This window comes from Phaseolus vulgaris, chromosome 7, assembly GCF_051622355.1.
Source record: "Phaseolus vulgaris cultivar YP4 chromosome 7, ASM5162235v1, whole genome shotgun sequence".
NCBI lineage: Eukaryota > Viridiplantae > Streptophyta > Magnoliopsida > Fabales > Fabaceae > Phaseolus > Phaseolus vulgaris.
The window spans coordinates 43,254,400-43,326,488 of NC_143504.1; the positions used below are offsets into that span (position 1 = coordinate 43,254,400).

Genomic DNA, 72,089 nt, shown 5'->3' on the forward strand with positions numbered 1-72,089 from the left:
AGGTTCGTTATCTAAGCCTTTATCGGATGGGGATATTGGTAATTGCAATTCTCGCCTTCGGAATTATGAATCTAGAGAGGAACCAACTATGTTATGGGATCAAGGAAAACATATGGGGTTAGTCTGCCGTAGGGAAGAAGGGGAGGTGATCCAAGAATACCAATGTATGGAGGACAGAGATTTGGAGTTTATGAAAAGCATAACAGGGGGTAATCTGAATGGTTTTTTATGTTGATTTTTAATATGAATATTAGAGGACTGGGGGGAGGAATAAAAGTCAGATATCTGAGGCGGTGTATATCTTCAGAGGAGGCAGAGTTTGTGTGCCTTCAGGAAACAAAAACAGTGGAAGTCACGGATGCTAGGTGTTTCTCGCTGTGGGGGGATAACAAAATTGGGTGGATTCATAATGAAGGGGTAAATGACAGTGGAAGTCTTCTCTCAATGTGGCATAAAGAGGCTTTCGTCTATGAGAGTCATTCCTTGGGTAAGGGCTACATAGCTACAGTGGGTAGTCATGTGAAATCGGCCCAAAGGTGTTGTGTGGTAAATGTTTATGCCGCTTGCAATCTGAGAGAAAAGAAACTTCTTTGGGAGGAACTCTCTAGTTTCAAACTGGCCTCCCAGGTCGAAGTGTGGTGCTTTTGTGGAGATTTTAATGCAATTAGAAGCAGGAATGAAAGGAAAGGGGTGGATAGGGGGGATTTTTCCAGTGAGATAAATGGTTTTAATGACTTTATAGAGTCAAACTTGTTATTGGAGGTGCCTATTGTGGGGAAGAAATACACATGGTTTAAAGCAAATGGGACGGTGAAGAGTAGAATTGATAGAGTCTTAGTTTCCGAGGAATGGTTGCAGAGATGGCCGATGTGCAAGCAATATGTCCAACGGAGGGAAGTCTCGGATCATTGCGCTTTGATGATTAAGTGCATAGACAAGGATTGGGGTCCCAAACCTTTTAGAACTATTGATGCTTGGTTCTTAGAGAGAGGTTTTTTGGGATGGTGGAGGGTAAGTGGAGGTCCTATGAGGGCCAAGGAAATGTCATAAAGGTGCTCAAGGAGAAGTTTAAACTCCTTAAACTGGATCTAAAAGTATGGAATAAGGACGTTTTTGGGAACTTGAATTCTACAAAGCAGTCCTTATTGCAGGACATTGAAAACCTGGATTGCCAGGATAGCCGAGGCTGTTTGGATGAGAGTCAGAAGAAGCTTAGATCAGATTTGGTAAGGAGGTTTTGGGAGAATGAAGCAAAGATTGAATCCCTTCTACGTCAAAAGGCTAGAACTAATTGGCTCAAATATGGTGACTCCTACACAAGGTTCTTTCACTCGTCTTTAAGATGGAGAAGGCTTAGGAATGAAGTGAAGGGTGTTGATATAGGGGGTGTATGGTGTGAGGAACCATGCACTATTTGGCATGAAGCAAAGAATCTGTTTGAATCCAGATTTAAAGCAACGAAGGACCTTGGGGTGAGATTGGATGGGGTTGAGTTTAATTCTTTATCACCAGAAGTAAGCCTGAGTATGATTGAAGCCTTTAGTGAGGTAGAAATCAAGGCAGCTGTATGGCAATGTGAGGGTATGAAGAGTCTTGACCCAGACGACTTCAATTTCAACTTCATCAAGAAGAGTTGGAATATTCTAAAATCTTATTTTGTGGCAGCGTTGAAGTGCTTTCATGAAACAGGTGTGATCCCGAAGGGGTGCAATGCTTCATTCATAGCATTAGTACCTAAAGTACGGGACCCGTGTAACCTTCATCAGTTTAGACCCATATCCCTAGTGGGTGCCATCTACAAAGTCATCTCAAAAGTTTTAGCAGGGCGAATAAAGAAAGTTCTACCTGCTCTTATAGATGGTAGTCAATCGGCTTTCATTGAAGGAAGAGGTCTGGTAGACAGTGTGCTTTTGGCAAATGAGGTGATCGAAGATATTAGAAGGAGAGGGAAGAGGGGTCTGTGCTTCAAGGTAGATTTTGAAAAAGCATATGATTCTATCAGATGGGAATTCCTGTACGATATGCTTCGAAGGTTGGGTTTCCATAATGTTTGGATAAATTGGATTAGAGGATGCATGGAATCAGCCACAGTATCAGTACTTGTCAACGGAAGTCCCACGGAGGAGTTTAAACCCACTAGAGGGTTAAGGCAGGGCGATCCCATAACACCTTTTCTCTTTATAGTGGTGGCGGAAGGCCTAGCTGGACTTGTTCGACAAGCAATGAAAGCGGATCTTCTATCCGGAGTTAAGGTGGGAAACAAGGAGGTAGAGGTGTCTTTTCTCCAGTTTGCAGATGACACTCTCTTCTTTTGTGAGGACTCATGGAGCAATGTGGTTGTAATGAAGTCTATATTAAGGGGTTTTGAGGTAGCATCAGGGCTGAAGATCAACTTCCATAAATCAAGCCTAGCAGGTGTAAATGTGCAGTCTATTAATCTCCTTTGCTATTCAAAGTTTTTGAACTGTAATCAATCGGGAATAACTTTCAAATACTTGGGATTAGAAGTGGGAGGGAATCCAAGGAAGAAGGCGTTTTGGGAGCCTGTTCTCAACAAACTCAAAGCAAGGCTAAGTGTGTGGAAGGGGCGGTTCTTATCAATTGCAGGAAGGACGTGTGTTATAAAGTCTGTTCTCAATGCAATCCCCCTTTTCTATCTTTCAGTTTTCAAAGCGCCAGAGTCAATCTACAAAAGCATCATAAGTATTCAAAGGTAGTTTCTGTGGGGATGGGGCAAGGAAAATAGGCCTATTGCATGGGTAAGTTGGGAAGATCTTTGTAAAACGAAAGAGGAGGGAGGGTTGGGGTTAAAAGACATTAGAAAGTTCAACTTTGCTCTCTTAGGAAAGTGGAGATGGAGGTTTATGTATCAAGAAAAAGGGAAGTGGAAGGAGGTGTTAGAGTCAAAGTATGGGGTGGAACTAGTAAGTCCCCATCTACCGGTAAAATACCAATCATGGTGGTGGAGAGATCTAGTAAAGGTGTGTAGGGAGGGAGGTGGTGAAGGATGGTTCCAGAAGGAGATACACTGGAAATTAGGTAGGGGGGATAAGGTTAGGTTCTGGGAGGATGTGTGGGTTGGTGACACAAGCCTCAATTTCTTGTTCCAGAGACTATATTCGTTGTTGGTTAATCAAGAGTACAAAGTGGAAGATGTAGGGGTGTGGGAAGGTTCGGAATGGAAATGGAGGCTAGAATGGAGACGAGATAGATTCGAATGGGAATCGGAGCTGGAAGTAAACTTTGTCGAATATCTTGCAAGGGCTGATGTAAAGCAAGCCAAGAATGATATCCGAGTCTGGGGGACAGAGGATCTGGAGACATACTCAGTCAATGCAGCTTACAATACCTTGTCTAATGGAAACGGAGGCACGTATCATGCAGCTTTCGAGTCTTTATGGAGAGCAAAAGCGTTTCCCACTGTTTTGTCAACAACTTGGAGGGTGCTTGTAAATAGGATCCCAACTAGGGAGGCGTTGAGTAGAAGAGGCGTTCAGATGAGTTCTGTAGTTTGTGTGCTATGTGAAGATAATGAGGAATCTTGCAAGCACTTGTTCTTAGAATGTGTGTATGCACAACAGGTGTGGTCTCTATGCCTCAAATGGCTAGGTATCACGTTAGTCCAACACAACGACTTTAAGGACCACTTTGTGAGTTTCCACATAGCCCAAAGCAGTAGTAAGCAAAATTTGGTCCTCAAAGGAATTTGGGCCGCTATCGTGAGGTGTATTTGGGATCAGAGAAACTCAATTTTGTTTAAACAACAAGTTGTTGATACTGAAGAGATTCTGCAGATGGCACAACTCAAGTCTTGGTTGTGGATGAAGCATAAAGTTGCTTTCCATTCATATTCGTTTAAGGATTGGTTACTTAACCCGTTTGTTTGTATTAAAAGTATAAAATAGAAGGGCACCACTATATAGACTGAGGTCGGTGTGGGAGCTTCTAAAAGGAGAGGAGATGGTTTCAGGGTGATGTGATCAGGAGGTTTTGGGTACCAAGTTTGATCCGAACATGTAGGTGCCTAAATCTGGTTCGTGTTGGAGGTCAAAAGTATATGTCTGGTTCTGTTTTGGTGGTTCGGATTGTTGCCACCATGGTAAACACTTATAACAGTTGAAGAACAGAAGATCAGATAATTGGAAGTGAGGGGCGATGCTGATGAGTTACGGGATGAGCTACAGGTGTATGGTCAAGAGAAATGAGCGCAGTTGAGAAGGCCAACATGATCGCCGGTCGATGAAGTGGCGATCTCCGTGCGTGCGTATTTGGTGGTCGCCGAAGTTATGCATCATCGCCGTTTTTGAAGAACAGAAGTTCAGATATTGGAAGTGAGGGGCGATGTGGATGAGGACACGTGGAAGGCCAACATGATCGCCGAACGATAAAGCGGCGTTCTCCATGCGTGCGTAGTCGGTGGTCGCTGAAGGTATGTATCATCGCCGTACTTGAAGAACAAAAGATCAGATAACCGAAAATCGCCGTGGTAGGCACATCGTCGGGTTTTCCAGAAAGCCTAATTGAAGCTGTTGGAGGTTTACGTATAAAACTGAAGAACTTGGCAAGGGGTAATTTATGTTCGCTGTTATAGTAGGTTGAGAGAGGCAGCACTAGCCATTGGGTGTGGAGGTTGCGGAAAGTCACTCTTCAAGTAGTAGTCAAACTGGTGGGAGGACCTAATGGTGTTATGGTGGTGTGAAATTGCTGTTTAGTGTTTTGAAGCAGTCCAACATTACAATAGTAGTAGTTTGGGGTTGTTTTTATGATATATTTTTTTTCCCTCCTGTTTTGGGATGCCTCTTGGAGGTCCCAAAAAACAGGGTTTGGGTTATGTAAAGGGTTGGGATACCCCTTTTGTATCCCCTTAATTTAACTTAATTCTTTGCTGATAAAAAAAAAAGAAGCAATTAATAGTATAAGTAACTTGAAATAGAATCATTGAGCAAAAAAGAAGATGCAACGTTAATCCTTGATAAAAGAAAATATGACTAACTTGATTAAGAGTATGGTTAGGAGATTTCTTCCATAGCTTCCATATATAGTCCTTGAAGGAGGCCTTCGAACGCCTCTCGGGATGGCAATCGAGGGGCAAGTTGTCGATGATGATAATCTTAGTGAGTTATAAGTTCTGAATATCCATATCCAGAATGTTGAACAAGACTTTGATGTCTCCAAATCTCTATGGATTGCTTGAAGGCTGGATGTAGCTTGTGTGCGTGTGTTCTGAGTAGTTTGAATTGTAAATCCACTCTTAGTTAGGATTCAAAGTTGGTTTAAATCAAATCCTTTTGAAAAACAGTGTTTTACAAAGAAGTGGAAAAACAACCAGTTGTTTTATCGTTTCAATCAGTTGTTTGACTCTTAGTGTTTTTGAAATAGGTTTAACGAAGCTTAAATCGGTTGACTTTACTGTCAAGCCAATTCAATCGGTTGTTTGGAAAATTCAACCGATTGTTTTTTGAAAATCCTTAACAAAATTTGTTAAGTTTGGTAAATTTGTTTTAATTTATTCAAAACTGATTTGGCTCCTTCATTAAATGTTTTTAACTGCCTTTTAGAGTTTAAATATTTTGTTTTACACTCCTGGTAGTAATGATATGAGATTAATCTTTTGAAATCAATTTTTTCTTCAAGATTTACATCAAGTTTGATTGAACTTGCTAAGAGTGGAATAAGACTGTTGTGTAATCTTTTGTGATTTAATCTGTATCTAGGTGTGATAATTCCTTATTCTCTATTGACCTGTATTTCTGTAAAGAACTGTGATTCATAGAGTTAGAGGATGTTCGGATCTGTGGTGTGTTGTATTGCCAAAGGAAGTATGTGTTCTCGAGGTGTTGAATATCACTTCTTTGGTGTGTGTGGTTGATTACATAGTGGAATACCCAATGGTTTCTGGGGACTGGATGTAACTCTTGAAAGTCTGATTGTGTTCTGGAGGAAGTTACAACATGTCATAAAAGAATATATTCCATATCTTGAAAATTCAAGAGCCTTTATGACTAGTCAAAGATTACATGTGATGACCATGTGATTTTCTGCTCTTTTCTGACGTTTTCTATGCAGGTCTTGGTCCAGTCTTTTCTTCTTGAAGACTGAAACCCACTAATACTATTTAATCACAGTAGGGTTATGTTATGATATAAAATCTGGTGCAACAGTTCTCTTTTACAAAACCAACCAATTGAGTCATCTCTTGCAACATCTCTTGCTCTTTTTGTGTGTGAGCCTTTGCCTATTTTTTCTGCTATCATGGAGTCCACTCCACTTACATCAAAGAGGATCAAGACAAGGGCTGTAAGGTCTGGAGGGAGGCTTGAGGGTTGGTTTTCAGGGGATAATGAGCTCATTGAGAGATATCGCTTTGAGACAAGCACAAAGGTGATCAACAACCCAAAAGTTGTCTCCTTTGATTGGCTGAAAAGCCAAAAGCTGGACAATGTGAGGAAGCTTCTCAAAGATCAGTTGCTGAGAAGATTCTTGGAGATGAAGGGAAACATATACCCAGATTTGATTTGGGTATTCTACACCAATCTTAAGTTTGAAGGAAACAACCTTGTTTCTCATGTGAAAGGGGTAGACATGGAAATTACACATGATGTGTGGGTTGCAGTAACTGGATTAAAGTATGTTGGTCTAAGGATTAATAAAGGAAATCTTGGTGTTGTGGAATATTTCAACAAAGTCCAATACTACAAGAGTTGTTTGAAGAATCAACAAGCCCAAGTGAGAACTTGTTCTGTTGGAGGCTTGAAGTTAGATGAAATGGTGCTAACTCTTATTGTTACTTGGATTCTAACTCCAAGGGGGAGCAACCATTTTGTTTTAACAGAAGAAGGTCTTGTTTATATCTACTGCATCATGAAGAAGATCAAGATCAACTGGATTCATATCATCAAAGAACATATACAAAAATCCATGAGGTTAAGTGACTACCACTATCCCTATGCTGTTTTAATCTCTAAATTCTTGCTCTATTTTGAAGTGAATCTTGAAGATGAGACCTCTGAGTTGGTTAAATCAACACAATAAATAAATAATGGTTCTCTAAGCAAGATGGGATTCACCAAGATAAATGGAAGATGGGTGAGCAAATATGGTGATCATGGTGGTTCATCATGTGCTGCAGCTGCTGATTTTGATGAAGAAGATCAAGCTGCTGATATGAATATCCACAATGAAGAACAACCTACAACTAACTTTGATGCTGAAACAAGTGCAGGACATCAAGGGGATGAGATTCCTTCTATGTCTTCTTTTGAAAGATACATGGTGAATAGGCTTGATGGTGTTGCTGAAAATCAAAGAAATCTCCATGATCTTTGTGTGACCAATTTCCAGAGCATTGACAATAGATTCCAGAGCATGGACACTCGTTTTCTGACCCTGGATGAACAGATTGAAGTTGTTCAGAACCAGATCTTTGAGCTGCAATATGGCAAGGATGACTGAAGAAAAACAATCGGTTGAATGCTCGAAACAACCGATTGTTTTTGCTCTGTACCAGTTTAAGGGCTATTTCATTTAAATTCTGTTTTATCTGGAACAATTTTTGTTTTATCTCTTCTTATAGTCTATTTGTGAAGACAAATAGGGGGAGATTTTATGCTGTGTTGTCTTTAATTCTGCAAACTCTATGTTTAAGTGATTAATGTTTCTGCTGTTTTACTGCTGCTGATTTTAGTTGGTTTTGGCTGCTGGTTTTGTTTAGGCAAAACACAAGTTTTTTGTTATGCTCTAATCTGATGCCATAGATGTTGTATATTGTTTAAACTTTGTTTTGCAGGAACTGCTTTAGATTCAAACAAGTCCAACACAAGCAACCAGGAATTTGTCTTCATCAAATAGAGGGAGATTGTTGAATGAAGTGTGATCAAAACTTTGAAGAATCCAAATCCTAGCGTTTGATGGAAGGCTGAAGTTGCTTGAAGTTGTTGCTGTGTTTTAGATTACGATCTGGGGTAGTTTATTTTTGTAATCCACTCTTTGTTGAATCTAAAGCTTAGGTGTTTTCAAATCTTTTAAGTTCAAAGTGTTTTTCAAACTAAGTGAAAAACAACTGATTGTTTTATACTTAGGTGTTTTTGAAAAAGTTTGAAAACTGTTTTGGTTGGTTGACTTGCTGTCAAAACAAAACAACTGATTGATTCACACTTTCAATCGATTGTTTGTTTGAAAATCCTAACAGAAACAGTTTTGTTAGTTAAGTAAGCTTTAAATGATTTTATAACCGAATAGGCTCCTGCTTTAAATGCTTTGACCATTCTTTGAATGCTATAAATAGTTTGTTTAAGTTTTATAACAAACAACAAGATAGAAAAACAAATTTGAGTTTTTCACAAAGTGCTTTCAAAGATTTGAGTTTTCACTTTTGAGATTTGGTTTATCAAGAGAGAGTGAAATAGGATTACATTCTGTATTGATTTCAGTTCATTCTGTAAGAAGTGTAATTCGTTCTGAATACCTTTGAACATTCTGGTGTTGTAAAGCCAAGAAGGGTTGTGTGCTCTTGAGGTTGTCAAGATCAACATTCTTGGTATGTGTGCTGAGCCAAAGGAAGTGTGTTTCTTGAGGGGATCAAGGTCACTTCTTTGGTGGTGTGGGTATGTAATCTGGTTTTGATTACTTAGTGGATTCCCCAGTGGTTTCTGGGAAACTGGATGCAGCTCTTGGTTTAAGAGTGAACTAGTATAAACTGTTTGTGCACCTCTCTCTTCCTTAAACTCTTCGAATTCAGTTGCTGTTATTTTTACTAGTATAAACAACCGATTGTTTCTACGAAACAACCGATTGTTTTTCTGGTGCTTTACTGTTTTGAGCTTTGTTTCTTGGCTAACTGAATTCCTAATCTGGTTTCTTGCAAAGAATTTCATTCTAGCTTAAAAAGTTTGCAAAAACCCCCTTTAAACAATTCACCCCCCTCTCGCTAAAGGCCATACATTCTAACAGGAAGTTTTGAACTTGAGAATGATCCCTTAGTCGTTTCAATTGGCCACTTATTTGATTAGGTTCTTTAATTGTTTTCATGAAAAAATCATTGCATGGAGGTGGTATTAGTATGCTTAAAAACAATATGTGATGAACATATATTTATTCACACTCATTAGCCTTATTCATAGATTATTGGACTATAATAATAAATAAATCCATTGTTTTAATTAATATTCTTATAATTGGGTTTATTTGGGCCTTAACTATTATTATTGTTAATTTTGTGTTTTTAGAGTAAATTATCCGGAGGAAGCGTCTACCTTTGTGAATGGGCCAAAAATGCAAAAGTCCAAGTTGCTTCTTGAACCAAAACAGAAAACAAATTCTGAGGAGAAGAAAGAGAAAATAAAATCTACAATATCTCAGAAACAGAATTGGAAGCAAATCTTTTGCAAAATACAGGAATTCTGGAAAGATGGAAACTTGGAAACGGTTAACAAAATATAAACTACAATATTCTCTCAAGATCCTTAGAGCATAAAAGCCTATAAAAGGACACAAGCATCAAGGAGAAAAGGAAGAGCTTCATAGGGTTTTCTTAGTTTATTTTCTTCTTAGTAATTCTTTTGTTTTGCCTCCGCATGGAAGGCTAAACCTTTTTGGTTGATTCTTTTGTAATTCCCCATTGAGTTCTGAGGTTTTGTTCAATAAAAGTTTCGATTTTTAATTCTCTATAGCAGTTGTTTTTATTGTCTAATCTCCTGGAAAACTGGTTTTTGTGAGAGGTTGTACTTGAACGCATGATTGAGAGTTTTCCTTATCTTAAACTTTGGTTTCTTAGTTAGTTCGCATTTTTGTAATTAATTTCTTGGGCGCATGATTCAAGGGAGAGGAGGTAAGCATTCCCATGGAGTATACGCATGGAACAAAATGGGTATTGATTAAACTAGTAGACGCATGCTTTACTAGTGAGTTTCAGTTGAATCAGATCGGCACATGTTCAATCTGGTTTAGCTCTGTTGGAGGATTGAGAAAAGATTAATCTTTAGAGAACCTGTGAAGAATTCAATGGTGGAAGAACTTGGGATCAACCACTTTTTATTTGTTATTTTAATTTCTTTTATATTTTTTGCACAACTATGTCAAACCCCCTTTTCATCTTTATTGTTATTGCTAACTTTTATTGCTTGCAGATAGATTTTAAACCCTGATCAACTGATTTTACTATTGGATTTGTTGGGAGACGACTTGGGGACATTTGTCCACAATTATACTATCATCTCTCTAGTGTTACACAGTCTACGCTAGAATCATATTAATTTGACAGCAAAACGACAGCTATCAAATTTGGCGCCGTTGCCGGGGATTCCAATTTGATTTTGGTTATCAGGTTTTTCTTTCTTATTTGCATAATTTTTTTTTTCCTAATTTTTTTTTCTGCATATTTAACCTGTGTTTTCTTTCTATTAGTTTATTTATTTATTTAATATAGCAATAAAAAAAACGAAAATAAAAAATAAAAAATCTAATATTTAGGATATCTCTTACCTTTATTTTACTTTGATTTGTTTTTATTTTCTTTCTATATATCTTTTATCTTTATTTTGTTTTGATTTGTTTTATTTTCTTTCTTTATATCTTTTATCTTTATTTTTTTGTTTTGATTTTTTTTTTATTTTATCTCCTATATTTTTTATCTTTATTTTTTGTTTTTATTTGTTTTTATTTTATTCCTTTATATCTTTTATCTTTATCTTATTTTGCCTTTATTTGATATCTTTTATGTTTTTAGTTATTTCTTTTATTTTGTTTTGTAATCTTTATTTCTTTCTATTTTTGTTTTTGTTTACTGTTTTTATTTTCTATATTTTATTTATTTCTTTATTTATTTTAACATAATTTTTTTTTTTCTCTAACTATTTTTTTTAAGCATTAAGTGTAGCATTTGCATTAGGTTTTTTTTTTAGGATCATGCATTTAGGTTAGACACTTTAGTTGCTACTTTTTTATTTTTTAATTTTGAAAGCAATTCAGGGAAGACTCTGGCTAGGAAAGACTTGGTTTCTAAGTTTGTCCACTTGTGACTCACCTCTCTTTCCTGGGAGTTTACTTGGTTTTCTTTTCAATTTAAACAAAAAAAAGAGTTTGCTCTAAGGCGTCTAATAACTGTTGGTGTCCATAATATACATCCCCTGTTTTCAATTCTAAAATGGAACAGAAATTAGCTGAAGAAATTTACAATTATGATATTTATTATGAGCCATATTTGCAGCAACGTTCACAGTTTTATGAGCAGCCTCAATAACAATGTGAACCATATTTTCAACAACCTCAGCATTTTAATCCATATTGTCAGCCGTCATATGAGCTACCTCAACAACAACCATATTATCAACAATATTATTTTGATGAAAGTGAAACACCTTTTCAACCATTTTTTCAAACTGATAATATTACTCATAATCTTGAAGAGCCATCTTTAGAGGAGCTGGTGAGACAATTAATGGTAAATACAATGAAATCTCAGCAAAGCATAGATGCTACTCTATCAAAGTTAGAAGAGAAAGTTGGTCAATTGACTAGACAATTTGAAGATATTTCTAAGCAAAGTTTGAATTCACATCAAGATCCTAATTTAGATATAGAAAATCTTTCCAACTTTGATACATGTTATACTTGTGATCCTGATATATGTGTTGAGATTAATTCTGCCATGCCTCCAGTTTCCATTTCATTTGCAGGAATAAAACCTTATCCAGACACTCCCAAAGTGCATATGACTGCTGAAGACACAAAGGATTTTGATGATACATGTGAAACATGTTCTGTGATGACCAAATGCATATCCTCTGATGATATAATTTGCAGTGCAGACACTGTTGATTTGCAGGTTGTTAGGATCTATGAACCATTACCAACTAATGTCCAACCTCCACTGATGGAAGAAAAATCATTGCTTAATCAAGAGGCATTAGACTCTATGACACATGCAGGTCTTGATAAAGAAGTTGTTGATGCTGCTATACTTGCCGAATCTACTGAAAAAGATTGCGCACTAGCAAATGGCTCTAACATAGTTTTGGAGGTAATACAAGAAGAGGAAGAACAGGTGTTACCCATCGTTCAAGTAGACACTGATAGTGGAGAAGAAGATGATATTATTCTTCCATCCTTAAAGCTTCACAGAGTACAACCTCCACTATTTAAGGTGAAACCCATATCACTCATTCCATCATCTCCACTGGCTACACCTTCTATCATAATTGGAACGTTTGAAAGCAGCCTTTACCAGCCACCACCACCTCCTAACTTACATTTCATTCCATCTCCCACCCCAACTAGACCGTCTACCCTAGCTAGACTGTCTAGCCTTAGACCACCACCCTTAGACGATCCTCAAACAGCTAATCATATCAGATCGTCTATGATGAATAAATTTTTGTCTTCCATATATACTCTAGAAAGTACCATCATCCATTCATGGAAGAAACTGTACCATTTCACACGACCTCCAGACCCGCCCCATTTTCATCTATTAATTCAAGGCTTATTCGTCATAGCATGTTTGTTTCATAGTTTACCAAGGTACTGCATGCCTTGGCAAGACCTTCCAGCAATCATCATCTCCGTGCTACACTATACAAAGGCCCTTGGATTATATTGTAGAGGAGATGGTTGAAGAGATTTGTTGCAGTTGCCAATTCCCTCAAGCTGAATGAGGGAGTACTTCTTCTCTCACTTTTATTATACAAATTTATTTATTGATTTTACATTGAGGACAATGTATGATTTAGGTGTGGGGGAGGAGAATCATAGTTTAGGATTTATCTTTTGTTGATTTATTTTTGTGTTTTTTGTTTTTCTTTTAATTTTTTGAATTTCTTTTTTACTTTTGTTAATAAATAAGCTTTTTAGGATTGTCTAATGGCTGACATGTTTTATAATTCTTGAAAATCTTGGTTTCTTGATATTTTTTGTTTGGATTTTCTTAAAAATTGATAAATAAGTTGGTTATGAGAAATTTTGGGTTGAATCTTTTGATAAACTGTCCTAGTGAGTTTTGAGCCTTAATTGATATATCATTTAATACTCTTTTTAGTGTGTTTTCACTCATGTTTGCTTATACTCTAGAACTTAGCTTGATTCTTTGTTTTACAATTGTGATTTACGTGCATAAACTGATATGATAGAGGCATTCTTTGTTTAAACTAACCCACTAGCCATATTAGCCTACCTTTATGATAATCCATTTGTTAGCCCCTTGAGCCTATAACCTTTTTCTTATTTTTAACTCTCATTACAAGCCTCAAAACAAGAAAAACCATGTTTTTCCCTACCTTAGAAGATAAAGGAGCTTTGAAATTATTTGGGAATAGGTTTTTGAATAAGTGTGGGGGTGTATCTCATTTTCATAGTTTACCTCTTTAGTTTTAAAGGAAAAAAAAGAAAGGGATAGAAAAAAAAGGAATACAACAAGAGAAAGAAAAGCAAAGCAAAATAAATAAAATAAGAGTGGATCCTCTAACACATTGGATTGATTGTCTATTATATGAAAAAAAATTATATCTTGAAATAAAAAGAGGAGTTGAATTGTCATAATACTTACACTTGTTTTTATACCTATCCTTCATTGCTCCTTTGTTTTTCTATGGTTTTTAAGCCTATTTTCCCACTTTTACCTACCTTTACCTTAGCCTCATTACATCCCTTATGAAGACCTCTTGATCTTTGATTGCATGTTTTTTTTCGATTGTTATGAATATTAGAGTCTTGCTAAGCATAAGGTAGTGTTTGTTTGCATGGGTGCTGAGTGTAAATACAAACCCTACTAAACACTGAGAGTTGGAGAGTGTCCAGTGAAGTTCTGTCAATTTTGATTCAACCTTCGATTTCAATTACCTACTTGTATATTAAAAATATAGGAATTCCCATTCACATTTTTCTTGATTCCTTGATTTCTTGAAATTATATCATATTTGTCATTATGCATTCTTAGAATTTGCTATTTGTTATTTGCACTGTTTTTCTTTTCTTTTTAAACCTTAGAGTGTTTTGCCCGGGAGTGCAAAAGGATAAGTGTGGGGGTATTTGATGAGCATATATTTATTCACACTCATTAGCCTTATTCATAGATTATTGGACTATAATAATAAATAAATCCATTGTTTTAATTAATATTCTTATCATTGGGTTTATTTGGGCCTTAACTATTATTATTGTTAATTTTGTGTTTTTAGAGTAAATTATCCGGAGGAAGCGTCTACCTTTGTGAATGGGCCAAATATGCAAAAGTCCAAGTTGCTTCTTGAACCAAAACAGAAAACAAATTCTGAGGAGAAGAAAGAGAAAATAAAATCTACAATATCTCCGAAACAGAATTGGAAGCAAATCTTTTGCAAAATACAGGAATTCTGGAAAGATGGAAACTTGGAAACGGTTAACAAAATATAAACTACAATATTCTCTCAAGATCCTTGGAGCATAAAAGCCTATAAAAGGACACAAGCATCAAGGAGAAAAGGAAGAGCTTCATAGGGTTTTCTTAGTTTATTTTCTTCTTAGTAATTCTTTTGTTTTGCCTCCGCATGGAAGGCTAAACCTTTTTGGTTGATTCTTTTGTAATTCCCCATTGAGTTCTGAGGTTTTGTTCAATAAAAGTTTCGATTTTTAATTCTCTATAGCAGTTGTTTTTATTGTCTAATCTCCTGGAAAACTGGTTTTTGTGAGAGGTTGTACTTGAACGCATGATTGAGAGTCTTCCTTATCTTAAACTTTGGTTTCTTAGTTAGTTCGCATTGTTGTAATTAATTTCTTGGGCGCATGATTCAAGGGAGAGGAGGTAAGCATTCCCATGGAGTATACGCATGGAACAAAGTGGGTATTGATTAAACTAGTAGACGCATGCTTTACTAGTGAGTTTCAGTTGAATCAGATCGGCGCATGTTCAATCTGGTTTAGCTCTGTTGGAGGATTGAGAAAAGATTAATCTTTAGAGAACCTGTGAAGAATTCAATGGTGGAAGAACTTGGGATCAACCGCTTTTTATTTGTTATTTTAATTTCTTTTATATTTTTTGCACAACTATGTCAAACCCCCTTTTCATCTTTATTGTTATTGCTAACTTTTATTGCTTGCAGATAGATTTTAAACCCTGATCAACTGATTTTACTATTGGATTTGTTGGGAGACGACTTGGGGACATTTGTCCACAATTATACTATCATCTCTCTAGTGTTACACAGTCTACGCTAGAATCATATTAATTTGACAGCAAAACGACAACTATCAAATATGTATGGATATTGCAAGTAATGCCTACAACAAATACAATGAAATCAAATGAGATAATTAAACATAATAGCAATAAAATAAACATAAACATTAAAAGCAATAAATTGTTCTGGTTTCAACAAAGTGAAACCTTAAAAAATAAGTAATAGTTATGAAACAAACCACCAAAATTAAATATTTGTCTTTGTTTCAAAGCATTGGAAACGGTTAGCCTAAAAGAAAAGAAATAAAATTATCATACTTGTCATCGATAACATAATGACTTGTCATCAATAGCAAAACCCTGATATGAGAAGAAGGGTTGCTGCTATCACATTCAAAGATAATTTTTTCGCCTTCACGGAAAGAATGAAGACGACAAAAATTCTCCCAGCCGCTGCCAAGTTTAATGGTTATAACAAGAAACCTTCCTTTTAAAACCTTGCATTCGAACTCCTTCAGTAGTCCATGTAGCGTAACCTTTCGGAATCTCCCTTTGCGAAGATATTCCACAAATGGAGCAGGAATATCCTTCAAGAACATCCAAATAATAAGTCAACAAAAGGAATAGAATATAAGGCATGACATTTTTAAAAAATGGAATTGTCAACTCACCAGATAACTTGCATGGATGTGTAACATGTTGATCAAGAGTGATCAAGTGCTTTGAAGAATCCAAATCCTATCTGTTTGATGAAAGGCTGGTGTTGCTGCTGTGTTTGGGTGGGATCTGGGTAGTTTAATTTGTAACCCACTCCTTTGTTGAATCTAAAGCTAATGTGTTTTAAATTAGAGATTATTTTATATGTAAATTAGCAATAAATCCTCATAAGTGCCTATATTTTAATATGAAATATTACTGAAATAAGACACTTATCACTTTCCCCAACTTAGAATCTTGCTTGTCCTCAAGCAAAGTAAATGAATATATTTGAATTTAAATATCAAACAACTTAATTCACTAAACAACAAATCAAATTAGAAACTTATGATGCTTCCAAATTCAAATATAGACAAATATAGACACAATCAACTTCCAGGATCAAATCAAAACAACCAAATGACAATTGATCAAGGAATATATTCTCATATGTCTCACAGGTAAGTGTTTCTCTTTATTTTCACTGAATCATAACAAATCACGGTTGTTTTTCATTTCATCTTCAATTCACTAACATATTAGAAACATGAATCTTAAGGTCTTTTCTAGGGTTGTAATGAGGTTGGGCTTCCAAAAAATATTGGTTTTTCTTATATAACAAAATGCACATCTTAAAGAAGAAGAACATACCTACAATTCAATTATAGAGAACATATATGCTATCTAATTACCACTTTCTTTCGATGCCACATTTTTCCTCATTTTCTTTCTGACTTTTCATGATTTTCATGAAATTTTTTTCTATCTTTCTTTTCTATTTCTTTTTCTTCTTCTGTTTCTCTTTCTTTCTTTCTTTCTTTCTTTTCTTTTTAATAATAGGAAAAGATTCTTCCTATTTTCAACTTTTTGAACTTTCACAATCAGAACCAACAATTCCCTTTTCTATATGTATTGCATTTATGTTCTCCTTCCTTTGACATGCTAAAGGGTAGGAAATTATATCAATAAAGGTTAAGGTGCAATATTAACAAACAAATTCTTGGCCCAAAGGGAATATATAAAAAAAATGGAATTCTAACAATATACAGGTTGACTATTTGGCCCTGGGCTCCTAATTAACACAAACAAATATGCCTCAATCATTTTCATGCTCTTTTATGATGCAACAAAAATAAAAATTAAGCAACCACAACTGTCAATTCATCAGTAAAACTCTCAAAACTGTTTAAGGTTCACACACTCATTTGGTTTAATTGGTCTCATTCCTTTTTGTCTTGTCATTATCTGTCCTAATCAATCATCCTGTTAAATTTTCATGTATCATAATTTTAACTACATTTGAATAAGGATTCAATCTAATTTTCTTTTCTAACCCGTGTCTAATTCATCTCACTATTTAATATTTAAACACAAATTCTTTTTTCCACAATTCAAAATTAATATTCTAGTTCTTTTTTATTTGAAAAAAAATAAACTAGAAAACAAAAAAATTAAAACTGAAATTTATTCAAGAAAGATAATTAAAGACTTAAAACTAACAAACTAACAAAACAAGAAATTTATTCAAAATAAGCAATAAAAACAAACTAAACAAATAAGCAAATAAACAGAAAACAAAATAACCGAAAAATAAAATAAGACAAATTCAAATAACTGAAAAGAAAAGAGAATTAGAAAGATAAAACCATATTTGTGCTCAATCCTCTCTTCTTAAGAAGTCATCCAGCTTTTTGTTAAAATCTTTATCTATAGTCTTGCTTCATTTGCTGGATCTGCCCGTTTATTTCAAGATGGACAACTTTCTTTGTTGCATCATGTTGTATGCATTCTTCCTCGTTACAAGAACATCTTCAACCACACCATAAGGATCTTTGATGGATCTGTCTGCAAACTGCATCTTGGTGGGTTGAACCTCCAAATCGCCTAAATACAGTGCAGCCTTGTCCACAGATAAAACACCTATAGACACAGGAAGATTAAAACCTCCTAAGTTCTTGGAATTTTGAAGCAAGTCCTTTTGAGTCATGACACTGCATCTAGCCTCCAGCTCTTTATTTCTCTCTTCAATATAGCTCCTATTCTTCATAAATCTCTCAAATGTTGAATCTTGCTTCAAATTTCCTGCAAAATAATTCCTAGGGAGCAATTTGTCAAAGAATTTTCTGTCCTTCTCTGCTTTTGAAGGAGGATGAGGATATGATAAATCTTTTTCAAGAACACCTCTCTCCTTATTTTCACTCTTTTCTTCCTCACTTCTTTTCATTTCTCTCTCTAACTCCTCAGTTTCATCTTCTTTTTCAGCTATTACATTATTGCAATGCTCTTTTGGGTTGGTTTGGTTGTCGACTAAAAACTGGCCACTTTGTATTTCTTCAAATTGTTTGGCCACTTTTCCCATTTGGATCTTTACATTCTTGATCGTTGCCATGCTATTTTCTTTAGGGATGGCAAAGCGGGGCGGGCCGGCCCGCGGCCCGCAGGTAAAAAACGCGGGGCGGACTGACCTTTTCAACCCCCTAACCCGCATTAGCCCGCCCCGCATTAGCCCGCAACTCGCGCGGGCCAGTAGCGGGGCGGGGCAGGCTGGCCCGCAAACGTGGAAGCAATCATTTGTACTTCTAGTTGGAAACATGGATTTTCTGAAGGTAATTCGATTATTTTATTTTATCTTATTTTTATTGTTTTTTTTATCAGCAATAAATAAGGATTGAATAACAGGAACCACTTAAGGGTGGTTCAACCTTATACATACCTATATAATATGAATCAAATCTCAGGTCTCCCAAACCAACAAAATGAGAGAGACAAAAAAATTCTACCACTAAAAACCCGTACAAACTCAAAACAAACCCAATACAAACTCACTGCAACCATAACAAGGGGCAAAAGGAACCACAACTCTTATCCACCAACCCAACAACCCACAAAAACCAACAATCAGCGAAATAGAGATACCTATCACCCTAAACTGGGTCATGCCAATTAAATCGATTTCAAACACGATAAAGGAGCAAGACACCAGTCAGAAAAGGAGAAGCAAGAAGAGGGTATTTTAGAAGTTACCCATGACCAAGCCTTCAATTGAGCCAAAAGTTATCTTATTTTTATTGTATTATTTTTATGAAAAATTAATTAATTAATTGTCATTGTTTTAATATATGCAGATGACGGGAAGATTATAATTATGAAAAAATGGATGAAAGTTCTTCTAGGGTGACATCCAATGTTATTGAAATGGAAGAATGTCAATAATGTTTATGTTTAATGTTTTTGAATTAATGTTTATGTTTAATGTTTTGGAATTAGGTATTTTTAATGTTTTGGAAGTGGAAGAATAGTGATATTTGATATTTATCTTAATGTTTAATGTTTTGATGTTTGAGTTTGACTATATTTGAAAAGAAAAAAAAAATTAGGTTTGATAAAAACAAATATATAGGTTTAATTTGACAATTTTTTAAGAACAAAATGTAAAAAAAAATAATATTTAATTTAAAAAAAAAAAGAACGCGGGCTGGCCCGCGAACCAGCTCTTATGCGGGGCGGGTTGGGAATTCTAGCCCACAATAACTTTGCGGGGCGGGCCAACCCGTCTCGCATTTTTGCGGGCCAAACGCGGGGCGGGCCAATGCGGGGCGGGCTGGCCCGCTTTGCCATCCCTAATTTTCTTCCATTATCACAAGCTTTGTTAGGGTTTTTTCAACTTTACTCATTCTTTCAAGCATGGATGGATCCTCAACTTTAGGTGAATTTTTCAGATAAGAACAGTGACCATTAGGATGATCATCTCCACAAAAATCACACATGATTGACTGACTCTGGCTTTGAGATGAATGCACAACATATAACTGTTGGGGAAACTTAGCCATTTGTGCAGTTAGTTGCTCAATCTGTGTCAGAATTTTATTTTGAGCCAAGAGTGCATCTTCTAACGACCCTTCCTTCTGAGTATTTTGTCTATCATGTTGGGCTTGATAATCATTTGACACCAATGCAACAATAATCCTTGTCGCTTGTTCTACATCAAGAGCCATCATTGTGCCGCCAGCTGCAACATCTAGGAGCATCTTTGTGTCAGATCTGAGACCGGTGAGAAATATGCTCAGTTGAGCAATATCTTCAAACCCATGATTTGGGCATTTTCTAAGCATCATTTTAAATCTTTCCCATGTCTCACAGAATGATTCATCTGCTCCTTGTCTGAACACAAAAATTTCAGACTTTGCTTTGATATAGCAAAAGATTGTAAAAAATCTTGGCAGAAATTTTTCCTCTACATCCTTCCAGCTAGTGAGACTCTAATTTGGAAGTGATATGAGCCAATCTTTAGCTTTTCCTGCCAATGAAAAAGGAAACAATCGCATATAAACATTTTCAACATCACCTGATTGAAAGTCCATTGTTCCCACCAATTCATAGAATGTAGACAAATGTGAACATGGATCCTCATGATCCATTGCTTTGAATTGATGGGTAATGATGAGATTGAGAAAACTGGGATTTATTTTCAATGCCTTAGCGGTAGCAGGTATTGCGATACTAGAATAATGCCTAGGTCCTTGGTACATGACATAATCTCCAAGTGTCCTCCTTGGTGCAAGTACTCGATCCATCAACCTTTGGTACGTGGCCCCCGCGTTCTTCAGCCCAAACGGCATCACCTTATAGCAATAGCACGATCTCTCTGTCATGAAGGCTGTCTTCTCTTCATCCATGGGATGCATCTTGATCTGATTGTACCCCGAAAAGGCATCCAGGAAGCTCAACAACTTACACCCTGCGGCACTATCTACCAGGGCGTCTATGCTTGGTAAAGGATATGAATCCTTCGGGCAAGCCTTGTTCAGGTCAGTGAAATCGACGCACATGCGCCATTTCCGTTACTCTTTTTCACCAGCACGACATTTGCCAGCCATTCAGGGTACTGGACTTCCCTGATGTGGCCTGCAGCGAGGAGTTTCTGTGTTTCGTCCCTGATCGCCTGCCTCCTCTCCTCGTTGAACTTTCTTCTTCTTTGTCGCACTGGTCTCACCAAGTTGTCCATCGCCAGATGATGGCACAAGAAGTCGGGATCGATCCCGGGCATGTCCGAAGCGGACCATGCAAACGCGTCCAGATGCCGCTCAATCACCTTGGCGATCTGGTCCTGGAGCTCAACCTCCAGGGATCTTCCCAGCTTGAAGATCTTTCCCCCGATTTCTCTCTCGAGCCACTGCTCGACGGGTTTTGGTCTGGCTTCTCTGGCGATCACCGCCCTGGCGATTCCCAGCTCTCTCGCTTCCTCAGGGCGATTCCTTGCCTCTTCCTCCTCCAGACCAGCGTTCCCCTCCCCCAGCTCAGCGTCCACCATCTCCACGTCCCTTCCGGCGATCTCTTCTGTTACCGTCGATCTGGGCTTCACACCAGGAGGCGGGGTGGTTGTTACGTAACTCACCGATCTCTTGTTTTTCAGGCTATTCTCATAGCACTTCTTCGCTTCCTTCTGATCGGATTTGATAGTGATAACCACCCCCTCCATGGACGGCAACTTCACCTTCATGTGCCGGGTCGACGGTATGGCACCTATCCTGTTGAGCGTGGGTCTTCCCAACAGGATGTTGTATGCTGAAGGAGCGTTTACAACGAGGTATTTGATTTTCTCCGTTCTTGAACCCGCCACGTCTGTAAACGTTGTCCTCAATTCTATGTACCCCCTGACCTCCACTTGGTCACCAACAAACCCATACAAACACCCTCCATAGGGCCTCAGCTGGTCAAGGGGCAGCTCCAACTGCGTGAAAGTCGGCCAGAACATCACGTCTGCCGAGCTTCCTTGGTCCACCAGTACCCTGTGGACCTTTCTTCCTGCTGTTATCAACGAAATTACTATGGGATCGTTGTCATGAGGCACAACATCCCGGAGATCTTGCTTGGTGAATGTAATATCCACTTCTGGCGAGTGGTCTTCAAACATATCCACCGTCATCACAGACCTTGCGTACCTCTTCCTCTGTGATGCGGTGCATCCACCTCCTGAGAAACCCCCTGCAATGGTGTGGATTTCTCCGTGCGTAGGCATCTCGTGCTGCTGAGCCTCCTAGGAGGTGTTGCTTGTTGTTTTGTCATGTTGGTTTCTTCCTAAAACATATTAGTGGAGAAAAAAAAAACAGAGTACTTTTTTTTTCTTTAAAAAAAATAAAATAAATTCAAAATAAATTTGAAGATAAAAATAAAAACAAAATATGTAAAATAAAATAAAAAACAAAAAACAAAAATAAAACACTAAAATGACATTAAGAGAAAAATAACAAAAATAAAGAAAATAAAGAAAAAAGAATATAGATAAAATAAAAACTAAAAACAGAATAAAAGAAAACACTAAAAACAAGAAATAACGTACTTGAAAATAAAAAATAAATACTAGAAATAAAATAAAAATAAAATAAAATAAAGCTAAAAAAATTAAAACCGAAAACTACAATTATAAACAACTAACTAATATTCTAACTAACTAGCTTACGTAGAAATAAAAACTAAAACTAGTAATAAAATATAATTAAAAGAAATAAATAACAGTTACGGATACCTAAATAAAACTACGTAAACTAATCTAAAAAAAACTAAAATAAAATATAATAAAAAAAAACAAAATAAAATAAAAATAAACTAAAATAAATAATGTAAAGAAAAAAAAGAAAATAATATAAAAACAACAACTTTCTTTTTTTAAAGAAACAAATCTATAATAAAATCAAATCTAATTTTAATAAAATAAACAAAATCAAAACAAATCAAAAAAATTAAAATATTTACAATATTTAGGAAATTATACTCAACAAATTAAATTTGTTCTCGGCAACGGCGCCAAAAACTTGATGACTTTTTACGACAAGTGAACCGCTTTGTCAAAAGTAATAATTGTCCCTAAGTCGATCCCACGAGGAACAGTGAATTATCAAGTATAATAATCGCTAAATATAAAAAAAAAACAATTAAAAGTGTATTGAAAGTGGTTGGGTTGGCGATGATCAATAAGAAAACAGACAAAGTGGTTGCTTCAAGTTGGAAAAATAGGGATTAGGTTTCATCTCTATCACTCTCATGTATTTTGATTAGCATGTCAATATTAAGTTCTTTGATTGAAATTGATGCCCGTATAAAAATCATTTATATCGATTCCTCGCATATAAAATCCTTAAGAATGTTCCCTAACTATCGATCCATCGCATAATTATAAGAACAACTTAGAACGAAACTCAGACGTTAATAGCAATCAACATTTCAAGTTTATTCCTAGCACTCAAACATGTTAAGTATTGTTGTTTAGGTCCAAACCCTAAAAATACCTCCCCGTCAGATTTAGGATTCTCAATTTGTCACGGAAAATTAAAAGTAAAACAACAATACCAATAATCAATCAAGAACTGAATATTAATATATAAGATATCACCTCAATACATAAGAGTTTGAGCAGATTACTCCCAATCCCAAAGGGTAGAATTAGCCACGCATACTTCTAGCACCTTCCATTCTCCCAATTGGGTTACAATTCACTCTATGGTGTTTTCCTCTCAATCTGGCACTCTAGGGTTGAACCTCTAGCACCCTATTTATCCTAATTTTCTAAGGTTAGGTGGCTTCTTGTGTCACGCTAATGAGCTAAATGATAAAACATAAAAAAGGCCCAATCTTTCTTTGCATCTTTTTCCATTCTGGGACCCCATCTTTATCTTTTTAGCTCAAATCATTCATCTTTAATCCAAATCTCCAATCTTCCTTAGAAATCTGCAATTAATACCAAATTTGGGAATAAAATACTCTTATTCAAATAAAGATCATAAAAAAATATAAAAAAAGTATAAATTCATAAATTAGGGATTATTTTATATGTAAATTAGCAATAAATCCTCATAAGTGTCTATATTTTAATATGAAATATTACTAAAATAAGACACTTATCAATCTCTCTCTTACCCTCAAACTCATTTAAATTTATTTTAAGTTTTACTGGTATAAACAACCGATTGTTTCGCAGAAACAACCGATTGTTTTTCTGTTGCTTTGCTGTTTTATTGCTTTTGTTCTTGGCTAACTTGATTTCTGTTCTGGATTCATACAAAGAATTTTGTTAAACATTAAAAAGATTTCAAAAACCTCTCTTAAACAATTCACCCCCCTCTCGTTAAGGCCATATATTCTAACATAACAAAAACAACTTTATGGAAAAATGGTCAGCGGTTTCCTCCCTTTAACTTCCTTCAAATAATGATTTATACCACTTTCAGAGACATCTTCCATATAAACAGTTATATGAAAAACGTTTTGACCGACGTAACGAAATAAGATATAGTGGTCGCTTTCAAATCCATAAAAATCAGTCAAAGTCCACCACCCATGCAACATTTCAGGAGACGATAAATCCTCGTTATAATGTACTATATGGACATTCCCTGCACTATCTGCAAGGGTCCACTCCTCACCAAGTTCTTTTTAAAACTCAGTCGTGAATGCACGATCAACATATCCCATCTATAAATTTTTAAATAAACAATAAAAAGTCAGGAACTAAAAAAACTGTGTAAAAGTAGAAATTTAAGAAAATAAAGAAAAAAATACATACTTCACCGCGAATGTTCATTGACCAAAATAGACCTCGTGTGTCAAGTCTAAGAATTTCTTCAGCAGTGGGCACCATGAAAGTAAATAATAGAGAAAGCAAAAAGAAGCAAATAGGAAAGAAAGTAGGATTCTGAATAATAAAAACCGGACCTATTTATAGCCAAATATGACTCAAGACTCCTGATATTTCTGTGTGCCTCAAACAATATGTCCTTTCAGTTGAAATAGAGTATTAAATAATAATGAAAAAAATAGAGAATTGATAATTAACAATTAATTATCATTAACAATAATACTAAATAATAAATAAATTAAATAATTAAATAATATTTTTGAAAAGAATGTAATAAAAATTAAATTTAATTAAAATTTATTTAAATTTAAATTCTGTATGAAATTATTTTTCGGAATCCCAATTGTTTAATGTTGGGATGAAATGATTACTTCCTGCTCTAAATATCTAAGAAATATGCATAGGAAGAATAAATGAATATGTTGAAAACAATATATAAGGAATAGAGAACGACCACAGTGTATGCGAAAAAGAAAAAAGTAGTGAATTAATTGCTCTGATAGGTATTTGATGAACGCATGTATCGATAAACATAATGATGGTAACATGTTATAGTGAACGTTAATTATATCCTTCCTGTCAACAAAACTGAAAAAGAATAAGAAATATAGAACAAAGGCAATGGAAGATGAATGATTTAGTTCTTGAGGTGAATGAGTAAATAAAGAATAGAAAAAATAGATAAATGCAAGGCACACCAGAAAGCGTACAAAAATCGTAAAAGAGATGAACAAATCGGGACAAAAGATAGAAGCAAGAAATAGTGAAAAAAAACCTAAAAAACTGCATTAGTTGCAAAAGAAAGTAACAAACACAGAACTGAAAATATAAAAAAATGGAGAAAACGAATAAAAAACCCCAGCAAAACCCAATAAACAATCAAATGGTCAAAATAGATGAAGAAAAAGAATAATGAGAAATCCAAAAACAAATTGTGAATGAATAAATTAAAAATGGACAAAAAAGAGAAATGCAAGGCACAGAAGAAAGCGAAAAATAAACTGTAGAAGAGATGTATAGAATGAGCAAGAATCTTGAACAGAAAAAATTAAAAAAAAAACTGCATAAAAAATACTGAAAACAATTTTGAAAAAATGTCGTAAAAGAGACATTTTGGCAAAGAATCTGAAGAGGTATGTATGATATGGATGCACCAACAAATTACAAGAAATGGTAAAATAATTACCTTTTGGTCGGAAAAGATAAAAGTTCAAAACTTTTATCAGAAATTCTAACAACAGAGAAAAACGTAAGAAACCAAGAACCAAGAACATAAGAAAAACTATAGAAAATGCATAAAAAAACATTTTGGCAAAGAATCTGAAGAGGTATGATATGGATGCACCAAAAAATTAAAAAAAATGATAAAATAATTACCTTTTGATCGGAAAAGATAAAAGTTGGGAACTTTGACCAAAAACCCAAACAATAGAGACGTAAGAAACAAAGAACCAAAAAGATCAGAAAAACTGCAGAAAACACATAAAAGACATTTTGGTAAAGAATATGAAGAGGTATGATATGGATACACCAACAAATTAAAAAAAAATGCTAAAATAATTACCTTTTGGTTGGAAAAGATAAAAGTTGGGAACTTTGACTAGAAACCCAAACAACAGATAAAAACGTAAGAAACAAAGAACCAAGAAGATAAGAAAAACTACAGAAAACGCATGAAAAAACATTTTGGCAAAGAATCTGAAGAGGTATGATATGGATGCACCAACAAATTAAAAGAAATGCTAAAATAATTACCTTTTGGTCAGAAAAGATCAAAGTTGGAAAATATTGGCAAGACAAAGGGAAAGAAAAATAAAGGTCTTATGGTGTCAACCATAAACATCAACAAAAAACGCTAAAAATAGAAATAAAAGCACAAAATCTGTTTGTAATGATAAAACACTGTATAAAAAATCCCTAACAGAGTAAGAACTTTGCAACAATGGAGACAACACAATAAAAAAATATGTAAAAAGGCATGGAAGTAAAGGCATTTTTTAACCAAGGTTTTTTATCTGCTAGAAAAAGTATGAGTTGCTTTTAATGGACTATTGAAGAACTTGAAAAAAGGACAATGAATTGACACTATGTGTACAAACCTTATGGTCCATTTGATCTTTCGAGAAAGTTCCTCACTCAAACCAAATTAATTTCATCATCATCTTCTTATTAATAAATTATGTTAAATAAAATTATGATCTTTTCTAGAAAAATTCATTTTTAAGATTAAAATTCTTATGCTCATATTGATATAATATTATTACATTTTTATACTTAATTTTTCATTATTTTAAAAAATGGAACCCTGTTTTTTTCAAAGTTGTTAGACATTTATTTGATGCTATTTAATATTTTTAAATTTGTCTTATTTTTTATTAAAGTACAAAAATTATAACTGTCCATGAAGTGCAAAAAATGATAAAGTATCATAAATCCATTTGAAAGTTCAAAAATCGTGCTCAGAAACCAATTTCAAAGTTCGAACATCGCGCCAAGTCAAAAATACCGAAAAGAGGAGATCTGCACAGTTGGTTAGAGATGAGAGCAAATGATGCAGTTGCCAAATTTGTGAAACCTAAGTACAATAGAGGAGAGAACATGAGAGAGGTTTAACCTAAGTAGAATACCGTGGGAATGAAGAGAGTGAGAGGCATGAGTGCTTATATGAGCAGAACGTGACTTCATTTGGTTGCGACATTTGTCATTGTTTAATTGGTTCTCTCCTTCAGATTTTCCACATTTGATAAATTTTCTTTTTGACTTTTTTTTAGTGAAAAATCGTGTGAATGACACGTGACTTTTATTGGGTAAATTCCCTATCTAGCACCATTTAGACTTTTATTTCCCTAACTAGCACCCTTTTGTTTTTATTTCCCTATTTAGCACCCTTTTATTTTTTATTTCCCTATCTAGCACCATTTCAAAAATAAATAAATAAATAATAATTTATTTATTTTTTGTTAATTTTAATTTTGAATGCATTAAAAAATAAATATTTTTAATGTTTAAAATAGTTAGAAATATAATTAATGAATAAAGAAATGAGTTTTTATAAAATAAAAAAAATTAAAATGTTTAGTTTAAAATTATTTTTTTTAAGAATGAAGAAAATAAAAAATTAAACCCTACAATAACATAAAAGTTAAATCTATAAACATAAATTACTATTTATTTTTATTATTATTGATGATGTAATCATGTTAATTTCAAGTAAAAAATACATGACATAATTAAAAAAAACCAAAGTCAATTAGTATTAATTAATAGTGGATACACAAGTAATATTGAAGTGTCTATCATAAATGCAAAATCCTAAAAGAAAAACTAATGCAAATGTTACACTTAATGCTTAAAAATGAGAAGCAAAAAATGAAAAAAAGAGTCTAAAAATAAAAACAGCAACAATAAAGAAAATGGTAGAAAAAAAATAATAACTAAAAACATAAAAGATATAAAATAAAGGCAAAACAAATTAAGATAAAGATAAAAGATATAAAAATAAATCCAAATAAGATAAATATAAGAGATATAAGGCGATACTAAATAAGTATATGTTGATCATAAAAATGAAAATAAATGAAAGATGATAATTCATTTAATATTTTCTTCAATGGTACATTAAATAGTTTGTGCGAAATGAAACATTATTAATGACGAGAAGTGCACAATCCAGTAATGTTGGGACATATTCTTTATGTGTCTTGATGTTTGATAATATGAACATTTTTTTTCGATCATGTTATTCTTTTATGTTCATATCAGTCCTTATTTAACTTTGTTTTTTTTATAATTATGTCCTGTATTTTTTACTTGAAATTAACATAATTACATCATCAAGAATAATAAAAATAAATACTAATTTATGTTTATATAATCAATTTTTATGTTGTTGTAGAGTTTAATTTTTTATTTTATTCATTCTTAAAAAAATAATTTTTAAACTAAACATTTTAAATTTATTACTTTTTTATTTTTATTTTGTAAAAACACATTTCTTTATTCATTAATTATATTTCTAACTATTTTAAACATTAAAAATATTTATTTTTTAATGCATTCAAAGTTAAAATTATAAAAAAAAAATTAATTTATTATTTTTTAATTTATTTTTGAAATGGTGCTAGATAGGGAAATAAAAGATAAAAGGGTGCTAGATAGGAAAATAAAAGATAAAAGGGTGCTAGATAGGAAAATAAAAACAAAAGAGTGCTAGATAGGAAAATAAAAACAAAAGGGTGCTAGTTAGGGAATAAAAGTGTAAATGGTGCTAGATAGGGAATTTACCCGACTTTTATTACCATGTGATAATGTGGAAGACAAAAATCAAATCAAATTAGGGATGGCAAAGCGGGTCAGCCCGCCCCGCGTTTGGCCCGCAAAAATGCGGGACGGGTTGGCCCGCCCCGCAAAGTTATTGCAGGCTAGAATTCCCAACCCGCCCCGCATAAGAGCTGGTTCGCGGGCCAGCCCGCGTTCTTTTTTTTTTTAAATTAAATATTTTTTTTTACATTTTGTTCTTAAAAAATTGTCAAATTAAACCTATATATTTGTTTTTATCAAACCTATTTTTTTTTTCTTTTCAAATATAGTCAAACTCAAACATCAAAACATTAAACATTAAGATAAATATCAAATATCACTATTTTTCCACTTCCAAAACATTAAAAATACCTAATTCCAAAACATTAAACATAAACATTAATTCAAAAACATTAAACATAAACATTATTGACATGCTTCCATTTCAATAACATTGGATGCCACCCTAAAAGAACTTTCATCCATTTTTTCATAATTATAATCTTCCCGTCATCTGCATATATTAAAACAATGACAATTAATTAATTAATTTTTCATAAAAATAATACAATAAAAATAAGATAACTTTTGGCTCAATTGAAGGCTTGGTCATGGGTAACTTCTAAAATACCCTCTTCTTGCTTCTCCTTTTCTAACTGGTGTCTTGCTCCTTTATCGTGTTTGAAATCGATTTAATTGGCATGACCCAGTTTAGGGTGATAGGTATCTCTATTTCGCTAGTTGTTGGTTTTTGTGGGCTGTTGGATAAGAGTTGTGGTTCCTTTTGCCCCTTGTTATGGTTGCAGTGAGTTGGTATTAGGTTTGTTTTGAGTTTGTACGAGTTTTTAGTGGTAGATTTTTTTGTCTCTCTCATTTTGTTGGTTTGGAAGACCTAAGATTTGATTCATATTATATAGGTATGTATAAGGTTGAACCACCTTAAGTGGTTCCTGTTATTCAATCCTTATTTATTGCTGATAAAAAAACAATAAAAATAAGATAAAATATCGAATTACCTTCAGTCCATGTTTCCAACTAGAAGTACAAATGATTGCTTCCACGTTTCCGGGTCAACCCGCCCCGCCCCGCTACTGGCCCGCGCGAGTTGCGGGCTAATGCGGGTTAGCGGGTTAAAAAGGTCAATCCACCCCGCGTTTTTTACCTGCGGGCCGCGGACCGACCTGCACGGCCCGCCCCGCTTTGTCATTCCTAAATCAAATATTATCTTCAATAGTCTCCCCTCGTATAAATAATTAAATTGACCTAAAAAAATATAAATTTCTCTAAGAAAAATTAGAACTTAATAACAGTTACCTCAACTTTTTAAAAGAACTCATTAAATAGGACGGGGTCCTTCTAATATACTATTTTATCCTTTATTTAAGTCCCTCATTTTTTTTTGTTTTTTTATTCCTATAAAATAAAATTATATTATTTTAATTATTATATTGAGTGTTACACTGTTAAATAATAATGTGGAAGACAAAAATCAAATCAAAATATTATATAACAGTGATGACATTTCATTTGTCACTTCCCATGATAAAAATGAAAATAGTGAAATTTGATATTACAAAGTTAAAAAGGTTGGATTTTTTTATAAAGAATAAAAAGATAAATCGACATATTAAATAAATAAAAAAATATCTTTATAAATTAATATTCACTACTTTTATAATTGTTTTAAAATATTTTCTTATTTTATATATTTTTTAAATTGCCAATGAAAGGTAGAATGTAAAAGTCTATCCAGTAAAAAGAAACTGTAAAAGTTTAAAATAATATTCATGAATAGATTATTTTTGTTTCTTTTGGAAACCAGAAAGAATATAAAGCCACCTGTTTTTTGTCCAATTCCAACTTCCAAGAGACGACATATCATCATATCCAGAAACACCATCTACAAGAAGAAATTATTCATACTTATACGTCTTAAAATTCCCACAGATAAAAATATTTCCATCATCACAGATGAATTCAGTGATAATGGAAAAGCTCACAGAAACGAAAACAAACTTATCTAAGAAAATTAATAGTAACAAATTAGTAGGCAATATTTCTCTCTAATGGTGAGATAATTTCCCTTCTAAATACTTTAAGAAAAAAATATTAACACTTAAAACTAGTAGCCATTTTCAATTTTATTTTACTAAAAATGTTCATTCTTGCTATCAACTTTGGGATGTCAAAAGTAAAAAGATTTTGATTAAAATTCTAAAACTAATAATACGAGTAGTACCAATTTGCAAATTTATTTGTTAAAATCTAAAAACTAATAATACTACGATGAAAAATATTCGAACGTAATTTGTAATTGCTTGTAACTGTTAACAAGAGTCATTCAGTTTAAAATATGCTAAAACGTACATCTAAGAGTTTATTTTTAAAATAAGAAGAGAAAACTGCAATCTAAACTTATTTTTAAATGTTAAAAAGCAAATTAAGTTAGATTATAAGTGTTTTTAAAATGGATTGAAAATCTCAAACCAATATAATGTTAGGATAAAGTTTTTTGTTTTACACTAATTTATTTTCCATATTATATTTTACATGAGACTGTGTATAAAAAATTACGAGTATAACTAATTTATGTTATTTATTTTTTAAATTGAGAGGGCGATCAAAACTTAAAAATTGATCGTAGAAATTGTTCAAGCTAGTACCGCAGTAAAATGTTGTTTTTAAGGGAAGTGGGATCAACAAACAACTAATGGAAACCTATTTACTTCAACAAATTTTGGTTGACAAAATAAAGTCGATCGACATGAGTTCCATCTTTAAAAGTAAACGGTATCTTTAAGTATTAAACCATAGTGAGAAGTATGCCATATCCATAGAACAAGCATAGCTACGAATTTCAGTGAGTATTATTATTTTTCCTTTGCCTGAAAGGATTATGTTTATTGCTGTACTACATAGACGCAGGCAATGAAGATTAGTGTTTGATTTTTGGCTTCTTCACGATCATCACAGTGCAGTTAGCATGATGAGCACAAAAGTCACTTACACTACCTAAAACCACCCTGCAAAAGAAAAAGTTTTGAACTCAAGTTCACTTCTGGCAACAATTAATGCAAAAACATTGAATGATCATACAAAGAATCTGCTACCAGTACCAAATTTAGTATATTCAATAGCATATAGATAACAAAAAAAAATTAGTAGATATTTTCAAACCATTACACGTCCATGATTTGAACCAATTATGATCAAGATTTTCAATTTACAAGAAAAAAGTTGACAGGAACTATAATAAGTTAGAGGTACATTTGATTCTGTTCATGTTCTTGGCAAATAAACTTTTGTTGAAAACGCCAAAACTTGAGTCGTTTTATTCATTGCAACCCTATTTTTTCAGAAAGAGTGTTCATTATACTACAATCACCCAAGGTTGTACCTTTTTAAAGCCCCACGACCATGACTACCGACAACCAATATTGCTGCATGGTATTTTTCCACAGCCATACAAAGAACATTTCTTGGATCACCTTCCACTACTTCCAGTGCGGCATCATGTACCTGAGAAATAATCCGATCATACCAATGATGATAACTGATCAAGAACGAATTGAACAGAGTGATAGAAGAAGGTTAAGAATGAAATTACGGATTTTTCAATACAAAGTTGTTTGGCGGGAATCGATGACTTTTGTGGCAGTCTTTTGAAAACCTAAATCTAGAACAAAAAATATCTGACCGGCACCTACATTACATACAGTAAGAACAGGTTCTGAATTTAATTAAGTAAGAAAGTGGGAGAAGCAACAGAGAACCAACGTACTAGTAGTAGGCCCAGGGAAGCTCACAGAGGAGGCGGCAGGCCTGGAATGGACGAGAACCAGCCTGAAGATTGGGCTCGGAAAGAAGTGATCAAGGGTCCACCAGATAGCGTACGTGCTCGCTTCGCTGTCGTCTATTCCTATCACCACCACTTTCTTCTCTGATTGCGACGCTGCCATTTCAAAAACCACCACAACTCAAACAAACACCACTCTCTTTCTTTCACTTCCTTTCGCTTCCTTTCACTTCCTTTCACAAACTCCATTATTTATATACCCGCTTGTCAATTATTGACTCGTTGCTTTGTCATGGAACCCCTGTCTGAAAACAACATCGCAGCCCCAACTTCTCACCCTTTGCGGATACTACAGGATGAAAAAGTGGCCTTAACAAACTTTTATTTATTTATTTAGCCTTCATTATTTTATGGATTTTATATTTTAAATTTTGAATATATCGTAGCCATTAAACACTCCCTTCCTTGTTGTCAAAACTCAAATAATAATTATACTACATCCATTCATTGAATCTGAATCCTTCATGATATTCAGATTAAAATCGTTTTGGATACCTAACATACTTTTTATTTTTTTCTATGTGGCGGAAAATATTAGCATTGTTTACTAATAACTAATTATTTTTTCTTACTGGCTAATATCACTAATATCAAGAGATAGAGAGTGTATTATGAAGAAAATAAAATAAATAAAAAATGAAATGTTTGTATATGATGATGTCACGGGATGGGTGGTGAGAGACCAAGAAAGGAAATCTGTGTGCAGCAACTTTTACATGGTTCTATATATAATTTTAACTTTTCATTTTTTTTATTAAATAACTACTTAAATTAAATATAGTTAGTTTTAATTTAATTTTAATTTTTAATATTTTATGGTTTTATTTAGATTGATTTTTTATATTTTTATTACGAAATTGTCAAATATATATATATTATAAAATCAAAAGAGTGCTTTGATGTAATTGCAACATTTACAGAGATCAAAGAGAAAGAAAATAACGAGGTATGAAGAAACAGAGAAGAGATGAAGCACGGTGTGAGAGAAGGAGAGAAACGAGTATTTTATTAATCTGAAAAATTGAGAATCCTAAAATCCCTAAAAAAGAGTTTATATACATGAGGTGTAAAAAGGAAAGGGACGCACTGTATAAAACAGAAAAACAGAAAAGGGAAAGCCCAACTGACCTAAAGCCCCAAAAACAAAAAAGGCTAGGCTTTCTAAAGTTTTAACAGCCCCCCTCAAGCTAGGAGTAGATGTTCTTCATTCCTAGCTTGGAAAAATGGATATTGAATTGGGCAGCAGGTAGAGGCTTGGTGAAGAAGTCAGCTGCTTGTAGGGATGAAGAGATTGAAAGCAGTTTGAGTAGGCCTGCATTGAGTTTTTCCCTGACAACATGACAATTGATCTCTATGTGCTTGGTGCGCTCATGGAAGACTTGGTTATTTGCAATCTGGATGACAGCTTGATTGTCACAGTAGAGAAGGGCTGGTTGCAGGTGTTGAATGCGTAAATCTTGTAGCAAGTATATTATCCATTGAATCTCACAAGTGGTTGCAGCAAGAGCACGATATTCTGCCTCAGATGGGCTCCTAGATATGGTCTGCTGTTTCTTGGACTTCTAAGAGATGAGTGACTCCCCCAAATACACAGAAAAACCAGTTATGGATTTGCGGGTTTTAGGGCATGTAGCCCAATCAGAATCACTATATGCTTTTAATTGAATAAGAGACTGACTGTGTAAGAAGATATCTGTGCCAGGAGTTCTTTTGAGATAACGAAGGATGCGCATTGCTGCTTGGTGATGTTTCACTAGTTGTGTGTGAGACAAACTGGCTGAGATGATTAAAAGAGAATGAAATATCAGGTCGTGTGTTGGTCAAATAAATAAGGCGTCCAATCAATCGTCTATATGCAGTGGATTCTGCATCACCAAGTGGGGTGCCTTTTGTGGTTAAGAGCTTGATAGTGTGTAGCATTGGTGTAGGTGCAGGGGCACATCCCAACATACCAGTATCTTTGAGCAGATCTAAAACATATTTGCGCTAACTTAAGTGGATACCAGTGGCATTGCGAGCAATTTCAATTCCCAAAAAATAAGTCAAATCACCAAGGTTTTTAATGTGAAAGAAATTGTGTAACAGACTAGTGATAACAGATATCTCCATAGGATCATTCCCAGCGAGAACAATGTCATCCACATAGACCAAGAGTGTCGTGGTGTGTTTGCCATCATGTTTCAAAAATAAAGAGTGGTCAGCAGTGGAAATTTTATAATTGTGTGAAAGTAAGAAATTTGAGAGTTTGGCATACCATTGTCTACCTGCTTGTTTTAGACCATAGAGTGACTTCCTTAGGCGGCAAACCAGGTTGGGGGAAGAAGTGTGAAAGCCTTGAGGCAATTGCATGTAAACTTCTTCATCTAAGTCCCCATGTAGGAAAGCATTGTTCACATCAAGCTGTTTGAGTGCCCAATTCTAGGCTGCAGCTAGAGCTAGAAGTAGACGTAGTGTAGTCAACTTTGCTACAAGAGCAAAGGTGTCTAAGAAGTCCAGTCCTTCAATTTGGTTGTAACCTTTTGCTACCAATCGGGCTTTATAACGCTAAATGGAACCATCTGCGTGATGCTTGATCTTGTAAACCCATATACACCCAATTGCTGATTTACCAATTGGGAGAGTAGTCAGGGACCATGTCCCATTATCTTGAAGTGCTTTTAGTTCTTCCTTCATAGCACGGATCCAAAGTGGATGTTGGACAACTTCCTCATAGTTGTGAGGTTCCTTAGCAAAAGATATTGACAGTATTGTATTTTTGGAGAACTTTGATAGAGAATTATAATTTAAAAAGGAATGGATTGAGTGTTTGGTACTTACAACACTGTTGTTGATGTTTGGTACATCAAAGTCTTGAAGATAAATGGGGGGTCTTCTACTGCGGGTAGATCTTCTAGGAGGTGCTGTTGCTGTCTCATTTTGCTCTATTTGCTCACTTTGCTCAAAATTAGTGTCAGTCTCAAAAACATCATCAGTAGTATTATCAATAACATTTTCAGTTTGCATATGAATATCATCATGAGTCTGGGCATAGTGTCGAGGAATTGGTAAAGAAAGACTATTTAAGTCATTATTTTGAATATGATTTGAATGATAAGGGAAAGAGTTCTCATAAAAAATAACATTGCTTGACAAATCTATCTTGTTATTTTTAAGGTTTAGAAACAAAAAACCTTTTGTGTTTGGTTTGAAACCAAGGAAAACGCCCGGAGCAGCGCGACTGTCCAGTTTTTTTTCTGTGAGCAATAATAGTTGAAGAATAACACAGACATCCAAAAACACGAAGGGAAGAAATATCACAAAGCTTTTTATGCAATCTCTCATAAGGCGTAGCATTATTAAGTAGCGGAGTAGGCATACAATTAATAAGAAAAGTAGCATGTTGTACAACAAAACACCAAAAAACAGCAGGAAGATTAGATTGAAAAAGCAAGGCACGTGTGACGTTTAAGAGGTGTTGATGTTTTCTTTCAACAATACCATTTTGCTCAGGTGTTTCAATACAAGTGGTTTGATGTATAATACCTTTTAATGCAAAAAAATCATGCATAGAGAATTCAACACCATTATCAGTTCGAATGATTTTGACCTTAGTAGAAAAATGATTTTCAGCTTAAGCAATAAAATTAACAACACTAGCCCTGACTTCAGATTTGTTGTGCATGGGAAAAACCCAAGTGTATCTAGTAAAATCATCAACTATGGTAAGAAAGAACTTATAACCAAGGATGGAAACAACAGAACAGGGTCCCCAGATATCAATATGCAGTAATTCAAAAGGTTGAATAGTTTTAGTATTGCTAGGAAAGAAAGAAAGTTTCTTTTGTTTGGCTTGGTGACAAGTATCACAAACATAGTTCTTATCAATATGCATATTAGGATAGTATGTTTGTAGAATTTTTAACCTTTCATCCGAGGGGTGACCCATTCTGAGGTGCCAAATGTTGCTTGGTTCTGTAGTGCAACTCATAATCCTGCCATCAATTTTATTGAAGACGTATAGTCCAGCTACAAGATCAACTGTACCAATCTTGTCTTTGGTTCTGAAATTCTGTATCAGACACTCAGTGGAAGAAAAAATAAGTTCACATTTAAGTGATGCAGTCAATTGACAAATGGATATTAAGTTGAAAGAGAAATCTAGTACATACAAAACATTTTCAAGAATAAGATTTTTATTAAAGAAAACTGTGCCAGAACAGGAAGCAATAACAAAATTTCCATTGGGAAGCCTAATGGTAATGGGTTTGATACTTTTATATGATGTAAAATTTGATAAAGAAACACAAACGTGATCAGTCGCACCAGAATCCATAATCCAAGTATATTCATTAAAATTGGAATTTTTGAGCTTCTGGATATTACCTGTGACAGCCGAATTCTGACCTTGATGATCAGCAGAGAGGGAACCAACCTGGTTGACTTAAACTTGATTGTTGGAACTGTTAACATTTTTCAGAAGTTCCGAAAGAATCTGATATTGATGCTGAGTGATGCGAAAATCTCCTCCATTATTTTGCTTGTTTTGGTCTTGATTTCCAAAATTTTCTTCTTGAATGGTAGTGGAGACGTTGTTGGATTGAGAAGACTTACCATACTGAGACCTATACCCGGGAGGGTATCCATGTTTCTTGTAATAGACATCAACGGTATGACCAATTTTGTTGCAGTAAGTATAGACCTTTTTATTACTACCAAACTTTGAGCCTCTGTTATCTTGGTTAGGAAAACCATTTTTCTTAAAACAAACACTCTCACTGTAACCCAACTTTCCACAAAAAGTACAAGTAATGGTATTGGTACTGGTGTGGTTAACAGAGGTAATAGGGGTAACATTTTTGACATTAGCTACAAGAACACTATTATTAAACTGGCGTTCTTGTTGGATAACAAGAGAAAAAAATTTGGTAATAGCAGGGACAGGTTCCATGAGTAGAATATGTGCTTTTATATTATTGTATTGGTCATTAAGGCCACGTAAAAATTGCATTGCCTGATCCTCTCTTTTTCTTTGGATAATAACAGAAGGCTCATTACAAGAATATATAGGATCAGGCCTAAAATTATCTAATTCATCCCAAATAATCCTGAGTTTAGTGAAGTAATCGGTAACAGAAAGGTCACCTGGATTGAGTGAAGAAGCTTCCATTTGAAGATCAGAGATACGGGATAAATCGCCTTGTGAGAAGCGAGCCTTGAGGTCATTCCATACGTCTAGTGCCTTGTCCATCCATATGATGCTTTGACGTATATGAACAGAGACTGAGTGTACAAGCCAAGACGCCACCATGTTGTTGCATCTTGTCCAGGATGAGAAAGAAGAATCGGTTTCAGAAGGTCGGGGAGCAGTGCCATTGACAAACTCGACTTTATTCTTTGCGCTCAAAGCCGTGAGAACCGAGCGACTCCAAGAGTGGTAATTTGTGGAATCAAGAACGGGTGACACAAGGGGTGTAGCAGGATTTTCACTGGGATGCAGGTATAAGAAGCCATGAATAGAATTCTCGCCTTGTAAGGGATTCTTGTTTTGATTAGAAATAGGGCTTTCGCTCCCGTCACTATTCTCGTCAGTCATTTGCGTGCAAAAAAATACGAATTGTAAAAATAAGACAATCAAACAATCGTTAGAAAGAATCAAGAAGATGCAAAGTAGGGTGAATGCACAAAACGTGAAAAAAGGAAAAGAAGAGAATCTTGAGAGAACGAAGACAGAGTGCGCGCAACAGAGCTCTTCTCAAAGAAGAGCTCTGATACCATAACAGAGACAAATCAAAAGAGTGCTTTGATGTAATTGCAACATTTACAGAGATCAAAGAGAAAGAAAACAATGAGGTATGAAGAAACAGAGAAGAGATGAAGCACGGTGTGAGAGAAGGAGAGAAAAGAGTATTTTATTAATCTGAAAAATTGAGAATCCTAAAAACCCTGAAACAGAGTTTATATACATGAGGTGTAAAAAGGAAAGGGGCGCACTATATAAAACAGAAAAACAGAAAAGGGAAAGCCCAACTGGCCTAAAGCCCAAAAATAAAAAAAGGCTAGGGTTTCTAAAGTTTTAACATATATATATTATAAAAAAAATTATGATTCCTATTATGTTTAATTTTAATTTTCATTCATAAATAAATTATGTATATATATTATATAATAAAGTTGGAGAGTTTGAGGTGGTGCAACCTCCCCCAGTGCCTACCTGTCTGGAAGAAGGAGAAGCCCTTAATGTAGGAAGGTGGCAGCACCTTTCTGCTACAAACTTTCTTTTTAATTCTGTAATTATACTAATTATTCAATACATTTCCCTTTAGGAGATCGTGAATTTTTCTTTACTCTGTCTTTTGCTAGTATAGAAGTTAAATATTCTTCTGACCTAATATCACCTCTATCGTTTATTTTCCTTTTAAGAAAAACGAAATATGTATTTTTCTTTATTCTCAAAATAATTTTTTATACAATTGTAAACCCGATCATTTCATTTTTTTTATCAAGTTGAATTGCTTCAAATTGTGAAAAAGAAATTGAAAATTTTTAACCAATTCAAACTGGTGGAATTAATTGGATAGAAGTTTATTTTTCTTTAAACTTGGTATTTAATATAAAATGATACAAAATTAATTGATCCAAGAATAAAAAATTATGGTGGAAAATTCTTCTCTAAAATTTTAATAATTATCTTCTATTTCAGATTTAAAAAATATAATTTGAAAATTAAAATCTCATTCTAAACAATTTAAAATGTAAAAAATACATTTAAAAATTATCGAAACATAAAATTTGAAAATATATTTGAAAAAAAATTCAGAAATGTATAAATGTGTTCTGAAAATCTAGAGTCAGAAATGTATTATAGAAGAGAGGTTTAAAATATAAGATTTTCATTTACTAAGATTTTATAATATTTTTTAATTTGAAAATTTATTTTAGTTTTAATTTATATTTTTAATAATGATTTTTATATCTAGTTATTTTACAAAATTATAGATACAGATGAGTATCAAATAATGAACAACTAATTTAAAAATGAGTATTTAGATCTAATACAGATTAACTATTTAATGAATCTGAGGTAGATATTTAAATATGTCTTAACATTTAATTATATTTTATTTCTAATACAATAACATCTTAATCCTTTTTTGAATATATTAATTTATTGTTCTATCGTATAAATTAAATTATTCATTTATTTTTCTATACATTTTATTCTCTGTCTCATGATAAAAAAAAAAAAAATACTTTTCAATTTTTTTTCTCTTTTCCCATTTTCTACTCTCTAACCAAACAACGCTTATCCATTCATCATTTTTTAATCCTGCAAGATTTGTCCTTGTTTTTTTTATTCGATAGTGAAAAAAAGTGAAAAATAAAAAATAAAATAGAAAATGGAATAAAAGGTAAAATATTGTTTGATTAAAAAAGAAAATAAAATATCAATAAAAACAGGTGAAAATTTTATGAATGAGTTGAAGTGAATGCTAAGGTTTATAAAATAATTAAATTATCCTTATATTAAAGATAATAATAATACGTTTATTTTTCAAATGATATTAGGTCAAGCACATGAAAGAGGAAAAGATTCATATCAAATATTATATTAGTAAAATGTATATATTACATACTGCATAAGGGTATTTATAAGAATACTCATGTATATATTACATACTGCATAAGGGTATCTATAAGAATACCCATGTAGTTACACAATTAGAGTTCATTATGTTATACGCTTAACACCCTCCCCTCGTAAACTCATGATTAAAGCAGGGGCAACCTTGAGTTTATTGCGAACTCGAAAAAGGTGGCTCTTGACACAGGCTTGGTGAGCAGATCCGCAACTTGGCAGCGGGCTGGAATGTGGAAAAGCTGAACCTGCTGAGTTTGAACGTTGTCCCTAACAAAGTGGAGACCTAACCCAAAGTGTTTAGATTTACAATGCATTACAGGATTAACACTAAGAAGAACAACACCCAGATTGTCAGAATAAATTCTAGGAATGGATGTGGGTATGTGAAGTTCGTGAAGAAGCGACCGGAGCCAGAGAAGTTCAACCATGACAACAACGACGACACGATATTCAGCTTCAGTGCTGCTGCGGGAAACGCATTTCTGCTTGTGGGTGGACCAAGCGATAAGGTTGGAACCAAGATAAACACAGAACCCTGTGGTGGACTTGCGATCATCAAGGTCTGCAGCCCAGTCTGCATCAGCAAAAGCGAGGATGAACAGTGCCTGCAAGATAGCGTAGGATACGCTTAACAACTTGCCAGTGATGATTTTGGGGAGCATGCATGAACTGAGCAACTTTGTTGACCGAGTAGGAGAGTTCAGAACGAGTGACAAGAAGATACTGGAGAGTACCAACGACCGACTGATAGAGAGTGGGATCATGAAAGGCAATGGACGAGTTTTGTTGGAGACGAACAATGGAGATCATTGGTGTAGGTTGCAGGTTGGAGGAGATCATGGTGGTTTTATGAAGAAGCTCACGAATATACTGTGACTGAGACAGATGCATGTCTCCCGTTGTAGTACGTGTAACTTGGATCCCTAGAAAATGATGTAGATCACCAAGGTCTTTCAAGGCAAAGCAAGAATTGAGGCTGGAAATGAGCGTAGTGATGGCAAAGAGAGACGACCCAGTAATGAGAATGTCATCTACATAAACAAGAACAAGAAGAGTGTGTGAAGGAGTAAAACGAACAAATAAGGAGGTATCACTCTTAGTAGGTGAGAAGCCAAGGGTATGTAATGTATGACTTAGCTTGAGAAACCAGGAGCGAGGGGCTTGTTTCAACCTGTAGATAGCTTTGTGAAGCTGACATACAAGATGTGGATTTGCATAAATGAATCCAGGTGGTTGTTGCATGTAAACACATTCACTTAGATCACGGTTAAGGAATGCATTGTTAACATCAACTTGACGGACAGGCCATCTTGAAGTAACAACATGGGCGAGCACAAGGCGTACGGTAGTGTGACGAACCACAGGGCTAAAGGTCTCAGCATAGTCAAGTTCGTGCGTTTGATGAAAACCTTTGGCCATTAGAGAAATGAGCCGTATGCATTTAGCTTAGTTTTAAAGACCCATTTGCACCCAACCAGCGATGCATTGGGAGTGATGAGAATAAAAAAGATGTTGTTAATAGGAAGAATGGACAAGGGCAAAATCATTTAAAGTTCTTCTTATTAGTCTTTTCAAAAGATGAGGTCCAAGCCCAAAGCCCAAGCCCAAGAAGGCCAAAGCCCAAGAAGCCCAAGTCCAAACCATGAGGGGCAAGGCCAAACATTAAATAAAAGAGCATCATTTGAATTAATTTTGTATAGTTGAAGGAGGTGTCAATATTAAATAAGAAGTGTGAATAGTTAGGGGGGGGGGGGTGTAGACGCATTTTAGGAGGTGCTGAAAATAGGAAGTGGATCACACTTACTTCATGACTAGGTGGCACCAATTTGCATTTGAATTTGGAGGGAACTTTGAGTTTCATTTGTGTTTCATTTCAGCCCTCTTCTATTATAAATAGAGAGGTTGGGCTCTTGTAAATTGAGATTTGGATAATTGATATAGAGAAACTCTACTCATTTTGAGAGAGCCTTTTGTGAGATTTTGATCTCCTTAGCATAGTCTCATCTTGTGAGCTTTTGGAGAGCTTCAAGTGGCGGCTTCCTTCACTCATCTTGGGACTCCATCACCAAGTGGCGTGATCATTCTCCTAATCCATTCCAGCCGGTTCTTCAACCATCTAAGTTCCATTTCTTTCATCTCCTTGCTGTTTTCATTCGTAATCTAGAGTTCTTTAAGTGTTCTTCATCTTTTTCACCGATTATTTTGTGTCCTATGTGTTGCCTTAAGATTATGTTCGGTTCATCTTATTCATTTGTTATTTTCAATCGGTGCAACTTGTTCTAGATTCAATTCTGTCCAGTTTGATATATTACATGTAGCATTTGTGTTTCTATTTGTGTTCTTGATTAGTTCTTGCTTTCCTTTCAATTTCGCCAAGTGTTTGTGATAAGGACATGGCACTCATTGTTCAATGAGTTTGGCCTCTCTCTTGGATGGCATTATCCTCCATTGAGATGACCTTAAGCCTCCTTAATTGTTGTGTATCTTGTTAGTGTCAATCCAACTCATATCAGGGAGGGAGAGTAGTTAAGGTCCAAGTGTTATTAGAAAGCAAAGCATTGTATTCATCTTGCATAGCAGTGGACCAAAGCGGGGAAACAAGAGCAGTTTTAACAGAAGAAGGAATATGAGGAACGTCAGGGAGAGAAGTGAGATACACCTTTGGTTTGTGAGTACCAACTTTTGCACGAGTGACCATCAGAAGGACGTTGGTTGTGGTGGAGGCAGGGATCGGTGCAGTGGCAGCAGGAGGAGTAGCAGGAGGAGCATGGAACGACAAAACGGTGAGAGAAGGAATAGAAGGAACAGTAGGCAAGGTATCACCTGAAGAAACAACAAAGGGACGCGTTTGTGCATTATAGGGGAATTGGGTTTCATTGAAGATAACATTGCAAGAAATAATAGTTTTGTCATCTGCAGTTAGGAAAATATAACCAACATGGTGAAGACTATAGCCAAGGAACAAACAACACTGAGAATGAAAAGCAAATTTACGTGTGTTATAGGGGCGAAGGTTAGGATAACAAGCGCGACCAAAAACCTTAAAGTGAGCGTAATTAGGTGTGGTGTGAAAGAGTTTATGATAAGGCGTGTCCCCTTGTATAATAGGAGAGGGAAGAACATTAATGATATGAACAAAAGAAATAAAAGCCTCAACCCAAAATTTTAAGGGAAGGTTAGCGTGGGCAAGCAAAGCTAAACCCATATCCACAGTATATGTTGCTTTCTTTCCACAAAACCATTTTGTTGGTGCGTGTAAGGTCACGTTAGACGATGATGTATACCATGTTGTTAAAGAAAAGGAGTTAAGGAAAGAAATTCACGTGCATTATCAGTTTGCAAATTACAGATTTTATGGCCAGTTTGATTTTCAACCAGAACTTTAAACTTTTTGAAAGCATGCGAAACTTGAGACTTGGTATGCAGAACATAAATCCATGTAAATTTGGTAAAAGCATCAAGAAAAGACACATAATATCTGTCTCCATTAGAAGCAGGCACAAAAGCTGGTCCCCAAATACCAGTATATACAAGCTGTAAGGGAGCAGCATAAACAATTAAAGTAGTGGGATATGGAAACTGATGACACTTAGCACGCGCACAGGCAGCACAAAAATGAAGATCAGGTTTTACAGAGATATTACAAGACGAAAGAATTTGCTTTAAGGATTTAAAATGACAATGACCAAAGCGTTGATGCCAAAGGTTGATAGTAGCACTATTTCCAGTGAAAGAAAGAGAATTAGCAGAGTAGTGTGAGGAAGACTTTAAGCCAGGAAAAGTGTACAGGCCATCTTTAAGAGTTCCTTGAAGAAGGACTTGCTTCGTATCCTGATGTACCTTAAGGTATTTAAAGTATATTTGTTCACTCAATTTAATGTGTTTCACTCATTCATTTAATACATTTATTTTCGCATGCAGTCCAACATGCAATCGTAAAATTATGAGTGCGGTTATTATGTTATACAGTGGATGTTGACTATTTTGCAAACTGCAATTACTAAAGGTTGGGATCAGGTAATACCTCAATACAATAAACACTTTAAAATTTGGGGTTTATTATTCATGCACTAATTCAAAAAATTTCAAATGTCACAGTTGTTCAATGACCAACACCCGCTAGATTCGAAAGCATTGGAGTATGTGAGAACAACATGATCAAAGTATTTTGTAACCATAAATCATTAGAATGACATACTTTTTCATATATTAACAAAATTTTTTGTATAATGTTATAATTTGTTGTATGTATTTTTTTATATTTAAATTGTGATTTTAAATGTTTTGATTTTCTGGAATTGGTATGCAGATTTGAGATTTATTAAAAAACAATTATTTTTTAAAACCAACATATAACGACAGTTCCAAGGGAACTGTCTTTAAAACTACCTACATACAACGACGGTTCCCAGGAGAACTGTCTTTAAAAGACTCTTTTTTTTTTAAATAGTAAGAGCCACTTATCACGACGGTTGACACAACCGTCGTTATAAACCTGACTTATAACGACGGTTGAAGAATGCATAATCGGGCGTTCGGCCGTTTAATTGCGATTGTGAAATCGAGCAAGTATAATTTGGGCGTTCGGCCGTTTAATTGCGATTGTGAAATCGAGCAAGTATAATTGGGCGTTCGGCTATTACTTGCGATGTTAATCGAGCAAGTGTGCTTGGCGTTCCGCCATTACTTGCGATGGTAATAGAGCAAGTGTGTTCGGCAGTCGGCCATTACTTGCGATGTTAATCGAGCAAGTGTGCTTGGCGGTCGGCCATTACTTGCGATGGTAATCGAGCAAGTGTGTTTGGCGGTCGGCAATTACTTCCGATGTTAATCGAGCAAGTGTGCTTGGCGGTCGGCCATTACTTGCGATGTTAATCGAGCAAGTGTGCTTGGCGTTCGACCATTACTTGCGATGGTAATCGAGCAAGTGTGTTCGGCAGTCGACCATTACTTGCGATGTTAATCGAGCAAGTGTGCTTGGCGGTCGGCCATTACTTGCGATGGTAATCGAGCAAGTGTGTTTGGCGGTCGGCCATTACTTGCGATGTTAATCGAGCAAGTGTGCTTGGCGGTCGGCCATTACTTGCGATGTTAATTGAGTAAGTTTGGGTAGTCGGTTTCGGCAGGATATGTCGAGGCGAGTGGTTGCAGAAGAACTTTGCCAGTATTTTGATGAAAACGCCTCGTTAAAACCTCCCTGGTTGGGTGAGGAAAGAGTGCGTGACTTTATTGATTTTAGCTGTAATAGAACTTGAGGTGCGTGGCATTCCACGTCCTCGGTACAATTTTTCCTGAAAGCCATTCTAAATGATATGCTGCCCCTTGTGCGACTTCTCGGACTCGGAAAGGCCCCTCCCAGTTGGATGAGAATTTCCCTTCATTTTTTCTCGCATCGCTACGCATTCTCTAGACGAGGTCGCCCTTCTAAAAACTCCTCGGTCGGACCTTTGTGTTGTACCGCTTGGACGCCCAGATTTTGCAAGCGGCCTCCCGAATCCTGCTTTTGTCACGAAACTCACTTACCAAGTCGAGGTTGACTGCTAGGATTTCCTCGTTTAGGGTGAGGTCGAACATTTGTCATCGTATGGTGGGCTGGGCCACCTCAACCGGGATCATGGCCTCGGTTCCGTATGTCAAGCTGTAGGGTGTTTCCTGTGTGGTAGTCTGGGGGGTGCATCTGTATGCCCAGAGTACTTCGATCAGCTCCTCGGTCCATCGGCCTTTGGCCTTGCCCAGCCTCTTTTTCACCTCGTTGAGTACGACTTTGTTGGCGGCCTTGGCCTGCCCATTAGTTTGCGGGTGTTCTACCGAGGCTGTTATAGACTTGATGCACAGGTCGTCATAGAAGGACTGTAGGCCTCGGTCAATGAACCGTCGGCCATTGTCAGTTATTATCGTGTGCGGGACGCCGAACCGGCAGACAATGCTCCTCCATACGAAGTTTTGCACATTCTTTGCCGAGATGGAGGCAAGGGGCTCGACCTCGATCCACTTGGTGAAGTAGTCGACTCCCACCAGGAGGAACTTGGTCTGCCCTTTCCCCGGGGAGAAAGGGCCGATGATGTCCATCCCCCAAATGGCGAACGGTCATGAGGAGATGATGTTGTGCAGCTCTTCCCGCCTGGTGTGGTGAAGGGGACCAAACTCTTGGCATTTGGCGCATTTCTTCACGTATTTGGCACAGTCGCCCTGTATGGTCGGCCAATAGTAGCCGGCCCTCAGAACCTTGGTGGCCATCGTCCTCGCCCCGGCGTGGTTTTCGCAGATCCTTTCATGGATCTCGGCCAGAATGTACTCGGCCCGTTTGTTGGTGATGCATTTCACAGGGGGGGCGAGTAACCTCTCTGGTATAGATCTTCGTTGATCATGGTGTACCGGGCGCATTGTTGTTTCATCACCTTTTCTTGATCGGCCTTGCATGTGCCGTCCGTGAGGTACTGGATGATGGGTGTCATCCAGTTCTCTGTCTCAGCCTCGGCCTCTTCTATAGCCAGGCATTCGGCCTCGGCCTCAGTCACACTGAGGTGTCTCAACCATATTTGTATGACTGACCTCTGGTGGCTCTTCTTCTTGGTGACCGACAACTTGGACAGGATGTTGGCCCTTTTGTTGTCCTCCCTCGGTATGTGCTCTAAGGGTGCTTTGTTGAAGCGGGCGATGCTGTTTTTGGCCGCATGGTAGTATCGCTGCAGCAGGGGCTCTTTAACCTCGAACTCTCCATTGACCTGGCCGACCATCACCTGGGAGTCGCTTCTACATGTAACTTCGCGCGCTCCCATGTCGTAGGCTAGGTTCAGCCCAACGAGCAAGGCCTCGTACTCGGCCTGGTTGTTGGTCGCTCGGAATCCGAATTGGAGAACTTGCTCCAATAAGAGGTCGCCCTGCCCCTCCAGGACGACTCCCGCTCCACAAGCTGTCTTATTTGAGGAGCCATCCACAGAGAGCGTCCACCCGCCCGAGAGGGTGGGTAGTGGTGTCAGCTCGGCCGAGAAGTCGGCCAGGCATTAGGACTTGATGGCGCCTCTCGGTTCGTAGTGTATGTCGAACTCAGAGAGCTCGACTGACCATCCTATCATCCTCCCTGCAAGATCCGGCTTAGACAAAATTTTGAAAATAGGGTAGTCGGTTCTTACAATTATGGAATGATTTTGGAAGTAGGGGTGCATCTGTCTTGCTGTGAGGACCAGGGCGAGAGCCACCTTCTCTATCATCTGGTACCGGGTCTCGGCCGAGTGGAGGGTTCGGCTGACGAAGTACATCGGTCGCTCCTCGCCCTCGGTCTCCTGTACTAGGGCAACGCTGACTGCTTCCTCCGAGACTGCTAGATATACAAGGATTGGGTGGTCGGGTCTCGGCTTCTGGATGACGGTCGGGGATGTGAGGAATTCCTTGAATTGTTTGAAGATTTCCTCGCATTGGTCGTCCCAGGAAAATTTTTTGCCCTTTCGGAGCAGCTGGACCATCGGCCTCGTCCTCTCGGCCAGGTGGGGGACGAACCGGGAGAGGACGGTCAGCCGCCCTAGGAGCTGTTGTACCTCCTTCACGCTGTTCGGACTTCTCATGTTGAGTATGGCTTGACATTTGTCAGGGTAGGCCTCTATCCCCCGGTGGGTGAGCATGAAGCCTAGGAACATCCCTCCCTCAACCCCAAAGGTACATTTTTCGGGGTTGAGCTTTATGTTGACTCCCCTTAAGGCCCTGAAGACCTCGTCCAAGTCCTTCAGATGTTGATCGAATGAGTCGGACTTCACGACTATGTCGTCAACGTACACTTCTACCGCCGGCCGATTAGGCCTTTGAAGATTTTGTCCATGAGGCGCTGGTAGGTCGCCCCTGCGTTCTTGAGGCCGAATGGCATGACCTCGTAATAGTAGTTGGCGTCGGCCGTCATGAAGGCCGTTTTCTCCTTGTCCCTGGGGTGCATGCTTATCTGGTTATAACCAGAGTAAGTGTCCAAGAAGCTCATAATTTTGTGGCCGACCGTCCCGTCTACTAGTCGATCAATGTTTGGGAGAGGGTAGGTGTCCTTCGGACATGCGCTATTGATGTTTTTGTAGTCGACGCACATCCTCCAGTTACCGTTCGGTTTGGTGACCATGACGACGTTGGCCAGCCATGTCGTGTATCGGGCCTCCCTTATGAACCCGGCCGACAGGAGCTTGCCGGCCTCCTCCTTCGCCGCGAGTCGTTTTTCGTCGCCCAAGTCCCTCTTCTTTTGGGAGATCAGGCGGGCTTCCTTGAATATTGACAATTGATGGGTGATGACATCCGAGCTCACCCCCGGCATGTCGGCTGGCATCCATGCGAACATGTCGATATTCTTTTTCAACGTGGCCTGCATGATCTCGGCCTCGGCAGCTGCCAAGGCTGTTCCTACAGCCGTGCTGTGTTCTTCGTCGAGGAGGGGGACTCTCCTCAACTCTTCTCTCGCCTCCAGCCTGTCCTCGGTCGCTCGGGGATCGAGGTCCACCAACGCCACTGTTGGCTCGATCTTCCTCGGTCGGTCCTTCTTGGGGGAGCGGTCCTTTCGGGAGGACTTCCTCACTCTGAGGGGAGAGGTGTCAGCCCTTAAAGGTTCCACCCAGAGACTCTCGGCGTAGCACTCTCGTGCTTCTTTCTGGTCTACGTGGACCATGAGAATGTCCCCTGTCCTTGAAGGGAACTTCATTGCGAGGTGAGGGGTTGATACTATGGCCATCAGCCAGTTGATGGATGGTCGACCAAGGAGGATGTTGTAGGAGGTGTTGGCGTTGATGACCAGGTATCGGATTTTGATGGTCCTGGTGTTTTTCCCCTCTCCGAAGGTGGTGTACAATTCGATGTAGCCCTTGGTACCCACCCTCTCGCCCGAGAATCCTACCACGTGGTCGTCGTATGGCATCATCTCCACCTCGGCTATCCTCATGACCTTGAAAGTTTTTCAGTAGAGGATATCTACCGAACTTCCCTGGTCCACGAGGGTCTTCCGTATGGTGAATCAGTCTTTGTCGACCGCTATCACCATCAGGTCGTCCTGCTGGCGATAGTCTACGCCTTTGAAGTCCTCGTCCGTGAAGATGATGGGTGGCATCCTCGGAATGCTACCGCGTTTACCTGATGTACCGCCCGGAGGTGCCTCTTCCGGGCGTTGTTCGTGCTTCGTCCCTTGGCGAAGGTGCCGGCTATAGTGTTGATAACCTCTCGGTTACCTCTCCTATCAGCCTCCCTGGAGGGGTCGTCCCTTCGGGGGGGGGGGGGGGGGGGGGGTCGTCCCTTGCGAGTTGTCGGTCGCCCCTGTTATCTTCGTCATTTCGGCCGCATTGGGGTGACCTCATTCGCCTGGGTGGATCAGCCCGGCGGGGTGGGTCTCGGCCATTCCTGACGAAACGGCGAAGATGCCCAGCCTGGATAAGTTCCTCGATCTTATCCTTTAGGGCCTGACACTCCTCGGTCGAGTGTCCAGCATTTTGGTGGTACTGGCACTGCTTTCTCCGGTCGACATTATTTGGGCTAGCTACCTTCCTTGGGGGAGGGATTAACTCGACGCTGAGTGCCTCGTCCAGAATCCTCCCTCTCTCGGTAGTCAGGGGTGTGTATCTTAAGAACCGGATTGGCCGGTCTCGGTTCTCCCGACGTCGGTCATTTCTTTGACTCGGCCGCCCCTGGCGGTCTTTTTCTTCCTTGTTTTTCTCTCCGCCGACCTCGGCGCGGGCTTGGTTACGGAATTCTCTTAGCTCTTCCAGCTGCATGTACTTAGCAGCTCTCTTTCTCAGCTCGTCCAGGCTGTCGGTCGGTTGCATGCACAGGTTGTCGGCAAAGGGCCCCGGACGAAGGGTCGTCAGCATGTGGTGCATGGCAACGTCCGGGATCAGATTCCGGATGCTCATTGCGACCTTACTGAACCTATCCACAAAGGTCCTCAACGACTCTCCATTCTCCTGGCGGATGCCTACCAGGGCGATGGAGGTCAGATGGTGCGGCCGGCTGGTCGCGAACTGAGTTTCAAACTTAGCGACGAGCGTGGCAAAGCTATCGATGGAGTTGGGTGGGAGTTTGGTGAACCAACTGAAGGTTGCACCCTTCAAGGAAGTGGGGAACACTCGGCACAATACGGCCTCGTCCGAGATGTAGAGACTCATATGGATGGTGTAGGCCTCCATATGCTCGTCTGGGTCGGTCGACCCGTCATACCGGTCTCGGTTGAAACCCTTCCACTTCTCAGGCAGTGGGACTTCAATGATGTTGTTGGTAAAGGGATGTCAGCGGTTCGGGTCGGCCGTCAGGGTCGTCCGGGTGGACCTCATTAGGCACGACTCGTCGCCCATCTCGGTTTCCCGGGGAGGGGGTCGGCCTCTCGTCCCCTCGGCCACATCCGGGTTGGGGGGAGAGGTGTAGGACTTGCCGACGATGTTCGTCGGTATGATAGAGGGTCCTCCCTCCCCCAGCTTCTTCTTCATTTCCTCGTTCTCCCTTCGGAGAACTTGCAGCTCTTGCTCGTTTTTCTGAGCAACCTCCTCGGCTTTTCTTCTCATCTCGGCCATCTCCCACTGTAGAGACAGCAACAGCATTGTTTGGTCGACTTCAATCATTCTTTCCATGCTTCTTGTTGAGACCATCTACTTTTTTCCTTCAGCTAGTTTCCCTCGGCCCCACGGTGGGCGCCAATTGTTCCTGCTAGGGAGATGGGACCTAGAAAACTATTGAAGTCTTCTTCTTCTTCCTTCGGTCGGGCAGGTGACCGGGTGGTGAGCTGGGATTCTTCTCGTCCTTCTGCTTCTCCTTCGACGCTCGGTCTCGGGTGGACACCGGATGGTGGGGGTACCTGCGAAGGCACTCCAACGCTCAAGTCAGTAAAGCGGGTGGTCAGCTCTCAGGTAGGTGAACAGTAACAAATGACATACCTTACTCCTTGGGATGCGTGCTATTTATATTATTCTAATGGGCCTACCTTGTTGGGCCCGTTTATCGAGGTGGATACCGTTTAGGGTTGCATTACCTAATTCTTAATGATGAATTAACTTTACTGATCTTGGTTTGAACGTTAACGGTGACAGGGGTCGGCCGTCGACCAAGTTAACCTGATGTCTGTCGGCCCTCAGCCAAGTTCTCATGGTCTTGACCATCTCGGCTAGGCCTTCTAAGGTCTCGCTCGGGTAGGTTGTCGGCCTCGTCATCCCGGCCAAGTCTCTCAGGTCTCGGCCAACTTTCCTTTGATTTTGGTCAGGTTGATCTGGTCTCGGGCAGTCAGGAGGGTCTCGGGCAGGGAGACCAGGGACCGGCCTCGCCCATACCAATATAGTGTTAAAATATTTTCTTATTTTATATACTTTTTAAATTGTCAATGAAAGGTAGAATGTAAAAGTCTATCCAGTAAAAAGAAACTGTAAAAGTTTAAAATAATATTAATGAATAGATTATTTTTTGTTTCTTTTGGAAACTACGAAAGAATATAAAGCCACCTGGTTTTGGTCCAATTCCAACTTCCAAGAGACGACATATCATCATATCCAGAAACACCATCTACAAGAAGAAATTATTCATACTTATACGTCTTAATAAAATTCCCACAGATAAAAATATTTCCATCATCATAGATGAATTCAGTGATAAGTATATGGAAAAGCTCACAGAAACGAAAACAAACTTATCTAAGAAAATTAATAGTAACAAATTAGTAGGCAATATTTCTCTCTAATCCTAAGATAATTTCCCTTCTAAATACTTTAAGAAAAAAATATTAACACATAAAACTAGTAGCCATTTTCAATTTTATTTTACTAAAAATGTTCATTCTTGCTATCAACTTTGGGATGTCAAAAGTAAAAAGATTTTGATTAAAATTCTAAAACTAATAATACGAGTAGTAACAATTTGCAAATTTATCTGTTAAAATCTAAATTACAAGTATAACTAATTTATGTTATTTATTTTTTAAATTGAGACGGCGATCAAAACTTAAAATTTGATCGTAGAAATTTTTCAAGTTAGTAGCACAGTAAAATGTTGTTTTTAAGGGAAGATGGGGATCAAGAAACAAGTAATGGAAACATATTTACTTCAACAACTTTTTGTGGACAAAATAAAGTCGAAAGGGTTACATGACTTCCATCTTTAAAAGTAAACTGTATCTTTAAGTATTAAACTATAGTGACAAGTATGCCATAGCCATAGAACAAGCATAGCTACGAATTTGTGAGTATTATTATTTTTCCTTTGCCTGAAAGGATTATGTTTATTGTTGTACTACATAGACGCAGGCAACGTAGATCAGGGTTTGATTTTTGGCTTCTTCACGATCATCACAGTGCAGTTAGCATGATGAGCACAAAAGTCACTTACACTACCTAAAACCACCCTGCAAAAGAAAAAGTTTTGAACTCAAGTTCACTTCTGGCAACAATTAATGCAAAACATTGAATGATCATACAAAGAGTCAGCTACCAGTACCAAATTTAGTATATTCAATAGCATACAGATAACAAAGAAAATTAATAGATAGTTTCAAACCATTACATGTCCATGATTTGAACCAATCTTGATATCATATATGATCAAGATTTTCAATTTACAAGAAAAAAGTTGACAGAACTAGTTAGAGTTACATTTGATTCGTTCTTGGCAAATAAACTTTTGTTGAAAACGCCAAAACTTGAGTCGTTTTATTCATTGCAGACCCTATTTTTTCAGAAAGAGTGTTCATTATACTACAATCACCCAAGGTTGTACCTTTTTAAAGCCCCACGACCATGACTACCGACAACCAATATTGCTGCATGGTATTTTTCCACAGCCATACAAAGAACATTTCTTGGATCACCTTCCACTACTTCCAGTGCGGCATCATGTACCTGAGAAATAATCCGATCATACCAATGATGGTAACTGATCAAGAACGAATTGAACAGAGTGATAGAAGAAGGTTAAAAATGAAATTACGGATTTTTCAATGCAAAGTTGTTTGGCGGAATCGATGACTTTTGTGGCAGTCTTTTGCAAATCTGAATCCAGAATAGAAAATATTTCACCGGCACCTACATTACATACAGTAAGGAACAGGTTCTGAATTCAATTAAGAAAGAAAGTGGGAGAAGCAAGAGAGAACCAACGTACTAGGCCCAGTGAAGCCCACAGCGGAGGAGGCGGCGGGCCTGGAATGGACGAGAACCAGCTTGAAGATTGGGCTCGGAAAGAAGTGATCAAGGGTCCACCTGATGGCGTACGTGCTCGCTTCTCTGTCGTCTATTCCTATCACCACCACTTTCTTCTCTGATTGCGACGCTGCCATTTCAAAAACCACCACAACTCAAACAAACACCACTCTCTTTCTTTCACTTCCTTTCGCTTCCTTTCACTTCCTTTCACAAACCCCATTATTTATATACCCGCTTGTCAATTATTGACTCGTTGCTTTGTCATGGAACCCCTGTCTGAAAACAACATCGCAGCCCCAACTTCTCACCCTTTGCGGATACTGCAGGATGAAAAAGTGGCCTTAACAAACTTTTATTTATTTATTTAGCTTTCATTTTTTTATAGATTTTTCATTTAAAATTTTGAATATAAATACATTTCGTAGCCATTAAACACTCCCTTCCTTGTTGTCAAAACTCAAATAATAACTATACTACATCCATTCATTGAATCTGAATCCTTCATGATATTCAGATTAAAATCGTTTGGATACGTAACATAGTTTTTCTTTTTTTCTATGTGGCGGAAAATATTAGCATTGTTTACTAATAACTAATTGTTTTTTCTTACAGGCTAATATCACTAATATCAAGAGATAGAGAGTGTATTATGAAGAAAATAAAATAAATAAAAAATGAAATGTTTGTATATGATGATGTCACGGGATGGTGGTGAGAGACCAAGAAAGGAAATCTGTGTGCAGCAACTTTTACATGGTTCTATATATAATTTTAACTTTTCATTTTTTTTATTAAATAACTACTTAAATTAAATATAGTTAGTTTTAATTTTAATTTTAATTTTTAATATTTTATGGTTTTATTTAGATTGATTTTTTATATTTTTATTACGAAATTGTCAAATATATATATATATATATATATATATATATATATATTATAAAAAAATTATGATTCCTATTATGTTTATAATTTTAATTTTCATTCATAAATAAATTATGTATATATATTATATAATAAAGTTGGAGAGTTTGAGGTGGTGCAACCTCCCCCAGTGCCTACCTGTCTGGAAGAAGGAGAAGCCCTTAATGTAGGAAGTGGGCAGCACCTTTCTGCTACAAACTTTCTTTTTAATTCTGTAATTATACTAATTATTCAATACATTTCCCTTTAGGAGATCGTGAATTTTTCTTTACTCTGTCTTTTGCTAGTATAGAAGTTAAATATTCTTCTGACCTAATATCACCTCTATCGTTTATTTTCCTTTTAAGAAAAACGAAATATGTATTTTTCTTTATTCTCAAAATAATTTTTTATACAATTGTAAACCCGATCATTTCATTTTTTTATCAAGTTGAATTGCTTCAAATTGTGAAAAAGAAATTGAAAATTTTTAACCAATTCAAACTGGTGGAATTAATTGGATAGAAGTTTATTTTTCTTTAAACTTGGTATTTAATATAAAATGATACAAAATTAATTGATCCAAGAATAAAAAATTATGGTGGAAAATTCTTCTCTAAAATTTTCAAAATTATCTTCTATTTCAGATTTAAAAAATATAATTTGAAAATTAAAATCTCATTCTATAAACAATTTAAAATGTAAAAAATACATTTAAAAAAAAATCGAAATATAAAATTTGAAAATATATTTGAAAAAAAATTCAGAAATGTATAAATGTGTTCTGAAAATCTAGAGTCAGAAATGTATTATAGAAGAGAGGTTCAAAATATAAGATTTTCATTTACTAAGATTTTATAATATTTTTTAATTTGAAAATTTATTTTAGTTTTAATTTATATTTTTAATAATGATTTTTATATCTAGTTATTTTACAAAATTATAGATACAGATGAGTATCAAATAATGAACAACTAATTTAAAAATGAGTATTTAGATCTAATACAGATTAACTATTTAATGAATCTGAGGTAGATATTTAAATATGTCATAACATATAATTATATTTTATTTCTAATACAATAACATCTTAATCCTTTTTTGAATATATTAATTTATTGTTCTATCGTATAAATTAAATTATTCATTTATTTTTCTATACATTTTATTCTCTGTCTCATGATCCAAAAAAAAAAATACTTTTCAATTTTTTTTCTCTTTTCCCATTTTCTACTCTCTAACATCATTTGAGAATCCTGCAAGATTTTTCCTTGTTTTTTTTTATTCGTGAGTGAAAAATAGTGAAAATAAAAAATAAAATAGAAAATAGAATAAAAGGTAAAAAATTGTTTGATTAAAATAGAAAATAAAATATCAATAAAAACAGGAGAAAATTTTATGAATGAGTTGAAGTGATAAAAAAAATACATTAATGCTAAGGTTTACAAAATAATTAAATTATCCTTATATTAAAGATAATAATTCGTTTATTTTTCAAATGATATTAAGTCAAGCACATGAGAGAGGAAAATATTCATATCAAATATTATATCAGTCAAATGTATATATTACATACTACATAATAGTATATATAAGAATACCCATGTAGTTACACAGTTAGAGTTCATTCTGTTATACGCTTAACACCCTCCGGTAAACTCATGGTTTAAAACAAGGGCAACCTTGAGTTTATTGCGAATCCGAAGAAAGGTGGCTCCTGACACAGGCTTGGTGAGCAGATCCACAACTTGGTAGCAGGCTGGAATGAGGAAAAGCTGAACTTGCTGAGTTTGATTGTTGTCCCTAACAAAGTGGAGATCTAACCCAAAGTGTTTAGATTTAGAATGCATTACAGGATTAGCACTAAGAAGAACAACACCCAGATTTTTAGAATAAATTCTAGGAATGGATGTGGGTATATGAAGTTCGTGAAGAAGCAACCGGAGCCAAAGAAGTTCAGCTATGACAGCAACGACGACACGATATTCAGCTTCAGTGCTGCTGCGGGAAACACATTTCTACTTGTGGGTGGACCAAGCGATAAGGTTGGAACCAAGATAAACACAGAACCCTGTGGTGGACTTGCGATCATCAAAGTCTGCAGCCCAGTCTACATCAGCAAAAGCGAGGACTTCGAGATGGAGGTACGGTGAAGAAGAAGACCATGATGAACAGTGCCTGCAAGATTGCGTAGGATACGCTTAACAGCTTGCCAGTGATGATTTTGGGGAGCATGCATGAACTGAGCAACTTTGTTGACCGAGTAGGAGAGTTCAGGACGAGTGATAAGAAGATACTGGAGAGTACCAACGACTGACCGATAGAGAGTAGGATCATGAAAGGCAATGGACGAGTTTTGTTGGAGACGAACAGTGGAGATCATTGGTGTAGGTTGCAAATTGGAGGAGACCATGGTGGTTTTATGAAGAAGCTCACGAAAGTACGTGTAACTTGGATCCCCAGAAAATGATGTAGATCACCAAGGTCTTTCAAGGCAAAGCAGGAATTGAGGCTGGAAATGAGCGTAGTGTTGGCAGAGAGAGACAACCCAGTAATGAGAATGTCATTTACATAAACAAGAACAAGAAGAGTGTGTGAAGGAGTAAAACGAACAAATAAGGAGGTATCACTCTTAGTAGGTGTGAAGTATGTAATGTATGACTTAGCTTGAGAAACTAGGAGCGAGGGGCTTGTTTCAACTCAGAGATAGCTTTGTGAAGCTGACATACAAGATGTGGATTTGCATAAACGAATCCAGGTGGTTGTTACATGTAAACGCATTCACTTAGATCACCGTTAAGGAATGCATTGTTAACATCAACTTGACGAACAGGCCATCCTGAAGTAACAGCATGGGCGAGCACAAGGCGTATGGTAGTGTGACGAACCACAGGGCTAAAGGTCTCAGCATAGTCAAGTCCGTGCGTTTGATGAGAACCTTTGGCCACCAGACAAGCTTTACACCGATGAAACGAGCCGTCTGCATTTAGCTTAGTTTTAAAGACCCATTTGCACCCAACCAGCGATGCATTGGGAGGGAGAGTAGTTAAGGTCCAAGTGTTGTTAGAAAGCAAAGCATTATATTCATCTTGCATAGTAGTGGACCAAAGCGGGGAAACAAGAGCAGTTTTAACAGAAGAAGAAATATGAGGAACGTCAGGGAGAGAAGTGAGATACACCTTTGGTTTGTGAGTACCAACTTTTGCACGAGTGACCATCAGATGGACGTTGGCCGTGGTGGAGGCAGGGATCGGTGCAGTGGCAGCAGAAGGAGCATGAAACGGCACAACGGTGAGAGAAGGAGTAGAAGGAACAATAGGCAAGGTATCACCTGAAGAAACAGCAAAGGGATGCGTTTGTGCATTATAGGGAAAGTGGGTTATTGCGAGAAATAATAGTTTTGCCATCTGTAGTTAGGCAAATATAACCAGCATGGTGAATACTATAGCCAAGGAACAAACAACAATGAGAACGAAATGCAAATTTACGTGTGTTATAGGGGCGAAGGTTAGGATAACAAGTGCAACCAAAAACCTTAAAGTGAGCGAGGTGTGGTGTGAAAGAGTTTATGATGAGGTGTGTCCCCTTGTAAAATAGGAGAGGGAAGAACATTAATGATATGAACAGAAGAAATAAAAGCCTCAGCCCAAAATTTTAAGGGAAGGTTAGCGTGGGCAAGCAAAGCTAAACCCATATCCACAATATGACAGTACTTTCTTTCCACAAAACCATTTTGTGGGTGCGTGTAAGGGCACGTTAGACGGTGATGTATACCATGTTGTTGAAGAAAAGGAGTTAAGGCAAGAAATTCACGTGCATTATTAGTTTGCAAATTACAGATTTTATGGCCAGTTTGGTTTTCAACCAGAACTTTAAACTTTTTGAAAGCTTGCGAAACCTGAGACTTGGTATGCAGAACATAAATCCATGTAAATTTGGTAAAAGCATCAAGAAAAGACACATAATATCTTGCTCCATTAGAAGCATGCGCAGAAGCTGGTCCCCAAATATCAGTATATACAGGCTGTAAGGGACTAGTATAAGCAGTTAAAGTAGTGGGATATGGAAACTGATGACACTTAGCACGCGCACAGGCAGCACAAAAATGAAGATCTGGTTTTACAGAGATATTACAAGACGAAAGAATTTGCTTTAAGGATTTAAAATGACAAAGACCAAAGCGTTGATGCCAAAGGTTGATAGTAGCACTATTTCCAGTGAAAGAAAGAGAATTAGCAGAGTAGTGTGAGGAAGACTTTAAGCCAGGAAAAGTATACAGGCCATCTTTAAGAGTTCCTTGAAGAAGGACTTGCTTCGTAGTGAGGATAAAATATAAAGAAAACATTGTTATCACGAGAGAATTTTGAGACACTTAGAAGGTTTTTTGTGATGTCAGGCACGAGCAAAAGATCGTTCAAACAAAGAGATATACTATGAGTAGTAGAGGAAACAAAAGCATAACCAATATGAGAAATGCACAAACCTTTTCCATTACCCATCTTAACCGTTTCGGAACCTGCATAGTGTTGTTTATCTGAATAAACAAAAGAGGAGTTGGTGATGTGATGAGTAGCACCACTATCCGGATACCATAGAGGATCATCCATAGAGGAAGGGGCACCTAGTATGGACGCATCGTTGGGAACACAATCTTGAGAAGAGAAAGAGGAAAAATTGGCATTCATATTGGTAGACGAGGAAGGAGTATATCGTTGCCAGAAAACATCAGTAGAGTGACCATGCTTTTTGCAGATTTGACAGACGGGCCGAAGTGAGATCCAAGAGTCAGTATGCGGGGGTCTGTAGTTGGAATGGCGTCTTTGATTCAAAGAAGCATGCATGAAGCCACGAGAGACACCAGGCTTGCGTTGAGATTTGCCATTGATGGAATGCGTAGGGGTCCAAGTAGCAACATCAGCAGTGGGAGGAATAGTGAGATGATCAATCTGATGATGTTTAGCAAAACGTTCTTCTTGGGCTAATAACAGGGCTTCGATTTCATTGATAGTGTACGCCTATTTTCGGGACATTATGGATGCAATAAAAGGATCAAAATCAACAGAAAGACCATCTAATATTGTTTCAACATGATCTTCAACAGAAACCGGGACTCCTATGGCAACAAGTAGATCAACTGTGTTCTTGATATCCAAGAGATAGGTGGAAACAAAGCGCTCATTCTTGGGGTTTTTGAGACGCAATTTGAACTTCTTGATCTGTGCACGTGTGTTGCCAGCAGAATAGGTTTGAAGAACATCCCAAATCTCAGCAGAGGAGTGAAGACCCGCCATCTTGGTAGGAATGGTGTGGTCATGGAGGCTAACATCCAAGCCACGAGCAAACTATCTTGTTGTTTGTACCGAGTAAACTCAAGATTGACGCACGGGGAGGAACCCTCAGTGGCAGGTGGAAGAACAGAGGAAAGGACGCGAGATCCATCAAGAAAATGAGAAAGAAGTAACCCATCGGTGGTTGCAAGAACCTGTTGCTTCCACAACAGAAAATTTTCTTCAGACAATTTCAAAGAGATCGGTGTGGTAAAGAAGTGAGGGGAAGGGGAAGAAGAGAAAGAAGAAGAAGAAACTGTGGATGTAGCGGAAGACATGATGAAAAAGAAAAACAAAGAGCTCTTGATACCATATAAGGTCAAGCAAGCACATGAGAGAGAAAAAGATTCATATTAAATATTATATCAGTAAAATGTATATATTACATACTGCATATGGGTATATATAAGAATACTCATGTAGTTACCCAGTTAGAGTTCATTCTGTTATACACTTAACAAGTGATTTATATTAGAGCATTTCAAATTTTAAATTTAATTAAATATTTTTTTAAATACTTATCAGTCACGTAAGCTTAAAAAATCTATCCTGTTATCAATCACAAACCTCTTTCAAAAATAATTGTCCAGTACTTGTGAGTGTCTCTAATTATGTAAAACAAATTTCAAAATATAAATTAAAGTTGATTTTTGTTTTAAATAAAAAGTTTTTATAAAACTTTTGGAAAGTGGTACCTTTCAGAAATGAATAAAAAAAAAGAATCTAGCAAGTAATCTGCGTGCTTGAGCAAGAGACAAATTGTAAATCGTTTGATAATTATGTAAGCACGTGATGTGGTTGGACTCTGAGTACAAATACATAAAATTAAAAATTTAAGTTTTTTTATCTTAAATTCTTAAGAGGTGAATATCGGCTTTATATTGGACTTAACTAATATTAATATCAAATGAATATGATATTTTGAACAAACTCTCATTAATATAAATTAATGTTATTTAATTTATTTAAAATTTTAAATTATTATCATTTTTATTAAAAAAAAAATTTTGCAAAGGAGTTTATTTACTGTGGTGGAGGTGTTTTGAGTGGAGGTGGTGATTGTATAGTCATTTGTTGTGGTGGTGATGTAGTGGCAATGGTGTAATGGTGTTTTTGGATATCGGTGTCAAAAAAGTGGCTTACGGATGTAGATATTTGGAAGCATTTAGTGTAGATTCCGGATATTCACATCCAGAAGATAAAATAAAGGTCTTCAAGTCTTGGCATCCAGAAGTCATTGTTGGGTGGCTCGATAAGACTATGGATGGTGATATTCAGAAGTCACGTATCAGTTCTGGACGAGCAGATCTATAAATGTATTATTTGTGTTACGGACATGGATATCCAGAATGTTAAGAACAAAATAGTTGTTCTTGCCAGTTGACTTGCTCACTGGTTGAGTCTGATGACAAGATCTAGCTCAATCTGTCTCTTCACGAATCTGTCCTATCTCTTGTTGCTCTTGAACGTAGCTTTGTTGAAACAGAGGGGGTCCTACCTGTTGATTGCACTCCGACGATCAAGTCAGTACATGGCTTATAAGAATTAAGAAGTAATAAGTTTCAATCTTAGAAACTGCGTACCTTTACCTAGGGTCTCAAGCCCTTTTTATAACTTACCTCTTGTAACAGTTTTCCATCACAAGAATCTAATCTCAACTGAAAGCATACTCAACAGGCAAATATTTTGTTTAGGGGCACACTCTCTCGGTGTTGTAGCAGAACATAATCTTTCCTCCAGGGAGTGCATAAAATAATAACAGAATAACCACTAGGACACCAACTCATGTACCAACATCAGGGGTCCATTATGCTTCCGTAGGCACCCTCTCCGTGGTGCTACGCTAATTTTCATTATACATGCAACCTAACCTCTACGTGTCCTAAAACATGGGCTTAGGTTTAAAAGAAAAGCACTTACTTGACCTAGACCCCATACACACTAAGCGCACCCCTAGGTCCACAATTACCCTTTATTAGTCACCTAGGTCTTACATGCGAAGGGTTACCTTAATTATACAAAAATGGACTTACTCATACAACTGGGGCCCAATTACATGGCCTACTATTTTGGCCCAAGAGCCGAGCTGACCTGTCTGTGCCATGTGTCAAGGTCTGACCACCAAGTGCTGAGTTCTGAGCGCTTTGGTCTAGTACACAAGCCCCCCAGGCTCGAGCTCAGTTTGCTTAAGCAAAAAAACTACTCGCGTGCACCAGTGTCTTACGTGTCAATCTCACAATGGGAAAACATGGCACAGCGCACGAAGCATTTCTGAGGTGACATTTCACCATACTTAAATGGGAGTGTACATGTGGTCTCTTCATCGACAATGGAAAGGCGCAGTCGCTTGCTTTTCCCTCATTTGCTTAAGTTACCGTTCGAAAACACTTGCCTCTTACTGTTTCATTTCTTTCACTTTCATGAAGCTTCCAACTCTCCCAAACTCTTTGCACCTCCTCCTCAATCTGGGAAACCTCCTCGCCTTCAATTGCTTTGTCAACCAAGGTATTTTCTTTTACCCGAACCATTACCCTGTTGTTCGTATGATAGCCTATTTGGAATATCTGTTGTGATCATACTGCCTGGACTGGGTCTGTTTGACTTGATCTTTTCTGCTTGTGCTCGTCTTGTTTTTGCTTTGAATCTGAAATGCAACTTTGCGTGTGGTTTTCTTTGCCTGAATGTGTGCTTGAATGTGTGTCTGCATTTGCTTGTTGTTTGCATTTGTAGATACTCTGTATGATGGATTACCAAGCTATGTACCCCTGGGCACCAGAGAACCTCTTAGAAGAAGTCTCGATATATACTTCACACGAACAAATGGTGACTTTTTGAAAAGCGAGCGCCCAAAAAAGTTTCTTTTTGGTAGGGAGCATGATAGAACCCTTAGGTTAGTTCCATGTAGATAGAACGAGCCAGTTTGTTGTGATGAGTCCTCGGACCCTAATGGTCCATTTTGTTGTTTTTATGCCACTATTTTTAAAAAGATTCTCCTTTTCTTACCCTTGTTTAACTTCGAAAAAGAGCTTCTCACCGAAATCAATGTCACCACAACCCAGCTACATCCAAATAGTTGGACATTCGTTTGGGGTTTCTCCATTCTTTCTTTACGCACAGTTTGGCCTTCTGCCATCTGTGGAAGTTTTCTTGTATTTCTTTGAGGCCAAGGGTTTAGGCCGCCAACTGTGGGTTTCATTCAACAGAGTGGCTGGGAGAGCATTGCTATCGCTCTTCCAGCAATCTTATAAAGGTTTCAAGGGTAAATTTATGAAGATACACTACAACAAGAGGGACCCAACTCTTCTAGATGGATTTCCCTTGTACTGGACCAAGAAACCGACCTTCCAGGGTGTTCGGTGCCTGGAAAGCATGTCGCATCGGGACCATGAAGTGTACCATTTTTTCTCCAGCTTAAAGGTAGTTTTTTACATGACCACCCTCATAAGCCAAGAGTTCTCCCAAGAGTACTAAAAGTGTACATTGGTATCTTTCGTTCTCTTGTTGTTGCTAGTTTTTTTTTCCATGTCTTTGTTACAGACAATATGTTGACCTGAATCAACAAGAAGGATCTGGCAGAAAGGGCCAAGAATATGAGAGCAGTTGCTCAAGCGCCTTCATTTCAGGATCTCAAGCTCAAGGTCGTTGTCAACTCCACCCCAACCCCTACTGATGACGAGAAGACCTACTCTGGGCCGGTCTTCAAAAGGAGGCAAAAGACCACAACTGAACCTTCCGAGCAAACTGTCTCAAACGGGCATGCTCTTCTTAGCAGGCTCCTCTACCAAGCCCACCCGACCTTGTGACATGGTAGTGGTGCAAGAAGGTGAAGGCACAAGTGTCCAGGAAGAGGGGTTGTGGGACCCTAGCTTGGACGTTCTTTCCTTCCTCAAGAAGGTCCTTCTGCCTAACAAAGCCAAGGAAAAGTTGATCAACACCGAGGAGGATCGCTTGGTGGGGGAGGTCATGAGCCAGCTGGGGGCAAGCACATGCTACGAGTTGCTTAGCCCTTTCCAAACTAAGAGGGTGGAAGGGGTCGGCTGAGAAGAAGTCCCTCGAGGTTACTGAGCTCCTTCAAGAAGTTGGAAACTTCCAGCAAAAGACGACGAAGCTTCAAGAGGAACTCCAACAATCACAACAAGAAGCTAAGGTTCTCCTTACTGAAAAGTACAAGGAGGCCTTAGACTTATTTGATAAGAATGTGACGCTTCTGGATGAGGTGGATAAGCTTAAGAAGGAACTGGCTCAGAAGGACGAAGAGTTGGTTAAGGAAAGAGAAGCCCTCACCAACGATGCTGCCAACTCATACTTGGCGAACTTTGAAGACGCTGTCGCCGAGGCCTCAGAAATCTATCCTGGGATGGACTTTTCCCAACTTGGCCTAGTCAAGACAGTGGTGGATCGGCAACTCGTGGAAGAGTAGCGTCCCTTATGTAACATGCTGCGCTTTGTGGAACTCTAAACAATCTTAAACTTTTTTAAGGACACATATGTATTATGCTAGCATTTTTATTTGCTTATTTAACTCTTTTAGCTTTGAAAAACTTCGACTAGTATGTTAACAATGCATATCTCATTACTTGTCTTGATGAAACTTGACTAGTATAAACTTACCACCTAGCAATAATATAACCAACTGTCAGAATAACAATAAACGCAATGCACCAACTTAGTATGGGAAATCACGATGCTCTGGTAGAGCTAACCTATGGATGACTCATACCCCCTGGCCACAAAGAACGTTTTAGCTTGCTTAAGCGTTAACTGATCACTTGAGCAAGGATCAGGTCTCTTGATCTTGTTAAACAAAACCTGCATGCTTAGAAGGACCACCCTCTTTTTTGATAGCATGTGAATCATTTACATCTATATCAATCAAATCATTTTTATGCAGAACAGTTCTTAAATCATCACATTCCAAGTCATCTGAAACAGGTTTTGGCATGTAATTATCAGATTCATCAAACATTACATGCATAGACTCTTCCACAATTAGAAACCGTTTATTGAAAATCTGATAAGCATGTCCATTCAAAGCATAGCCAATATGAATTCTTTCATCAGATTTTCCATCAAACTTACCTAAATTATATTTTCCATTATTCAGAATAAAACACTTACATTCAAACACTCTAAGATGACCTACACAAGGTTTTCTTCCCTTATACATCTCATATGGTGTTTTCTTAAGGATAGGCCTAATTAATGTTCTATTTAGCACATAACCAGCAGTATAAACTGCATTTGTCCATAAATATTTAGGTAGCTTAGATTCATTCAACATAGTCCTAACAAGTTCTTCTAGTGATCTATTTTTCCTCTCAACAACACCATTCTGTTGGGGAGTCATAGGGGCTAAAAAAGTATGTGATATCCCATGTTTTTCACAAAACCTTTCAAACATGGCATTTTGAAACTCTCCCCCATGATCACTACGAATAGATTTTACACAACATCCATTTTCATTTTGTAGAACTTTTGCCAATTTCTTAAAAGCCTTATATGCATCATTTTTGTAAGCAAGAAAGGGAGTCCATGAATATCTAGAATAATCATCAACAATAACCAATGCATAGAAATTTCCTGCCAAACTAGCAATTCTAGACGGTCCAAACAGATCCATATGAAGCACATCCAAGGGTTTCTTAGTAGAAATCATGTCCTTTGATTTAAAAGATGTTCTTGTTTGTTTACCTTTTACACATGCATCACATAGTCTATTATCCTAAAATTTTATATTAGGCAAACCTGAAACAAGATCCTTGGATTTCAATTTATTCAAATGATTTGTATGAATGTGAGCTAACCTTCTATGCCACAACAAGACTCATCACTTTTTGACAAAAGGAATTCATTTTCATAATCATTTTCCAAGATATCCAAGAGATATATATTGTTTACTCTTTTACCTATGAATAGTACCTTACCAGAAGAGTCATGTGAGATTGTGCACCCATTTGCTTTGAAATTTACCTTGTACCCTTTGTCACATAATTGGCTGATACTTAGGATACTATGTCTTAGTCCTTCCACATACAAAACATTTTCAATTGTGGTTGAACTTCTAGTTCCAACATTTCCTCTCCCTAAGATTCTTCCACGGTTATTATCTCCATAAGTGACATGCCCCTCTGTCTTGAGTTTTAGACAAGTAAACCGAGTTAGGTCACTAGTCATATGCTTTGAGCATCCACTATCCAAATACCATTGGTTTTTCTTGTTTTTCTGCAAAACAAAACAAAATAATACTCATGGTACCCTTCTTAGTCTAGGGTCCAACAGTGATTAGTACCTTTCCTTTAGAAGCCATTTGGCCTATACCATTCTTTCAACCTTCTTGTTGGTTGGTTTTTCTTTTGTTTGACTGTTTGGACAATCAATCTTTATGTGACCTATTTTACCACAACCAAAACAAGTGTAGTTAGAGGAATTAGACTAATTTGGTTTAGGATACCTCTTCTTTTGTTGAGTCTCATCTCTGCCTTTCTTCTTTAGAAATCTGTTGAACTTTCTTGTGAGTAGACTCAATGTTTCATCATGTTCAGCATTCTCTGCTTCTTCACCGCTATCATTCTGTACACTTGTTTTTAAAACAAGTCCTTTAGTTTTCCTTTCCACTGTCTCTTGCTCTTTTTACCTTTTAAGCTCTAGCTCGTGCTCCATTAATTTTCCAAACAATGCAGTAGTGGATAGCTTAGACAAATCTTTACTTTCTGAAATTGCAGTAATTTTAGGTTGCCAGCTCCTATCAAGGCACTTCAGCATTTTTATATTGAGTTCTTCTTTGTCAAACACCTTTCCAAGTGCAGTAAGATGGTTTACAATGTGGGTAAACCGCTTATGTACATCAACAATGTTTTCTTCAGGTTGCATCCTGAAAAGCTCATATTCTTGGATGAGTGGGTGTTTAGGGTTTAGGGCGCTGAATTGAGCTTATAAAATTTTCAAACAGATTTGAGTTTTAACAATACAGGGCAAAAGAATTGATTTATCTTGAAAAGAACAGATTCAATTTTCTGCTTAGTTTATCAAGACAATGTTTCAATTATATGATTTCCATATATTAAGATAATTAAGCAGCAAACAATGTATCATATTAATATGCACAGATGAAAACAAAAAGTTGACAAACCCAGAAAGAACATATTCAATTTTAATTGAACAGGTTTATTTTCTGTCAAATCAACACAAGAAACTATAAATGAGTGCAGAGATTAAGAGAGATTGAACACCACACGTTTATACTGGTTCACTCAAATGAGCTACATCCAGTCTCACATTTCCCAAGGTGAAATCCACTAAAAACAGTACAAATCATATACATAACCTAAAGTTCTTGAACCCTACAAGAACAAGGCATACCTAGCTGAAAAAACATTATTTCAGCAGAACCAACACTTCAAGAAACACTATCAAGAAGTGTCTTACAACCACTATTACAAGGATAAGAATGATGGAATTGAAAACACCTGAAAAGAGAATGCAGGAAACTGAAAAGACCAATAGAACGGATTGCAGAACACTAGTGATAACACCTCCACCAAGCTTAGGACACACAAGAACAAGCACACCTTTATTTCTTTTGAAAACTCTTTCAAGAACATGTGCAAATCCTTTTCAAGTCACTGAAAACTTTTAATCTCTGTTTAAAACTTGATTGCTCAACATTCTTTTCAAGAAAGATATGTATCTCTTTATATAAGAAACAATTTATAACAAACTTTCAAAAAACAATTAAAGAGATGTTATAAAAAGAACAAAGTTTGTTTTCACAAAAGGCAAAGAGAGATTTTCAACTGTTGCAGCTCAATATTTTTTGATACCATAAGAGACTGAGTCAAGCTTCTTGGTGCAAAAACAAAGCTATGAAAAACCTTTTAAAAACAAGGCACCAGTTTAAAAAAAAAAAATCTATTCTTTTAAGGAATAACAAATTCATTTTTTTTGCAGTAAAGCATATTTTGAGAAAAAGACATGAGAAAAACATTAAGATAACATTGTGCTTGATCTTATCACCTTGATTAGGGTTATAAGGTGGGTCACAATGAAAAAAGCTACCTTAAACGCACTCTAACCTATATACAAGACCATCCAAATACAATTTTACAAGCTTCAAAGCAAGACACACACTTTGCTACGTCAAACACATATATTGTCTTCAATGAGCATCATCCATTTTCAACAATCAAGTCTACTCTTTATTGAGTTTCTTTTTCTTAGAGTATCTGACTTAGGCGTTGGCTTACACACCAAATCAACTCTTAAACAATTGCCTTCGCGGTGCGTTACTACCCCATATGGTTAATCTCATCTTTCATTTGCAGAGCGCTCGAGCTCGGGTTGTTTCACCAACGCTGAGGTGGGTTGTATTACCTACCCATAGATGAACAATTCTCCCAGAGCGCCTACTCAGGTATTCTGACTGGGTGAGGTCGTTTTATCTGTCTTTAGCCAAACAGTCTTAGTTACAGCTAAACGTGGTTCAGGACACCTAAACTCAGAATCTTACAGAGAAAGAGTCGTCCCTTCTGAATCACCGTGAACTTCAGAACACCTAGACTTGGAATCTTACCAAGAAAAGGTCGTCATATCTGAAAACAATCTGCACATAACGCCTGCTTGAGTATTCCACCAAGACAGGTCACTTTACCTAGCCTTAAAAATCACAACTTCGGAGTGCCTGAACTCATAACCTTACCAAGTAAACTCTTTCACTTAGAGTATCTGAGTTGGGTGTTGGCTTACACACCAAGTCAACTCTTCGATGCTGAGGTAGGTCGACTTACCTGCCCTCAGCCGCCAAACAGTCTCAAGTCAATTCTGGGTGCTTAGACTCATAATCTTACCGAGAAGAGGTTGTCCCATCTAAATTATACAGGCTTCGAGACGCATAAACTTGGAATCTTACCAAGGAAGTAATTTCTTTCGCCTTAGAGTATCTGACTTGGGTATTGGCTTACACACCAAGTCAATTCTTCGATACCGAGGTAGGTCAGCTTATCTACCCTCAACCAAACAATCTTAAACCAATTCAGGGTACCCGAACTCAGAATCTTACTGAGAAGAGGTTGCCCCATCTGAATTGTACGAGCTTCGAGACACCTAAGCTTGGAATCTTACCAGGGAGATAAGTCACCTCATTTAATAATTTCCTAACCAATTTGATCCTGCCTGTTGACCGGAACGCTGGAAACTGCCTCGTCAAAGGATCGACGTGCGCACCGCTTCTCACCTCCGTTCCTCTTCGGGATCCACCTCAAGAACCTGCAAAGAAACAGAACGGCGCCGCTGCGGCCGATCGCACTCCAACGCTCAAGTCAGTGACGGTATCACCAAATACTAAGAGAACAAGAACCGTGCAAATCCTCTCTCACAGTCAGCTCTATCACTCGCAAGCGTAAAGAGTATGAACTGAACGTGCGTACCTCAGAAAGTTTGTTGAGAACTCTTATATACCTGGCTGTTTTCTCTCTCCTGGCAGTTACAGACCTGGACACGTGGCTCGCATCCAGTCGTACACGTGCCATCATCTGGAGCCTCCTTGACTTGGCGCTGCTTCTACTCTCATTTTGGCTAAGTTACTTATGCATGGTACTGCCCAGTGCATAGCTAACTTGGGAGTGCGATCTCTACTGGAACTGGCGAGTTAGGGTGTTCTCATGCACCTTCCCTGTGGTCTCGCCGGCCGCCTTCATAATCTGCTTCTCCTTCATCTTTGGCGATGCGCTTGCTCTGGCGATCTCCGACTGCTTAGTCGCCTGGGTCTACATCTGGCGACTTCATCTTTAACCTGGTGACCGCCGACTCTGGTAAGCTGGAAATCGGAACACGCCAATTTAACAACTGGCGACTACACGAGCCCCCCGACTTCCTTCCCTCTTGCCAACCTGGCGCCTTGCTAACACACCCATACTGTAGCAGGATGCCACGTCATCACTCCCGACCACCAGGGCGGTACACAAGCCCCCCCAGTCTTAAGCGAAGACTTGTCTAGCGAAAAGACTGAAAGAGTCACATCAACACCGGTCTACGTGGCACTAACGCAGAATTCCAAGCGGTTGTACCTTCTGCTGCTCTGACGTTCCACCAAACCCCTCACTCATCGCTTGACGCGTGGCTTCATCAACGGCTCTCTTCAGTTACCGTTTGCGCTTCCTAAACCCATTTCGAAAAAACCCTTAAACCCATTTCCACTCAACACTGTTCCATCACTTTCCCTCGCATTCACGAACGCTCTAACTTCCTTCTGCGAAAAACTCTCAGCGCTCTCCAGCATTCTGAATCACCATCAACCTTCATCGTCTTTCTGATCATCAAAAGGTACCTACTTTCCTTCCTCTGCTGGTTTTCCTTGCATTTTAACCGATTCGCATCATCCTGTAACTGCTTGGTGCATACGCTGTGGGTTGTTTTTCCATTTATCCTTCTGCGTAACTTAGGGCTTCGTCAATCGTCGCAACGAACCTACATTCGTTCGTTTTTCACCTTCCTTCTATGATCGAGTCAGCCTCTGTAACCCCCTGATCATTTTTCCTTTCTTCTTCCTTTGCAGCTGCTACCATGACTCGCACAAAGATTACCCCGAACCCTCCTCCTTCAGCACGAAACCTTCCTTCACAAGCACACGACCCAACACAAGTTCGTGGCGCTTCATCTTCGCAGGCTGAGAGGCCTGCGTCTTCCCAACCTGTCCTGGCCCAGGCGACTCCACCTAACGCTGGAGGAGCCCCCGTTCCCCTGCCTGACTTCAAAACTTTGTATCCCTGGGCCAACTCGACCCTCCTGAGGGAGACATCCTCTGTGAACACTGCGGGAGCAGTTTTGCGGCTGACCAAGGGGGACGAGATCTATCAATCGTTTCACAAGGAGCACGACGAGAAGATGATGGTGCTGCCTTGCCCCCCCGATCTGCCTGTTTGTGCTGATGACAAAGTAAGCGCCGACGGGCCCTTCTGCTTTGTCTATACGACTTTATTCAAGAAGGTCAAGCTCAGGTTCCCTTTCACCCGATTCGAGAGGGAACTTCTTACCGAGCTCAACATTGCTGCCGTCCAGCTCCACCCCAACAGCTGGGCGTTTGTTCGAGCTTTTCAAGTGATGTGCGACCACCTGGGGTTGCCCGCGTCGGTGGACGTGTTCTTATTCCTCTTCGAAGCCAAGCACCCAGGAGACCGCCTATGGGTCAGCTTGAACGCGATTGCTGGGAGGTTCATCTTTGCCATCTTCCAGCAATCCTACAAGGACTGGAAGGGGAAGTTCGTCCAAGTGCGTGCGAACGACAAGGACACCTCCCTTCTCGATGGCTTCCCCTTGTACTGGGTGGACAAGGGGAAGAAGGAGTTCAAGAGCTGCTTCAGGAGGCCCAGAAGTCCTGATAGCATGGGAGCATTGGACAGAGACCTCTGTCTCTTCTGGAAAAAGGTGGCGGACGCCAATATAACTTTCCTTACCACCACCTTGATATGCTTCGAATTCTATGAAGATCAGCTAGAAATTCGAATAGGTTAGGACATTAAACTATTGCTTTGATACTGCTTCTGTTTAGCTGTTTCTGGGTGTCTTGTGCGTTATGCGCAAGACTTTGGTTTTACCTTTCCTGCAAATACCATCTGCTTTGCTGTTTATTACCTTATGCACTTATTTGTTTTCCTTGATTTAACCCATGCATTTTCGTTCCATGCAGACAACATGTTGCCCAGAAACATGCTCGCTGAACTAAAGGCGCTTGCCCGAAACCATGGGTTGGCGACGGGTTCGCAAACGGTGCCCAACTCGGTGGTGGAGACAGCCATCGTCCAAGGGCGATCACCTCCCAAGGAACCCGCCCAACGCAAGAAACTGGTCCTCAGACCTAAAAGGAAAGCTCCTCAGGTGATCCATGAGGAAGAGGAAGAAGACGACGAGGCCACCGAGGACGGTTTGGTCTCAAAGAGGAAGAGGGTGGCACCTTCCTCACCGCTTGCACCACCCCCTCTTCCAACCTCAACACCTCCGTCGACGCCTGCTCCTCCTCCAGCATCGCCACCCCCACAGGCTCCTGCCTCTCCAGTCCAAGCGGTCCCACTGGCCACTGCGCCACCTGCGGCTGAGGCCCAAGAGCCAAACTTCCTGGAGGACCCCCCAAGCGCTTCAACACCATATGTGTCAGCTGGTGGGGGTCCCCCTTCAAACGCTTCAGCTGCAGAAAATGCTCCAATCGGGGATGAGGTTGCTCATACCTCTCCGATTCTGATCACCGAATCCCCGATTCCGTCGCCACGCCAAGAAGCAACTACTGAAGAACCTGCTAAGGAAGGTGGCGACGAGAACCCACAACAAGCCCACCTGGCGCCTCTCCAAGCAGCAAACCTCCCCTTGGAGGTCACAAGGATGTGGGAGCCTCTAACCGCCAAGCTGAAGACCATAGCAGAGGATATTCCGGCGATCATAACGAGGGCTGTGGAGGGCTCGACCAGGAGGCTCAAGACGACCTCTTCAACCTCAAAA

General features: G+C 37.7%; 1 protein-coding gene and 2 pseudogenes across 2 annotated transcripts; 1 reads left to right on the forward strand and 2 right to left on the reverse strand.

Moving 5' to 3' along the window:
- Nucleotides 1-19,924: 19,924 nt before the first annotated feature.
- On the forward strand, nucleotides 19,925-20,030 carry LOC137830792 (small nucleolar RNA R71; annotated as a pseudogene).
- An 11,562-nt stretch (nucleotides 20,031-31,592) lies between these two features.
- LOC137828892 (uncharacterized) lies at nucleotides 31,593-32,910 on the reverse strand (annotated as a pseudogene). Its single transcript, XR_016523338.1, has 4 exons — nucleotides 32,554-32,910; nucleotides 32,380-32,475; nucleotides 32,170-32,291; nucleotides 31,593-31,795 (listed from the first exon to the last, which is right to left on the reverse strand). The product of XR_016523338.1 is annotated as an uncharacterized LOC137828892 (transcript).
- A 19,353-nt stretch (nucleotides 32,911-52,263) lies between these two features.
- Nucleotides 52,264-53,680, reverse strand: LOC137828891 (universal stress protein PHOS32). Its single transcript, XM_068635635.2, has 4 exons — nucleotides 53,336-53,680; nucleotides 53,162-53,256; nucleotides 52,952-53,073; nucleotides 52,264-52,580 (listed from the first exon to the last, which is right to left on the reverse strand). Exons 1-4 carry the CDS (start codon nucleotides 53,508-53,510, stop codon nucleotides 52,493-52,495), a joined length of 480 nt encoding a protein of 159 aa, XP_068491736.1. The 5' UTR covers nucleotides 53,511-53,680; the 3' UTR covers nucleotides 52,264-52,492.
- Nucleotides 53,681-72,089: the final 18,409 nt, after the last annotated feature.

Bases quoted from the DNA above. Each gene is read 5' to 3' on its own strand.
- LOC137828891 (XM_068635635.2), bottom strand. From the start codon at position 53,510: ATGGCAGCGTCGCAATCAGAGAAGAAAGTGGTGGTGATAGGAATAGAC. The intron at 53,257-53,335 runs GTACGTTGGTTC...TATGTAATGTAG, and splicing joins TGTGGGCTTCACTGGGCCTA to GTGCCGGTGAAATATTTTCT. The intron at 53,074-53,161 runs GTAATTTCATTT...ATTATTTCTCAG, and splicing joins AACTTTGCATTGAAAAATCC to GTACATGATGCCGCACTGGA.